At 39.3% G+C, this 72,089-nt stretch overlaps 3 pseudogenes; all 3 read left to right on the top strand.

Annotated features, from left to right (window-relative positions):
* Positions 1-26,567: 26,567 nt before the first annotated feature.
* LOC127667423 (zinc finger protein 431-like) lies at positions 26,568-27,512 on the top strand (annotated as a pseudogene).
* Positions 27,513-41,025: 13,513 nt separating this feature from the next.
* LOC127667422 (leukocyte immunoglobulin-like receptor subfamily B member 4A) lies at positions 41,026-43,853 on the top strand (annotated as a pseudogene).
* Positions 43,854-48,672: 4,819 nt separating this feature from the next.
* LOC127667421 (leukocyte immunoglobulin-like receptor subfamily B member 4A) lies at positions 48,673-50,532 on the top strand (annotated as a pseudogene).
* Positions 50,533-72,089: the final 21,557 nt, after the last annotated feature.

Here is a 72,089-nt window from a genome sequence, read left to right as displayed (position 1 = left end):
TTTTATATTTTATTTTATTTGTTTTACCTTTTAAGTATTTTTGAATCTGTGGTTTTAGGGATAATTTGCTGTAATTCTCTTTAATTGCTCAGACTTTCCTGACTGGATATATGAGTAATCAGGGGTTCAGAAAATAAATTGACTAACATTTATTTTGTTTCTACATTGTTGAATACACTGAATTCTTGTTAAATCCTCTTTGAAAGTCTGGTAGGACTCTACCCAAAACTCATAGACGTGGGCTCATATTGGGGACATATTTTTAATGATTTCTGTTTTCCTTCATGTTTATGTCAGTTTAAGTTGTTTTTCTCTAGTTTAATTTTGGGATGTGGAATCTATTGAGGAAGTTAGCTATTTCTTTTAGAATTTCCAAGTTGGTGGAATGCACCCTTTTTAAACTATGTCTTTACCACTCTCTGGATTTCTTCATTACCTGTTATTTAATCCCCCATTTCATTTTAGATTTCATTAATTTGTATATTCTTTATCTTTTAATAGGGGTTTGTTTATCTTGTCTAATAAAAGGATCAAAAGACCAACTCCATGTTTCATTAATTCTTTGAATTGTTCTCTTTCTATTTTATCAATTTCATCCCCCAAATTGAAAATTTCTTGATGTCTCCTCCTCGTTTTCTTTGCTCCCTCACTTCTTTTTGTTGTATCCTTTAAAACATGCTGTTAAATTGCCAGCATGGGAGTTCTCCAATTTTTTCATGTAGGCATTTTGTGCTGTGAACTTTCTTTTAGCTCCACTTTCATTTTCTTTGTGTTCCCTGAGACTGTGCATGTTGCATATTCATTTCCAATGAACTCTAGAAAGTCTCTGATTTCTTCCTTTATTTCTGTGTAGACCCATTTTCTCTCAAACATTAGTTTGTAGTCAGTTAGCTGTCCTCCCTCATCTCTTACAACACTGAGACATCAACAGGTTTTTGGCCCAGATCATATATTTTGTCTCATCAGAGAATGTGGGGACTTCTGGGTCTGGTTCAGTCAAGGATATGATGAACCCAAATTCTTGGGGCCACCCCCTGGGCTTTCTTGTTGCTCTCTGGGATGGAGTTTAGTCCTTCCCCATCAGAAGGGTCCTCTCCTTACAAATGACCCCATGGAAATGAGAGGTAGCAATAGCACCTCAGCCATCTGTGTCTTGCCTTTTCTCAGCTCTAATGATTTTTTCAGAGCTGCCAGTCCAGGTTTCAGGGCTGACATTTCTGCCAGGTGTGGTCCTCCACATGTGTTCCGGTATTTGACACCACCGCTGCCCCAGCTTACCTCTGTCCATCCTGAATGAGGCTGTTACCACCGGTGAACCCCATTACCACTACATTTATCTGAGCAGTCATACAGAGGCCCAGCAAATGAGGTCAGGTTCCAGCAGCAGGGCAGCTGAGAAGTTATCCTGGGGGCATTCAAGGCTGGTAATAATTCATTCTTCAATCATCTTTAACCAGGAGGTCGTTTGGTCATCCATAAGAGATCAATAATCAGAAATGAACGCACATCAATCAGGAACCAAGCATCCATCAATCAGTATTCAGACAGGGACCAATCAATCATCCCCCGTGAGCCTCATTGTCCAGCAGCCGATCAGTTACTTGATTGGTGATTGAGAACAGACTGCCAGTCAATGACCAGCCAGTCACTAGCTGCCAATCAGTCAATCAATCGATGATCAATAAACAGTAATCAATATTTGGTAATTAATCAATGACAAATACTCAACAATGGTTAATCGATCGATAATTAATCAACAATCAATGTAATTAAACAAACGACAATTACTCAATTACTTTGGTCTTCTCTGGACGAAAAACTGACTCGGTTTTTTATTGATTGGTTGTGAACTACCAGTTCCTGACTGACTATAAGTTGATTGTTTGATTGATTGATTGGTGACGCGTTGGCTATTGGCTAATGCCAGGACCCCTGGTCTGAGCATGCATTTCCCAATCTACAAAGGTCACCTGCAGTTGGCAGAGAAAGGCTATTTTAAGCATAGGCTTAAATAGTCTGAAATGTTCAAGGCATTTAAGAGGTCCTCCATGTTTCTTTTGTTTCTGTTGCCACTGGGAATCCATTTATAAACTGATGAAGAGATTCTATCTGTTTGTTTTCGAAAAACAGAATGTTGACCTTTATTAACAAAAGCTTGTGGGTTTCCATTTCACTTTTAGGGTAACCCTGGTCTTGTGTTGGAGACAGTTTTGATTCTCAGGGCCCCCTTTTGTCCTTTTTAGGCATCATTTATGTTCTTCTGATTTGGCCTTGGCTGACAACAGGATCTTTCCCAGGTCTCCAGTCTGTTGCTTCTGTCCTCCCATCTGCGTCTCCTCTGCAGTCTGTCCTCCATTAAATACTCTCTTTGCCACTGTTCTTAAATCTCTTAGACAACTCTTTCCTAACTACTCCACCTCTGGGTCTTTGTCTTCATAGCTGGTGTTCCCTGATTGACAAAAGCTCAAGCCACTGCTGCCTTTTCTTCTGGGGATTCAGGATCCATGGGGGTGTATTGTCAAAAATGTCTCCATGACACAATATAAAAATGCTGTAGGGCTTTTATTTTCTCTCTTTTATTTTTTCATACACTCTGGCCAAATCTGTGAGCCATCTTGTGGCTACCACGAGACCTGCCAGCATAGCAGGACTGTGGACAAAGGGCCTCCTCTTACCTTCAGTGTTGTTGCAATAACAGTTTGGGTGAGTTAGGGTAATGCAAGCATATTGGGACCAGTAACCAGCTCATATACCAAACCCAGACACTATTGTGGATGCCAACAAGTGCTTGCTGACAGGAGCCTGACATAGCTGTGTCCTGAGAGTCTCTGCCAGAGCCTGACAAACACAGAGGGGGACACACTCAGCCAACCATTGAACTGAGCACAGGGTCCCCAATGGAGGAGCTAGAGAAAGGTCCAAAGGAAATGAAGGGGTTTGCAGTCCCATAGGAGGAATAACAATATGAACCACCCAGTACCCTCAGAGCTCCCAGGGACTTAACCACCAACCAAAGAGCACACATGGAGGGACCCATGGCTCTAGCCACATGGATAGCATGGGATGGCCTGGTCGGACATCCATGAGAGGAGAGGCCCTTGGACCCATGAAGGCTCATTGCCCCAGGGTAGGGGAATAATAGGTCAGGAAAGCAGGAGTGGGTGGGTTAGTGAGCATGGGGAGGGGGAATGGGATATAGGGTTTTCAGAGGGAAAAAGAGGAAAGGGGACAGCATTTGAAATGTAAATAAAATATAAATATAAACATATGAATATATAATATAAAATACATAAAAATATAAATAAATTTAAAAATAAAAAAAAAATTAAAAAAAGCAGAGGCAGGTGGATTTCTGAGTTTGAGGCCAGCCTGATCTACAGAGTGAGTTCCAGGACAGCCAGGGCTACACAGAGACACCCTGTCTCAAAAAAAAACAAAAACAAATAAACAAATGTAAATAAGAAAATATCTAACAAAAAATTCTTTAAACAAAACACAACATTACCTCTCATAGTGACCTTGAATGGATAAAGGTCAATTCACAAGTATCTTAATCACTGCTGTTGTTTGATAAAATCCTCTGTCAGGAGAACAGGTTTATTCCAGCTCACGGTTCACAGTAAAGTCCCTCATGGTGGGCAATGCCACTCTGAAGTGTGAAGCAGCTGCTCAGTCACATCAGGTGTGTAAATAATCAGGACACCAAGAGCAATGAACGCCTGCTGCTGCTCAGCTCCTTTCCACACACTGCCTGGGATCCTAGCCAGGGAATGGTGCCGCCCACAGTGGGTGGGGCTTCCCACACCAGTTAAGATAACCAAGGCTGCCCCTTACAGCCACGCCCCAAGGAACCTCCCCCTTGTTAGGATTCTGTCTAAGCTCCACCCCACAGTTACCTGGCAACAGCCAGTTATGCTCCTCCCCACCGTTACCTGGCAACAGCCAGATAGGTCTGGCACACTATAAAAGTGGCTGCTTGCCCCTCCTCCCTCTCTTATTCTCTCACTCTCAGCTTCTCTATTGCCCCTTCCTGGGATCTTGCTGTGTATTCTAGGGCTGCCCTAGAACTCACTGTGTCTTCTAGGTTGGCTGGAGCTCACTGCAGTCTCCTGTTTGACAAGTGCCCAGTGATGTGTGTGTGGTGGTGGCAGTGTGTGCGTGCCTCACCTGGCTAGGTTGATGCTTTTAAAGAAGCTCTTCAGATCCTGGGGAAGGATGAGGTGTGTCCTGACCTCAGAGTAGGTAATGAACTGATCAGCAAGTGCTAACTAATAACAAGGTCATTTTACTACCAATCTTTAATAAACTTATGAATTTCTTTAGGTGCAGTGTGTTTGTGTGCTTGGGAAAACTGATGTTGTGAATCATATTTAACCTTCTGTTGTATGTGAACTGGGCCCCATTACAATGTAAAGATATTTCCCATCTTGGAATCCATGTGTAGTCATGTCCTGTTTATCCTCGATCACTCCAAGAATTTTATCATAAAGTGGTGATGAATATTGCCAGAGAATTTTTCATCATCTCATGAGATGATCAATTCTTGGTTTGTCTTACACTTTAATTCCATTATATTGTCAGCCTACGTGTCCACCGAACCAGCAGGATTTCTCCATGAAAAGTGGAAGTTCTTCATGCTACAGACGTAGGATCGTATTATTAAGGATACTGCTGGGGGCACCAAGACACTGGAGAATGTCTCTGGGTGACCAGTGTTTTTGGAGTCCTGGAGGAATGCAATGTGGCCTCCGGTGAAGCAGAGAGTCTCTGCACATGTTATTGGCTGGGATAAGGTGACAAGGATGTGAGGGATGAATGTGGGTGGTGTAAGAGTGGGGCTCTAGGAGAGTATTGGATGTGCAGGGGTAGGCAGCCAACCCGGTCATCTGGTTAGCATGGAGTATGTTTGCAAGTTCATGCTTGCTATAGATGGATGAAGAGACGCAGGTTTGCAGTGGAATGCACAAATAAGGAGTGGGTTTGTTTGAGGATAGAGAGTGGGTGATATCCATTGCTAAGCAGCTTACGTGGGTGGGCATAGCCTGTGGTGCGGAAATGAATGTCTGTCCAAGGTAACTGATTGTGGTAAGTCAATTTTTTTTAATTCCTTGCCACAGTAGTATTAATAATCAGGTATGTTTTGCTGTGGCATATATATATTCAGTTAATCCCTTTACATGGAAATTTGGTCTTGGATTACACTGGATTCATACTCTCACACAGACATATTTCCATCTATGCTTAGCACTATTTGTATCCTCTCAATCTATTTTTTATAGTATAGAATACTTTATTTAGGACATGAAAATTGGAGTTGAGTGGGCAGTAGAGACAGAGAAAGTCAAGAAGACACATACACACACACACACACACACAGAGAGAGAGAGAGAGAGAGAGAGAGAGAGAGAGAGAGAGAGAGAGAGAGAGAGAGGATCAGAGGAGGTTGGCCATGAATACTTAGAGAGAGGGTGGACGGGAAGAGAATGGGAAGAGAACGGACAGAAGGAGAAGAAGGAAAGAGAGAGAGAAATACAGTACAGTGTAATATGAAAATATTCTGTGAAAATGAAAATAAGAACATACAAAGTTCTGAAACTAAAAGAAATTAGAAAGTGCAATGCACTGAATATGTTTGTTTTAATTGATAATACTTTTTCACCTTACACAGTACAATGCATTATCGCTGAAATAAAAGTTCTTTAACATAGACGCTAAACAAGTCAAATACACTGTGCATGCCTGTGTGCTACTCACTGTGCTAATAACCAGAAAACTGTTATGCTTACTTTCCCCACATACATTTCGCTTTAAATACCTTAGTTGGTAAACGTGTGTTTATAGGAATACCAAAAGAGAATTTCTTGCAATAAATAGCACCTACAAATCAAACAAAGGAAAGAAGGAGAGGAGGAACATGTCTACTCAATCTTAACAAAATCAAACAAAATGATATATTCAGATCTACAGCAGCGTCAACTGATTATCAACAAGTTAAAATAATACTGTTTATTAGTTGCCATTTTGTTCTATCAAGAGTGTCCTTTGCCTTAGAAAAGCTTTGCAATTTTATGAGGTCACATTTATCAATTATTGATCTTAGAGCATAAGCTATTGGTGTGTTGTTCAGGAAATTTCCCCTGTGCCCATGTGCTTGAGGCTCTTCCCTACTTCCATTTCTATTAGTTTCACTGTGTCTGGTTTTATGTGGAAATCCTTGATCCATTCGGACTTTATCTTTGTACAAGGAGAAATGAATGGATAAAATTGCATTCTACATGCTGGACACCAGTTGAAACAGCAAAATATGTTTAAAATGCTGTCTTTTTCCTCTAGAACGCTCTAGCTCCTTTGAGAAATATTAAGTAATCATAGTTGTGTGGGTTCAATGCTTCATCCTTAATCTTACTCCAGTGTTCTACACAGTACCAATTCCATGCAAATTTTTCACTATTGCTGTGTAGTGCAGCTTGAGATTAGGTATGCTGACTCTCCTAGAACTTCTTTTATTGTTGAGAATTGTTTTTGCTATCCTGGGTTAAGTTCTTATTGCATATGAACTTGAGAATTACTCTTTCTGACTCTATGAGGAATTGAGTAGAAATTTTGGTAGGAATTTCATTTAATGTATAGATTTCTTTCAGCATGATGGCCATTTTTATCAAACCATTCCTACCATTCCATAAGGATGGAAGATCTTTCCATCTCCTGAATTCTTCTTTAATTTCTTATTTCAGAGACTTTAACTCTTGTCATATAGATCTTTTACTTGTTTGGTTAGAGTCATAGCAAGATACGTTATATTGTTTATGATTATTGTGAAGAGTGTTGTTTCACTAATTAGTTTCACTAATTTCTTTCTCAGAATATTTCTTCTTTGAGTATAGGAAGGTAGTTGATTTTATATCTGTTCATCTTGATGAAATTGTTATCAGTTCTAGGAGTTCTCTGGTGGAATTTTTGAGGTCATTTAAGAATGCTATCATATCATCTCTAAATATTGATATTTTGAGTTTTCCTTTATAATTTGCATCTCTTTGACCTCTCTTTGCTGTCTAATTGCTCTGAATAGACTTTGAGTACTTTACTGAATAATGGTGGAAAGAGTGGGCAGCCTTGTCTAGTCCCTGGTTTTAGTGAGATTGCTTAAAGTTTCTCCCTATTTAGTTTGATGTTGGCTACTGGTTTTCTGTATATTGCTTTTACTATGTTTACTTATGTGCCTTGAATTCCTGATCGTTACAAGTCTTTTATCATGAAGGGATATTGGATTTTGTCAAATGCTTTCTCAGCATATACTGAAATCATCATGTGTCCATTTTCTTTGAATATTTTTTATATATTGGATTATGTTGATAATTTCCTTACATTGAACCATCCCTGCTTCCCTGGGATGAGGCCTACTTAATGGTTATGAAATCTTGTTATACTCTTGAATTCAGTTTTTGAGGATTTAGTTAAGTACATTTGCACTGAGATTCATATGGGAAATTGGTCTGAAGTTCTCTTTCTTTGTTGGGTCTTTAGGTGATTTTGGCACTGACATAACTTTGGATTCATAGAACAAATTTGATATTATTCCTCCTGTTTCTATTTTGTGGAATAGGTGGGAGTACATTGGTATTGGGCATGTTTTGAAGATCTGATAGAATTCTGTACAAAAATTGTCTGGTCCTGAACATTTTTTGGTTGGGAGGCTATTAATGATGGCTTCTATTTTGGGGGTGGTTATGGGGCTGTTTAGACCATTAATTTGATCCCGGTTTAAATTTGTTTTTGGTAACAGTCTACAAAATTGTCCACTTCATCCAGGTTTTTCAGTTTTGTTGAGTATAAGTCTTTGCAGTAGGTTCTGATGATTTTTTGAATTTCCACAGTTTCCATTATTATGTCTCCCTTTCCATTTGTGATGTTGTTTATTTGGATCCTGTCTCTGTGCCCTCAGGTTAGACTATCTAAGGGTTTATATATCTTGTTGATTTCATGAAAAGACCAGCTTCTGTATATGTTGATTCTTTGTACAGATCTATTTTTTCTGCTTGCTTGATTCCAGACCTGAATTTAATGATTTCCTGCTGTCTACTTCTCTTGAGTGTATCTGCTTCTTTTTTTCTAGATCTTTCAGATGTACTGTTAATCTACTAGTGTATGCTCTCTCCAGTTTCTTTTTGGAGACACTCAAAGCTGTGAATTTTCCTCTTAGCACTGCTTTCATTGTGACCCATTAGTTCTGGTATGTCGTGCCTTCATTTTCATTAAATTCTGATGTGTCTTTTGTGTCTTTATTTCCTCCTTGAGCAAGTTATCATTTATTAGGGTATATATCAGGTACCATGTGTATGTGGTCTTTATGTACGCTTTTGTTGTTGTTGTTATTGTTGTTGTTTCCATTTTGTTATTGAAGTCCAGCCTTAGTCTGTGGTGATTTGTTAGGTTGAGTGGGACTATTTCAATCTTCTTATATCTGTTGAGGCCTGATTTGTGACTGATTATATTGTAAGTGCTGAGAATATGGCATATTCTTTTGTTTTAGTATGAAATATTCTATAGATATCAGTTAAATACATTTACTCCATAGCTTCTGTTAGTTTCATTGTGTCTCTGTAGATTTTTTGTTTCTCTGATCTGCCCTTTGATGTGAGTGGGGTGAAATTTCCCACTATAATTTTGTGGGAGCAATGTGTGCTTTGAGCATTAGTAAAGTTTCTTTTCTGAATGTGGCTGCCCTTGCATGTGGATCACAGATGTTCAGAATTAAGAGTTTTCTTGGAAGCATTTTCCTTTGATGAAGATGAAATCTTCATTATGTTTTCTTTTTAATAACTTTTGGATGAAAGTTGATTTTATTTTATATTAGTATGGCTATTTCACCTTTTTTGGGGGGGGGTTGTCTACTAGCACAGAAAATTATTTTCCAGCCCTTTACTCTGAGGAATTGGCTGTCTTTTTCACTGAGGTGTGTTTCATATAAGAAGCAAAATGTTGTTTTCTGTTTATATATACAGTCTGTTAGTCTGTGTCTTTTTTGTTGGGAAAATGAATTTATTTTCGTGAAGATATAATAAGGAAAATTTATTCCTGCTTCCTGTTTTTGTTGTTATTGTTATTGTTTTGTGGTTGTGGCTGTGGTTGTTGTTGTTAGAGGTGGAATTATGTTTGCATGGATTTTGGGTTTGTTAGCTTTTCTGGTGAGTTGGATTGTCCAGGCCTCACTGTGTTGGGAGAATTGTGTTCTGATGATGCCAAGCAGCCTTGGTTTCTGAGGCTTATGTTCTGGCGTTTGCCTCTTGCCATCTGGTAATCTCTGGTGTTAGCTGCTCTTGCTATATTGACTGTGGCTTTCCCCTCCTTCAAGCATTTGTGTCAGCACTCCTTGGAGAACTGAGCTTTCCAGGAGGAATTTGGGTATGGAGAGCTGAGGGTCAGGGTCAGCTCTGGGTGCAAAGAGAAACACCGAAGTATCTTTTCCCAGTCTTCTCCACAATTCCTGTTAAATCTGGGTCCTGGATAGTTCCCTGGGAGCAGATGTGTTGGTCTTCCCTATGCTCACAGTCATGTCAGCACTTCTGGGAGTCCAGATCTCTCATGTAGCTATTTGGGTATGGAAAACTGTAGCATAGAAGCTGTAGATCATCTCTTGGAGGTGATGCACAGGATCAGACAATTTATATATTTATATTGGTTATTGTAAGTGATTACATTTCAAACGTTATTCCTCTTTCCAGTTTTCCCTATTCTGCCTTATCTGGTATTACTGGGAGGGAATGCCCTTGGTCCTGTGGAGGATTTATGCCACTGCATAGAAGGACGCTAAGGTGGTGTGGCTGGGGTGTGTGGGTGTGTGGGGGAGATTCCTCACAAATGCAGGAGAAACGGGGGAGGCATAGTAGGACCAAGATTTTCATTTAAACTTAGGAAAATTCATTAATTTAATAAGTGTCCTATAAAACATAGTTTTCTATATTCATCAAACAACTCTTTCTTGATTTACCCTACCTTCTATCTCTATACAACTCAATATTCTAATTGTTTATTTATAAATGATGAAAAAGAAACCAATGCCACATAAAGATTCCTTTTTAGAATAATCAGTTTAGGAAGGAAAAGTTTTGAATTTGTACAACCTGAGTGTTACATATATAATATTAGATGATATAGTAAATGTTGTGTGGCATTGATTGCATTGCAGTGTAATTCAAAATAATAAGGTGCCTGAAATTGTTAACTAATGCTGGTTATCACGGGAAAATTTACAACCATATCTATTAATGTCCCATATATCTATTTATGGGTCATTATACATATGTATACATGAAATAGACACACACACATACACACTCATACTTTGTAATATTATTTATTGTCTCAGGTTCCCTCATCCATGTGTAGTGTGCCATGTACTGCTGAATTCAGGAAAATTCATCAGGAAGGAACAGCAGACTGCTGCTTTGATTGTGTTCAGTGCCCAGAAAATGAGGTTTCCAATGAAACAGGTACATGCTTGGATGCCAAAGAAAACTTGATGAATTTGAAGACATTCTCTTTCCAAACTAAAAATATGATATGACCTGAATGAAATAGAAGTTCTAAAATCTCTGTGTTTTAGAGGTTTATCAATTATATAGTATCAACTTCTTTTGTACCCAGCAAAAAACTTAAAATATCCTCAACAAATAATGAATCTCTCAAAAATGTGATTGTTACTGATTTTATATTATGTAGAAAATGTTTAGGAAGACAAACCTGTGTAACAATTTTAAACAACAATTTTAGGCATAATCTATGCATATTCTTACTCTACTTTGATACTTTGTACAAAGAAAGTTGATTACATGACCAATCCACAATCTTTCCCTCCATCACCAGCTTAGTCCTTGGTAAAGGCCAGATGCTCAGGGTAAAGGCTGTTTAATGAAATATATTTTAAGAGCTTAGATGGTTTGAGGGATTAAATGTTTACTATCAAACAATTAGGACAAGAGTGAAGATTTCAAGAATGCAACAAGACTGCACATTGCCCTTGTCCGTGAGTAGTGAAATTAAGGTTTGAGGAATTATATAATCTGAGATTGTGAATAAAATTTTTCATCATATTTTTCTTTCCTTTTTGTTTAATAAATGCTTTTAGGCGTTCCATTCCCAATGATGGTGTTTTGTTCCATCACAAAGCATAGTTTATTGAAGAACAATTATTAACTACATAACTATGATACCTTAAAATGGCTTATTGTTTTTCACCAGCAGATATGGAACAGTGTGTGAGATGTCCAGATGATAAGTATGCCAACTTAGAGCAAACCCACTGCCTCCAAAGAGCTGTGTCATTTCTGGCTTATGAAGATCCATTGGGTATAGCTCTAGGCTCCATGGCCCTGTCCTTCTTGGCCATCACAATTCTTGTACTAGTCACATTTGTGAAGTACAAATATGCTGATATTGTGAAGGCCAATAACAGCATTCTCAGCTACATCCTGCTCATCTCTCTAGTTTTCTGTTTTCTCTGCTCATTGCTCTTCATTGGACATCCCAACCAGGCCACCTGCATCCTGCAGCAGACCACATTTGGAGTATTTTTCAGAGTGGCCATTTCCACAGTGTTGGCCAAAACAATTACTGTAGTCATGGCTTTCAAGCTCACTACTCCAGGGAGAAGGATGAGAGGGATGCTGACATCGGGGGCATCTAACTTGGTCATTCCCATTTGTACCCTGATCCAACTTGTTCTCTGTGGCATCTGGTTGGTAACATCTCCTCCGTTTATTGATATAGATATACAATCTGAACATGGGAAGACTGTCATTATTTGCAACAAAGGCTCAGTCATTGCCTTCCATGTTGTCCTGGGATATTTGAGTTCCTTGGCTCTGGGGAGATTCACTGTGGCTTTCCTGGCTATGAACCTTCCTGACAGATTCAATGAAGCCAAGTTCCTAACTTTCAGCATGCTGGTGTTCTGCAGTGTCTGGATCACCTTCCTCCCTGTCTACTATAGCACCAGGGGCAATACCATGGTGGTTGTGGAGGTCTTCTCCATCTTGGCTTCTAGTGCAGGGTTGCTAGGGTGTATCTTTGTCCCAAAGTGTTATGTTATTTTAGTTAGACCAGATTCAAATTTTATACTGAAGTACAAAAATCAATTGCTCCCTTGAAACTTTCATTGTATGACAATGTTAGATGATTCTCAGCATAGTTTTTCTTTGTCTTAACCAAAGTAGTACTGAATCATATAAAAAATTTAAGTCATATAAAATTTGAACTAACAAATAGGACAGCCCTGTCCATTGTGACACCAATTAACACAGTTTGGTGGAACATGGTTTCATTTATATGTACACAGTCCTGCCGATATAGAGAACTGGAAATCTGAATTGAGGTATGGCTACCGTAATTTTGAGCTTTATTTTGTGTGTGTAAGCCTTGTATTTAATGAATGATTAATATAATGTGACTGAACCTACTGCAGACAATATCCCCTCTATGAAAGTTGTTCTTAGAGTTATTAAAAGAGGACTGCAGACAGCATGTACCTGAAGCCTGTAATCAAATTTATTCCACATGCATTAATGGAGTGCTTGCATCCAATTTCTTGCCTTGGCTACATTGAATATACTGCAACCAAGTTACGTAAGAAAATAAACACTTTTTCTCACATGTTTCTTTTGATCATGGTGTTTTTTACATCAACAGAATCTAAGGCATGTAAGTGGTAAATCGCCTCTGTTTGGATTTGGAATATCATAGACTCCCCATGCAATAAAAGGCACTTATTTGAAAAGAAAAACAAGAGTTAATGTTAGCAGATTTTGAAGCACAGTGACAGTATTGCATATGACAACATAGAAATGTTGGACATTGGAATAGTTTTACAATGTACTAGGAATGTGTTAAGAATATCAGATAACATACAAAGATTGGAACAATTTATGAAAGCACAATGTCTTCAGGCTGTGCATGCAACATTATGCTCTGTAAATTTATGTGAAAAGATACAATTTCATTATGAAATGAAAGTGTTTATTTAAGTGTGTAAAATCTCTAATGGAAACGTCATGTACAAAACCTTTAACACAATAAGACAAGTAAATTTGATGACGATATAAATCATTCTAGATGAAGGGTCTCATCATAAATTTTTTCAAAATATGAGTATTAAGGTTATTTCAGTTTACACTTACACATACAAACATGCACATTATTTCTTTTTTTAAAGATTTATTTATTATATGTAAGTACACTGTAGCTGTCTTCAGACTCACCAGAAGAGGGCATCAGATCTCTTTACCGATGGTTGTGAGCCACCATGTGGTTGCTGGGATTTGAACTCAGGACCTTCGGAAGAGCAGTCAGTGCTCTTAACCGCTGAGCCATCTCTCTAGCCCTGCACATTATTTCTTTACATCAGTTAATGAATGTCAGTGTCATTTCTCTCAAAGTCATTGTTGGTAGTTTATTTTTGACATTGTCATTTAATTTCTTTTTGTTTATATTTCCTGTCTCCAAGACAACTTTTGTACCAGTCCCTGCTCTCCTAAAATGCACATGTCCTATTATCTCATTAATTCTTACTGAATGTATATATATTTCATATATATATATATATATATATATATATATATATATATATATATATATATATATATATAAATATAAATATAAATTATTGAGACTGTAAAATTGCATGTATTTATGTAATCATAAGGTCACATAGTAGTAAAATCACAGTTCACTACAATCTGCTATACTTAAAAATCAGGGTCTTTATGAGCCACCCTCAGAGATTTTTTCTTCTGTAATAGATAGGAACAAATGAAAACAACCCTAGGCAGTCAATTTTCAGAATGTGAAAGAATTTGGAACACACATTAAAAAATTGGATGTCTCCATAAGATCCCTTGCCATGGGACTCAGGAAACACTGGGGAAGTATAGGTAGAAGTATTATCCATGCCAGAGGGTACTGAGAACAACCACCATGGAAAACAGGATTTCTAAACAAGAAATATAGACGCATATGTGAAATTACAGAGACTGTGGCAGCATGCACAGGGCCTGCATGGCTCTGTTCAATATGGGTTCTCAATATTGAGAGGAGAATGGAACTGTATCCCCATTCCAATCCAGTTGACAACCATTTACCAAATCAATATTAATTGTTTTTATAATGTAAAACGCTTTATGAAAGGAAGGATGACACCGTACATCGGCATATATTACATGAAGTTGAGGATCACGTCATATATGTAGAAATCATTTTCTAGAAACATAATGGCCACCAGATGAAGGAGAAAGGAGACATTAAAATCCATGTCTATATGAAAAATGAAGTAACAGACTTGCTTTCAGGTATGATTTACAAGAAGCTCTTTTTTCAAAAGATGTGCTCAATAATAGTACATTCATGAGGTATTCAAACTATCTGAATGGCAAACCTTTTGCCCAGAATCAGATGGAAAACAGAAAACAAACTCAAAGTCATCGTTGGTTGTTCTTTGTCTCATTATGCTTTCCAGGACTTTTATATTTGATTGTTTTTTGTGTTCATTTGATTTGGTGTTTTCTGTTCTTTGGTTTTTTTGTTTGTTTGTTTGTTTGTTTTTGTTTTTTATGCCACAAAGTTACTTCCTATTTAAGTGTATTGTGGCTTGTACTTGTGTTTTTATATAATTTCTTTTTATGAATATTAGTTTGTGTATATTGAGGTTTCTTAGTTGTTTTATTTATCTTTTCATCTGTATATTTTTCATTTTGTTTTATTAGAGGTTTTGTTTTTATAATTAATAATAATAATAGAATAGTTTAGATGTTTAGTTTATTAACAGGGAACAGAAAGAAAAAGTAGGGATTTGAACATGTGGCATGGGATAGGGAAATCTGGAAATATTTGGGTGAGGAGAGAGATAATTAGAATATAGTGTATGAAAGATATCTATGCTCAATAATAGAAAAAATGAGAGATAAAAGAGAAGACCATCAATGAACATTGTACCACTCCTTTCCTGTGATGAATCAAATAAAATGCTCTGTGATATTAAGGACAACACCATAACTTGGCATCAATCCCTTCATGAAATCCTCCAGGATGGCATCCTGTATGTAGAAAACATTTCCTAAAAACTAATGCCCACCCGACAAATGAAAAATAGTGACATGTTACAATTCACGTCTAAATTATCAATGATTAAACAAACACACTTTCAGGTATGGTTCATAAAAATCTCTTTTGTGATTGTAAATTTGTATTTATGATTGAACTACCAAAAGCACCTTTAAAAGGAAAAATAATTGTCACAGAGAATGTGGCCGTGCTTAATCAAGCAAGCAAAACACAGACTAGGGCTGTCTAAGTTTGGCATCCTGCCCATGCCATTTCTACAAGCAAGCCCTTGGTCCAAGTATTTTGAGCAGATTCAGCCCTGATAGTGAAGTTATTCTGAGGTCACGGCCTGATCTAGCAAGGCAGGAGCACCACAAGGAACCTCACAGGTGCAAACATCTGGCTACACCTGGCCGACGCTTCCCATGCAGCTCTAGGGAGGACCAACTACCACTGCTCCCACTGCTCATATGTCTACTCCTTCTTACTATGGGCAGCGACTCTATGCTCAGGATGTCTCAAAAACGGAGCTTACTATAGACATTTATATGAATAAATTATGAAATTCAAAGCTAAATGGAACTAGAAAAAGGCCCAGTGCTAGGATTATTTTCCATGTAAATCTCCAATTTTATCAAAATTTTCTAATTCTCTCTTTATTTAATTTAGAAATATTTTTATTTCTATCATTTTAGAAGCATCCCTTTCCTTGTAAATCTTCAACTTTCACACTTTTTTCTATGTATTTCTTCAATTTTATCAGGAATATGTTCCATGAAAATCTTCCCTTTCATCCCAAATTTTTCTATGTCCTTGGTCATTCAGTAAAAATAAAATTATCTACATTTTTAACATTATTTTCCAAGAAATTCTTCAATTTTAACACATTTTTCTATATATTACTTCAATTTTCTCAGAAATGTTTTACATGCAAACCCTCAATTTTATCAGAAAATGTTTCTAATTTATTTTTCAATCATTTTAGGAATTTTTTATGTCTACTGTTTATCTGCATTATTTTTCAGTTAAAACCTTCACTATTTCAAGTTCTACATTTTTTTCACAAATATTTTCAGTGAATGTTTCTACTACCTTTTTCAATTAGTTTAGAAATAGTTTATATGTCTAATAATATTTTATCTGCATTATCTTTTCTGATATCTTCAATTATAATACATTTCCTGTATATTACTTCAATTGTATTAGAAATATTTTCCATCAAAATCTTCAATTTTATCAAAAAATTTTTGTAGGTTCTTAGACAATGTTCTAGGTATATTTTCTATGTTTACTATTTTACTATTATTATTTTCCAATTAATTCTTCAATTTGAACACACATATCTTCAATATCACCACAGATATTAGTTAAGATAAACTTTAATTTTATCAGAAAATATTTCTATTTAATTTTTCAATTATTTAGAGATGTTTTTATGTACACAAAATTATCTGAATAATTTCCAGTGAAAATCTTCAATTTAACACTACTTTTCTACATATTGTTTTAATTATATCAGAAACAATTTCCTTGAAAATCATGAATTTTATGAGAAAATGTTTCTAGGTGCTTGATTTAGTAAAGATAATTTATCTTTTTACCATTATTATTTTCCAACAGATATTTCAATTTTAACACATTATTTTTCAAATTATTCCTAAAATTGAGTTTGCCTACACATTTAGTTCTCTTTGTCAACTTTTTATGTCTATTTATTTTCAATGTCAAATCTCAATTCAAAATAAATTTTCTGTATATTTCTTCAATTTTATAGGAAATATTTTCCATGAAAGCCATCAATTTGATTTCAATTTTTTTTACATAGTTTGTCAATCAGTTTTGATGTATTATCTATGTGTACACTTTCATGTGTATTATTTTACATCAAATTCTTCAATTTTAACACACATATTAATATATTTCTTCAAATTCAGTGAAAATGTCACATTGGCATCACTGTCAGTCACTCAGTGACTGCTGGCCCTGCGCCTGATGTCACGACAACCCCGCCCCTCGCCCATCTATCTCTGCCCTGGGCAGGAGCCATGTTGGTTTCCCTGACTGTCACCCAGCAACTGCTGGCCGCGCCCCTGTTGTCCCCCGAGTCCCACCCCTGTCCCATGACCTTGCATCTCAGTCCCTGGCAGGCGCCATGTTGGTATCCTTGTCCATCACCCAGCAACCGCTGGCACCACCCCTGATGTCACCGCAGTCCCCGCCCTGCATCCAGCCGCCTGGAATGATGTCATTTCCTGTCTTTAATTTTTATGAATGAAAGTGGGCAGGGAGTTTGAATGTGCGCATTGGTCAGAGATCTGGCAGAGGCGGGAAGGAGGTGAGCACATGCATTTACAGCTGCTGGGATTGCTGAGCTTCCCGGGCTCTGAGCAGCCCGTGCCTGGAATTGTGGAACAGGACCGCATTCGCATGCACATTCAGATGAAGATAGTGCTCCATGCTGCGGGTGTCTGTGAGCTCTGGAGTAACTCTGGGCTATCCTCCTGTCATCTCCGCAGACACGGTCTGTGAGTTTGGAGAGGCCTGGCAAGACGCGGGCTTCCCGTTCTGGAAAGTTTGCAGGGGGACAGAGTGCAAACTCTCTCTGTGCTCTGGGCAGGGACAGTGGACAGGCAAGGCGCGGTCTTCCCGCTCTGGAAAGTTTGCAGCGGGGCAGAGTGCAAACCCTCTCTGTGCTCCAGGCGGGGACAGTGACCAGGCAAGGCGCAGGCTTCCGGCTCTGGAAAGTTTGCAGGGAGACAGAGTGCAAACTCTCTCTGTGCTCCTCCGGGCAGGGACAGTGGCCAGGAAAGACGCAGGCTTCCCGCTCTGGAAAGTTTGCAGTGGGGCGGAGTGCAAACCCTCTCTGTGCTCCTCCAGGCGGGGACAGTGGCCTCCTAGCACGACCCTCCTGTGGGAATAGAAGATGAGCCTGGCCGCCCTGTATCACTGGTCTGTGCACCAGGCCCTCGCTTTTGCGTGTGACCTGGTGAAACAGGTAGGGAATTCACAGGCCAATAAACTGCATCCTGTTCCATAAAGACACAGTCTGGGCTGTGAAACAACAAAGACCTGGCAGAGTTTAGAGTTCTGGGCTGGTGCTTTCCCAAGGAACATTAAAGACCAAGTTGCAGCTGGCTGGAGTGAAGGGCCGTGGGATGGGCGGGGCTAGGTCCCAGGGTAACTTTTGTTTGTTTGTTTGTTTGTTTGTTAGTTTTGTTAATTTCTGTAGTAGTTTTCTTCTTTATTGCTTTACTTTAGATGCTTAGTGTTTCGATTATTGTGCATTAAAGGGACTTTTCCCCAATCTGTTTGGTATTTTGCATGCTTTAACATTAACTCTGGCTATATATTTATAATAACTCTGGCTATTCTTACACAGTCACCTTCTTTAGTTTGGGAAATTTTCATTTAGGATTTTATTGGAAATGTTTTCTAGACATTTATGCTGATTGATCTTCGCTCTCTCCCTCACCTTCTCCTTCTGAGGTGTTTCCTGTGGGTGTGCAGCTTGAATGCTTCTCTGCATCCTGCTCTGAGCTCTGCTGTTGTGTGCTGTGAGGGGACCTCAGGGAAACGCTGAAATCAAGACATGGTGAATACACAATATCTGCCCACAATGGGGAGGAAAATGAGGCTGAGCAATGGGACCTGGGGTGGTGGGTCCTCTATGGGGTTGGATCAGAAGCATCAGCCAGATGTGACTTCCTGTGAGGTTTCTAGTGGCTCTTCTTACTTACAATTTCAGGCCATGACCTCTGAATAACTTCAGTATCATGGCTGATTGTAATTCTGTCCAGAATATCTAGACCAGTTGCTTTCTAGTAGAAGCATGGGTGGTTTCTGTGATTATGCAGCACCTGTGTCCAAACCTTTTTGTCTTTTATAATATACACTAAAAAGGCAGGAATAGGACTGGAGAGATGGCTCAGTGGTTAAGAGCTCTGGCTATACTTACCCAGGTCATGTGTTCAATTCTTAGCAACCACATAGTGGCTCATAACTATATGTAATGGGACCTGGTGCCCTCTCCTGGCCTGAAGTAATACATTCAGGGAGAACATTGTAGAAGTAAGGAATTAATTCCTTAAAAAATGAAGATGGATATGAATCTAATAGTTCTGATTTCATACATTACTAGTTTTTATTTTGTTTAGTTTCTTATTTTTTCTGCTGTAGTTTTTTTTAATATTTCTTTAACTTGTATGTTTAGTGTTTTGATTGTTATGCGGCAAATGAAGGACATCTTTCCCATTTTTTTTTTCTACTTTTGATGCTTCCAATTCATTAACAGGCATCTTCTTTAGTTTAAGAGAGTACATTCATGATTTCATTTGAAATATTAAATATTTTCTAGACCTTATGTTAACTGATTCTTCTTCTTCTTCTTCTTCTTCTTCTTCTTCTTCTTCTTCTTCTTCTTCTTCTTCTTCTTCTTCTTCTTCTTCTTCTTTCTTGTTATTCACCTTCTCCTTCTTCTTTTCATCTGCTCCTCCTCCTTCTCCTTTTCCTTCTCTGACATGTCCTGAGAAAATAAACTAAATAAAACATGGAAGAGATCTGCTGCAAAAGAGGATGTATGGGGCAAGGGAAGAGAGTGAGAACCTGATGTTGGTGATTTATTTTCCTGGCCAGTATTCATTATTATCCTATTCTGGTGTTTGGGCAGCTGCATTCGTGGTGATTATGGCTCTAGGTACTGGTTTCTCAGGGTGTCTTTTTTGGGTGGGAGTTTACTCCTGGCTTATGGTTTGCTGTCTAGATTTTTAGAAAATGTTGGGTGACTGTTGCCCCTTTTTCTGACCTGTTTGGTTGGTATGTTGAAGAGGAAATTCTGACTAATGTTAAAAGCTTCGAGAGGAGGTGGGCAGTAAGAGATACTCTTAGCAATCCACAAGGATCCATAGTCAGGAGAGAGGTGAAGCTGCCATCATTTCTACATTTCAGAGCTACAATCAATCATCTGAAGGAGCCTCAGTTGTGGATGTGTCCTCATCAAAATGGCAGTTGCTATGTCTGTGAGTGATAGTGTTGATGATTATGAGTGTGACAATATTCATAAGCAAGTGGGCCTAGGATGGATGAGATGACTTCCTGAGCATGCCACATAGACAGATCTGAAGAACAAGCCAAGAGTTGATGTTTGACCATGCTTTTGCCTACTGTTTGTAGCTTCTGTTCTATTCTAAGCTCCCAAAGTGGTGAACTGATATCTGCCAGAACCATTAACAGCAACGATTTATTATGAGATTCATTATTGTTTTTATGAGATGTTTTTTGCTTCAGGATTCTACCACAGCAAGATAGTTGTAAGTTAGAACACCACCACCACCAACAACAAAATGGTATCAATAGATGATTTTGCTGCTGGACAGAGTCTATGTTCTGTTTTGAGGGATATGGAAATTATTAGAAATTGAGATGGCAAAAGTCATAGAAAGCTGTTCATGGAGTTTAATCAGTTGTTCTTATAGGATTGGGAGTTTGGAGTGTTGACAATATGCAACCAGAGGAAATCGACATCATAACATTTGAGTGGAAAATAGAGTCTGAAAGTTTTAGAGAGAGGTCATTCGTATGATATTTTGGACAAGAATCTTTTCTCCTTGGCTAACACCCTGAAATATTGAGTGGGGTAAAATTTGAAATGAATGTGCTGGTTTCTATATTTTCATTCTAATGTGTGTGTTTGTTCATTTTCCCACTTATTTATTTATTATTTATTTATTTTATTTGAATTCGAATTGCTACCATCTCTTCACTTCACTTTACACAGTCCTTCATTACTAATTCCTTTTATTTCTATAAGGAGCTCGGGGACCACAGGAGTATCTATCAACTTTGGCATTTCACATTTCTGGATGGTTAGGATTATCTCTCTTACTGAGGTCAGACAAGGCAACCAAGTTAGGTGAACAGTTTGGACAGACATTCAAGAGCAGAAGGGACATCGCCTATATTTGATTTTAGTCAAAAGGCCGAGAAGCCATTAGATATATCTCCTGCTCCATTTGTTGGTGGAAACACATGAAGACTGAGTAGCTCATGAACTACATATATTGTGGGGACCTTAGTCCATTCTGTGTATGTTTCTTGGTTGGTGGCTCAGACTCTGAGTGCCTCCTAGTGTCTGGGTTAGTTGACATTGAGGTTCTTCCTATGGACTTCCCATTCCTTTGGAGACCCTCAGTCCTTTCCCCCAAAAGACTCCCTGGACTCTGTCAAATGTTAGGCTGTGGGTGTCTACATCTGATTCTGTCAGGTGCTGGATGGACACTCTCAGAGGACAAGTATGCTAAACTACTCTTTTTAAGTATAAGAAAGTATTTCCTCAGTAATGTCAGTGATTGTTGCTTAACCATGGATAGGTCTCAATTTGGCCAGGCTATTGTTAGGACATTCCTTGATTCTGTGTTCCATCTTTTTGCCTGCATTTCTTGTAGACAGGACAAGTTTTGGGTGGAAAGTTTTTGGTTTGGTTGGTATAATTAACTGTATTGGGGGCACAGCCTGGCTGCAGAATCTGGCCCTCTTCAGTGTCCATAACACACTGCTATGCATCTCAGCTACAATCAACCCAATAGATTCCCTGTTGGCCTCCCTTTCATGGTCTGTGGCATATTCTAAAGATGCCTAAACTCTTAGACCCCTACCATCTGCAGACTTCAATTAATTTTCCTCACCCTATGGCCCTTCCTTTCTCCTCACCACAACTTTTTGTTACTTCCCCTTCCCCTTTCTTAACTACATGCCTTTCCAGTTTTTTCTCTTTCATCTGTCTCCTATGACTATTTTATTTCTACTTCTGAGTGAGATTCAACCATGCTCATTTTAGACTTCCTTCTTTTTAAAGATTTATTTATTATATATATGAACACTCTTAGCTGTCTTCAGACACACCAGAAGAGGGTGTCAGATCTCATTACTTGTGGTTGTTAGTCATCATGTGCTTGCTGGTATTTGACCTAAAGTCTTTCCAAAGAGCAGTCAGTGCTCTTAGCTGCTGAGTCATCTATCCAGCCCCTTAGCCTTCCTTCTTGTTTAGTTTCTTCAGGGCCAAGAAATGCAGCAGGGATATCCAGTACATTATGGCTATTATTCATTTGTATGTGAGTACATATATGCATGTCCTTTGGGGTCTGGGATACCTCACTTAGAATGATGGTATCTAGACGTATCGATGTGCCTGCAAAATTCATGTTGTCATTGTTTTTACAGGCTAAATATAATTCCATTTTGTAAATGATCCATATATTCTGTATCCATATTTTGGTTGAGGTACATCTTAATTTTTTTTCTTAGTTTCAAGCTGTTATAAATGAAACAGATATGAACTTAGTGGAGCACATACCCTTGTGGATAGATGGCTAAGAACATATCCTAAGTGTAACACTTCCTCCAGCTAAGTCTTAAATTCATAAAAGGAGTAGGCAATGTGTTTCCTAGTTGCAAGAAGGAACTTTTAATAAAACCTCCTGCAAACTTGAGAGGATCATTCATATGGTATGTCTTCTGAAAACTGATAGATAATAAAATTCAAGATTATGGATTATTCCTGTATGGTTTCAGTTTGGCACTATTACACCATTCTTTTGTACAGTCAGCACCCCAGGGAAGTTCATTGCAGTGAAATTATGAGGATGATGCTTGAGTTGCATTTTGCGACTATAACTTCTTGAGATAACTAAGGTATTGGTAAATCTGCCATAAAGATCTATACAAGGAAAGGAAGTAACCAAAATGTTAAAAGATGTGACTTTCAAGATTTTGCCTTGAGTGTCCAAGGAGACTTTAGACATTTGAACAGTGTAGGAGCTCCTGCAGACTGCTAGGATCACTGAAGGAAGACTGCATGAATTTATATCACATGATGAACATTTGCCTATAGTGATCAGGGTATGTAGTTGATTGAAACAAAAAGCAGCCAGATAGGATGATGTTTTTGGCCGCTTGTCTGTCCTGTCTGGCTTTCTTTGTGAAGCTTGTGGAAGAACTTCTGGTAGGAGCCATTCCAGACACCTTCCAGGATAGTGCTTGTAGAATGAAAATTTTATTTTCTCTCTCTTTTTTTGCTTTTCCAATAATTTATATATTCATTGTCACCCTTATCTCTATCCCCATTATATGTACCTTGCCATGGCAGAGTCCCTCTCCCAGTCCCCTCTGTTTTTCTTTGAGAGGTTGTGGGGCCCCCAGGTATCCCGAAAATTGGTGTATCAATTCTATTGTGAATTAAGTACATCCTCTCTCACTGAGGCCAGACATGGTATCCCAGTTAAGAAAACAGATTCAAAAGATATCCCCCCCACCCCCAGCTATAGGAAAAGCCCTTGCTACAGTTGTTATTAGACGACCTTCTGAGCCTGTGAGCTACACATCTGCTATATATGTGCCAGGGGACTTAGTCCATCCTGTGTATGCTATTTGGTTTGTGGCTTAGTCTCTGAGTCTCCCCAAGGGTGCTTGTTACTTGAGTCTCTTTGTCTTCCTGTGGAGTTCCTATCCTCCTCAGGGGTTTCAATTTTCCTGCCAACTCTTCCCCAAGAATCCCCAAAGTCCATGCAAGGTTTGACTCTGGATCTGTGCAGCCTTTTCAGTCAGCTGGTGGGTGGATGCTCTCAATAGACAATTAAGCAAGGCTTCGTTGTGGGAGCATAACAGAGTGTCATTAATAATGTCATGGATTGGTGCTTGTACATAGGATGGCACTCTCAAGTGGGGCAAATTTTCATTGGCCATACCCTTAGTCTCTGCTCCAGATTTTACCCAGCATTTCTTTTAGAGGGGAAACATTGTGTCCTTGGTGTGTACTGTGTTGTGGTTGAAACTGACCCTTCAACTTTCTTCACATGATCCCATATATTCACTATAATCTCTTTCCTTAAATCATATAAAATACAATAGATACATTTGTTAATCAGTGATAATATATTTTACAAGTCCAGTTGTTTTATATTTTTACATTTATTTTATTTTTTGTTTTTCTTTTCCAAAACAAATTTTGCTGTGTAGCTTTGTCTGTCCTTAAAGTAGTAGAGAAATCACAAAAGACACATGTCTTGTATTTGTAATATAAGCATATTTTTGTGTGGTTTTTCTTTTTTCTGTTGTTTTGTTTTGTTTTGTTTTTGGATTTGGTTTTTTCGAGACAGGGTTTCTCTGTATAGCTGTGGCTGTCCTGGAACTCATGTTGTAGACCAGGCTGGCCTCGAACTCAGAAATCTGCCTTCCTCTGCCTCCCAGAGTGCTGGGATTACAGGTGTGTGCCACCACCGCCCGGCTCCGTGGTTTTTCATCCATATCTTTAGTATTGAAATTTGACCAAATGTTATAGACTAAACTTCATATTTCTGCCAGATGAATACAGATGTGCTGTGAATTTATAATTTTTTGTAGGAACTTTCATAAAGAACTTTGAATTCAGTATCATTTTTCCCATGGTTGTTTTTTGTAGGGATTGAGGGTCTTAAAATATACATTTTAGTCTCCTAGAACACATTGCAAAGGCCATGCCAGTGTCTAGGTAAATGGCATACACATGCCTGTGCCTCTGTGATTAAAGACATGAGAAAATACACCCAGCTTGCCCATCATGTTTGTAGTTAGTAATTGTTCATACAATTTTTCAGATGTTTGCTCGGTATTGTGGATCTATTTCCTCTGCATCTCCCTCTCAATTCACATTTCTCTGGCAAAGCTGTATCCTATTCAAAGTGTTCAAAAGTGACAGAAGTGTATCTTATAATTAAAGATTCTTCTAAAATGACACAGTAATTATAAATTCTGAGTCAGAAAATAAGCAGAGCAAGCATGAGAATGATGTGAATATATATTTGAGAAAGCATATATTTGTTTTCCGGTGATGTTAGTATCATGCTTTGTGTTGTACACTTGTATGGGATATTTAGGATGCAGTGACTTTTGATGATGTGCACATGAAATTCACTGAGGAGGAGTGGAATTTGCTGGATCCTTCCCAGAAGAGTCTCTACAAAAATGTGATGTTGGAAACCTACCTGAACCTCAAAGCTATAGGTAAGAATGTTATTTTTTTCTGAAGGATATAAATGTTTCTTGGTTATTGATGATCTTATATTATTTTAGTTGTATGAAAATTTAATTGAGCTGAATAATTCAGTTCCACTGAATTATCACTGTAACTTTCATGGTGCAGTGGAAATTCACAATACCTTTAATTTTGCCTATTTTCCAATGCTATATCATGTATTTCCTGTTACTGTGTTTTAGGCTATAATTGGGAAGAGCATCATCTTGAAGAACATTGTCAAAATAATAGAAGTCATGAAAGGTAATTTTCATGTGCAAGCTGTTACAAATTTGTCTCTGAGGAAATTTTAATATCTTATAGAATCTCCAGCAAAAAGCAAAAGTGTAAAATCACAGTCCTTTAAATGTAGATATGATTATAATATTCTTACAAAACGATGTACCTCAAGATCTTATATCTGATTTGTGTATCCATTTGATAAGTAGCTACATTAGACGTGTGTTGTGGATCTGCCAATCTGTATAGTCTCATAGTATTTAGAAATTGCACATTGAATAGTGATAAATTTATATCCAAAACATTCTAATAAGCAAATAGTCCATAGAAAGTTTGGTGATACTCATATTCTTGTAGTAATATGGTTCAGTTTGGTGAGAGGGCATTTTAAGAGAATCAAGAATATTGTTGTGGAGAAACATTAGTCCGTATTGCACATGTTATGAGAAACAAAAATTCAAACAGTGTGAATGCAATGCGTAAACCTTTCATTTATCATTCTTTTTATTAGGTATATCATGTGTCACAAGGGATAATAATCATGCGAGCATAGGGATATGGAAAGAAGAAACATAATTTTTTTGTTCTAAAACAAGAATATATGTAGTATTCTGCCTTTGAAAGATATTAGGAATATGAAAGACATTTGCATTTAGTTAGTTTTTTAGCTTTACAGGGAATATCCCAAAACTCATAGTGTAAAAAATCTTTATGGGTACTAGGAATTTGGAAATTCTTCTGTGTCTCCTGGTTCCCAGCCACATGTGTTGTAATTCACACTAGAGAAAATATATGAATACAATCAGTGTTATACAGATCAGAGTTTTTCTAACTTTCTTCAGATAGCTAAAATACATCATATAAAAAGAGGGTACTATATTTATGAGCCATGTAATAACCATCACAGGTGTCTTGAACAACTCATAATGAGAGAGGACATCATGAACATATAAAGAGCTAAAACCTTAAGATCTGCTGCTTCTTTACCATTAGAGAAATTGTAAACATAATTCATATTGATTACATGATTGATCAGAGTAATGAATGTGGTAATGATTTCACATGTGCTAATTATCATTGCAGGCATGTAAGAAGTCATAATGGAGAGAAACACTATGAGTGTAATATATGTGGTAAAGCCTTTACAAGATGCAGTAATCTCCAATATCATAAAACAACACATACTGGAGAGAAATCTTATGAATGTAATCAATGTGTTAAAGCCTTTACAATATCCAGTAATCTCCAATATCATAAAACAACACATACTGGAGAGAAACCTTATGAATGTAATCAATGTGGTAAAGCCTTTACAACATCTGGTAATCTCCCATATCATAAAACAACACATACTGGAGAGAAATCTTATGAATGTAATCAATGTGGTAAAGCCGTTGCAAGACCCAGTCATCTCCAAAGACATAAAATGACACATACAGGAGAGAAACCTTATGAATGCAATCAATGTGGTAAAGCCTTTGCACAGCACAGTTATCTCCAAATTCATAAAAGAACACATACTGGAGAGAAACCTTATGATTGTAATCAATGTGGTAAAGCCTTTGCAGAGCGCAGTCATCTCCAAAGACATAAAAGAACACATACTGGAGAGAAACCTTATGAATGTAATCAATGTGGTAAAGCCTTTGCATGTCACAGTAATCTGCAAACACATAAAAGAACACATACTGGAGAGAAACCTTATGAATGTAATCAATGTGGTAAAGCCTTTGCACAGTGCAGTACTCCCCAATATCATAAAAGAACACATAATGTAGAGAAACCTTATGAATGTAATCTATGTGGTAAAGCTTTTGCCTATCACAGTAATCTCCAATATCATAAAAGAACACATACTGGAGAGAAACCATATGAATGTAATCAATGTGGTAAAGCCTTTGCACAGCGCAGTAATCTCCAATATCATAAAAGAACACATACTGGAGAGAAACCGTATGAGTGCACTCAATGTGGTAAAGCCTTTGCACAGCGCATTCATCTCCAATATCATAAAAGAACACATACTGGAGAGAAACCTTATGAATGTAAACAATGTGGTAAAGCCTTTACAAGACCCAGTCATCTCCAGTATCATAAAAGAACACACACCGGACAGAAAACTTATTAATGTAATCAATGTGGTAAAGTGTTTTCACCAGGGATAAGTCCCCAAATTCTGTGTGCTGGAGAGAAAATTAATGAATATGATCATGAATTAAGTGGGAGTTAGGAGGGTATCATAGTAGGATATGATAGACATGGGTCCTTGGGATTATTTCCACTCTGGAGATTTTTTTTTTTATGCTTTTGCAAAGAAGTTTGCTGCCCTCGTCTGAAGAGTTTCCTTGAGGTTAAGGTAAAGATGTTTACATTAATTGTATTGACAAAGTAAGTCACGAAAATCACCACATAGAATTTGGCATGAAAATTTTTAACAAGCATAGAAACTAAGAAAGGAAAAATAAAAAAAGAAAGGTTCAAAATACAAGGCTTTATCAGGAAGTTGAATGACGTTTAATTTTGTGATCAAGGATATTCAATGGCATTAAAGGAATGGTTACATTAGGACAAGATTACATTCAGCTAAACATATGGATTTGCAGTTGATTGAAAGTGAACTGTATCATGTTAGGAATTTTTATTACCTGGTTACTGTTTTGATATAGACATATGAAGATAAATGTATGTGTCAAATTGCCAAGAGATAGATTTGGATTCTGGGTTCTGAATTTAAAATATAAGTAGAAAGGCTTAGTGGTATTACATGCTTTTTAACCCACCATTCACGAGACAGAGTCATGCAGATCTTTGAGATCAAGGTAGATCTCTAAGCAAGTTCCAGGAAAGCCAAGATTAGGCAGTGATATGTTTGAAATATTGAAAGCTGCTAATAAAGTAATAGAAGGAGCTGTGTTCCAGCCCCAGTAAGCAGCAGAACTCAGAGCTCGGTTCTAAATGGTAATAATACAGAGACAATTGATGCTGGCTAGCTAGTAATTAGAGGTGATGAAGAAGAAATCAGCATCACTGTGGTGAAAACTGACTGGTATTTTCTGAGTGACAGAAAAGGTGTGTTCTAGAGATCACCAAGGTTGGACCTCATGGTGCAGCTTGGCTTGGTTATGTGTAAGAATAACCCAGGTGGTACTGACTTCGAATTCATGAAGTTGTCATGCAGAACAGCTGAGGCTTGGCACAATTGAGCAAGCATAAGGAAGGTTATGGGTCAAGACTAGTTCTAGCAGAAGAACCCAGCACCTTGAAGATGCAAGTACCATGGGATGAACAGCAAGTACATCAGGAGCAGTAGAATGGAGTCAATCAGAGCTTAAAGTGATAACAGATGTCAGAGCTGGAAAAGTGACACAATCTCTTTGGAGGAGCAGAGAAGATCATGTGTGGATCCAGGACATTGAAATAAGAAGCTGTGAAATTGAAGTTATCTTAGAGACCCCAAGGTTTTGAGATGTTAGAACTATATGATACCTGCTCAGGAATTGAATCAAACCAGTCAAAGAGAACAAATTGTGCTTCAATGAACAAAGCAGAAAGGAGTTGGAGACCTGAAGAACACTTAGACATCAGACATGGAGATGCAGAGTTTGGAGATTGTTCTGCTGGCTTTGGTCTTCTTAAGGTCCAGTATTTCCTCATGATTACCTTTATCTGTTTCTTAGGAGGTTTTGGTAAAGAATGTTGCTGCCTATTTCCCTTGTCTGGACCGTCTTCTTGAGGTTATAGTAAAGAGGTTTACATTGATTGCATTGACAAAGGAAGTCTCAAAAATCCCCGCATAGAATTTGGCCTGACTGTTTTGATCAAGCATAGCAATCTCCCAATGCAGTAATACAAAATTTAAGGTTCAAAAAGCAAAGCATCACCAGGAAGTTGAATGACGGTAAATCTTGTAATCAAGGATATTCAAAGATACTAAAGGAATGGTTATATTAGGGCCTGATTCCATCCATCTAATCTTATAGATTTGCAGTTGTATGAAAGAGAAATGTGTCATACTAGGAATTATTATTACCTGGTTATCATTTTCATGTCGACATATGTTGATACAAATTTGTGTCAAAGTGAAAAGGGATGGGTTTGATTGCTATTCTGTGTTTTCAATTGAAGTTCTAAAAGGAAAAGCTTAGGTTCAGGCATTTTGTTGCATGCTTTTTATTCCAGCATTCATGAGACAGAGCCATACAGATCTCTGAGATCAAGTTAGATTTCTGAGCAAGTTTCAAGACACCCAAGCTTAGGCAGTGAAGTTTTGGGGAAAAAAAGCTGATGATAATGTAATAGAAGGGGCCATCCATATTCCAGCCTCAGGAAGTAGCAGAACTCAGAAGCTTTGTCAATGTGGCTTTGTCTTAGTTGTAAGAAAAGAAGGAACTAATGGAACAATAGATGCAAGCTAGCTACAGCTAAGTAATTAGAGGTGATGATGAAGAAATCAGCATTTCTGAGGTTAAATCTTCTGGGTAGTGTTTTCTTAGTGGCAAAGAACATGTGTTCCAGAAATTGCCAATATTTGACCTAGGTAATGTGTAAAGATTGCTTTTTTATTTGTTTTGTTTTATTAAGTATTTTTGCATTTGTGGATTTAAAGAAAATTGCTCTGTAATTCTCTTTTGTTGCTTAGTCTTTTTTGACTGGCTACTTGAGCAACCGTGGGTTCACAAAATAAATCAGTTAATGTTTGTTCTGTGTTTAAATTGTTAAATTCTTTAAGGAGTATTCTCATTAACTCTTCTTTGGAAGTCTGGTAGAATTCTACCCTGAAACTCATGGTCCGGGTTTTTTTTTTTTTTTTTTTTTTTTTTTTTTTTTTTTTTTTTTTTGTGGTGATTTGTAGTGCCTTCTCTTTTTCTAAATGTTTACGTCTAAGTTGTTTATCTTAGGGCTGGAGAGATAGTTCAGTGGATAAGAGCACTGACTGCTCTTCCAAAGGTCTTGTGTTATATGCCCAGATAACACATGATCACTAGCAACCATCCATAATTGGATTTAATGCCCTCTTCTGGTGTGTCTGAAGTCTGTGATAGCATACTTATATACATTAAATAAATAAATAAATAGATAGATAGATAGATAGATAAATAGATAAATAAAGAAATATATCTTTTTAAAAATTATTTGTCATAGTTTGATTTAATTATGGTAAGTGGATGCTTACCAGGAAATTTCTCATTTCTTTTAGAATATCCAACTCAGTGGAAGACAGGTTTTTTTTCAAGTCTAGGTTTTTGTCATTCTCTCAATTTCTTTATTGTCTTTTATTTTTTCACCATTTTTATTTTAGATTTCAGTAATTTTGATATTCTTTATCTTCAATAAGGGATTGCCGGTCTTTTCTAATAAAATGTTCAAAGGATCAACTCCATGTTTCATTGTTTCCTTGTCTTCCTCTCTTTCTATTTTATTGATTTCAGCCTCCCCCCAGTTGGATAATTTCTTTATGTGTACTCCATTTTATAATAGCTCATTCACTTATTTCTGTTCTAGACTTAAATTTGTGCTCTTAAATTGACAATATGTGTGACTTCTCCTATTTTTTAATGTAGGCATTTGTGCAATGAAATTTCTTCTAAGCACCACTTTTATTTTTCTTTGTTTTAAATAGAATTGTGCATGTTGCATATTCATATTCATTGCATTCCTGAAAATCTCTTATTTCTTCCTCTATTTCTGCTTTAACCTATTTTTCATTCAGTTGTGTGGTGTGCAGTTCCCATGAGTTTGTTCTCTCTTGTTTTGTTGATATGCAGCTGTAATTCTTGTTGGTTTGATGAGACACACGGTGTTGTTTCAATTTACTTGTATGTATAAAGACTTTCAATGTGTCTGAATATGTGGTCAGTTTATGAGTAAGTTTTGTGAGGTGGTGAACAGAAGTTATATTATCTTATATTTCAGTACAATGTTTTCAAAATATCAGCTGGATTCATGTCCTTGCTCTCAGTTAGCTGGAATATTTCTCTGTTTAGTTTTGGTCTGGAGAATGTGTCCCTCGGTAAGAGAGGGGTATTGAAATCAATAATTCTAAGTGCATGAGGTTTAATACACCATTTTGGCCTTAAAATATTTCTTTTACATAGGTTGGTGACCATATATTTAAGGCAAATATTAAAAAAAATTATGATGCCATCCATAGTAATATTTATTCCTTTGATGAATATGTAGTCTACTTGAATTATTTTGATTATACTTTGATCAAAATCTATTTTTCTAATTTTTAAAATAGCTACACCAGCCTGGTTCTTTGTCCATTTGATTAGAATACATATTTACTCACCTTTATCTTGAAGCAATTGTTGCTGTTGAGCTTTAATTCGTGTATGCAATAGAAGGATAGGTTTGTGTTAATATCCATTCTGTTAGCCTGTGTCTTTTCATTGGTGCACTGAGATTATGGTTATTGGAATGGTTCATGAACAGGGATATTTAACTCCTGGAATGTTGTTGTTGTTGTTGTTGTTGTTGTTGTTCTTCTTCTTCTTCTTCTTCTTCTTCTTCTTCTTCTTCTTCTTCTTCTTCTTCTTCTTCTTCTTCTTCTTCTTCTCCTTCTTCTTCTTCTTCTTCTTCTTGATACTGCAGGGTGTTCTGGTATTGGTGTGTGTATGTGTGTGTGTGTGTGTGTGTGTGTGTGTGTGTGTGTGTGTGTGTGTGCTTTCCCTTCTTTTGTAGATAACACGAGACTTTTGACTACCTGTATATCATTAACTTCTTTGGGTTAGATTCTTCTTCGATTACTTTGTGAAGGTTTGTATTTGTAGACAGATATTGTTCAAATTTAACTTTATCATACACTCTTATTTTTCATTTGTGGTAATTTTCTACATATAATAATCTGGGCATGTGTACATTCTGCAACACGTGTGTGCAAGCCCTTTTGGCATTAACAGACTCCAATGAGAAGTCATCTGTGATTTCAACAGATCTTCCTTTATATTTTTTTTTTTTGGCTTTTATACCATTGTATCATTTAGTATTTGTTCTTTGTATTGTATGTTTTGATTATTATTCAGGGAAGAGACTTCATTTTATGGTCCATTCTCTGTGGTATTTTGATGATTCTTGTACTGTTTAGGTACCTCACTCTTTAGGTTAGGAAATTTTTCTTGTATGATTTTGTTGTCAATACTTTCTGAGACTTTGATCTAGTGTTCTTCCTCTATTGCTAGTCTTCTAATGCTTTGATCTTACACAATGTCCTGGATTTTGTGGATATTATTTCAGGAAATATTAGATACAACATTTATTTCCTGATGCGTCCATCCCTTCTATTTTATTTGCAATGCTTGAGATTTGTCTTCCATCTCTGTATTCTCTCACTGAACCTTGCCTCTAGTTCCAGTGTGCACTTCTAAATTTTTATTTCCAGTATTCACTCAGTTTGCGTTTGCTTCATTTTTTGTATTTCTTGGTCTCTAATAGTTTGTTTCCTTCAACACTTGGTTTATGACTTCTTCATTTATAGAATTTATTGGTTTCATCCACCTTTTTGTTTCTGTTTTCCTGGGTGACTTTGAGGTATTTATTGATTCCCTCCAATTGTTTGTGTTTTCCTGGAATTCTGTAAGTGACTTAGCCATTTCCTCTTTAAGGACCTCCAGGAACTTCTTATAGTTGGCTTCGAAGCCTTTGTCTTATAATACAGCAATGTTGGGATATTTAAGACCTTCTTTGGTAATATAAATGGACTCACAGTCATTAACCAGAGAGGGATCAATGTTGGTCCTTATTACATCATCTTTTGCCAACACCATGGAATGGAATGGTGTTATCACTTCTCAAAATGAAAAGTTTCTTTTCATGTGGATGAACTTGATATTCTGTTTGTTTCCATAAAAAGAAATTTATTGTGGGGACTACCTAAGGAACCATGATAGAAACAGAATGAATACTACCTAATCCATTCTATCTTTATTTGTTTAGTAAGTCAGTAATTAATTTCAAATGCATCACTGCTGTAATCTCTTGCTTGAGATTATTCCTCTAAAATTCCAGATAATTAAGAATTCTTTCATGTTTTTTTTTCAAGTCTCCTTTTGCAGATCCTCAGTTCTCCTACAGAGCTGCAGCCCAGCAACTTTTTCACCACAGAGGGTGCTGAGACACTGTCACTCCAGGTGGTGATTATCTCAGTGCTCACACCTTGGATCCCCTTCCCTAGTAGCTATGACTTGTCCCCCAAGCCAAGTTCTGCTAGGCCGTCAGCAGGCCTGAGTGGTTTTTCGAAGATGATTTGAAACCTCATATGTGTTTTTGTTCCTCTTAACATTCGCTGTGCTGACAGGATTGGACTCTGCCAGGTGAACAGAGGTGGAATTCTGCAGGAGCTCTGGTTCTGGAAGTTGTGCTGCTAAAGACTGACCAAAACACCTGGTGCCCAGGTTCATTGCAGGTGCAGAGATTTTTTTTTCCTGACAGCTCAGTCTCCTGACATTTCAAAAAGCAGACTTTATTCTGTCTACCATAGGTAAATGACACCCTCAGCCCTACAAGTGTGCCAAGACTTCCCACACTTTCCCCCTCTCATGCAATGTAATAAACTCCATGCAAACACAAATCTCCTTGCAGCTGCTTTCCTTTCTGTTTGCCTAAGATTTCCCAGGTGGCACAGACAAGTGCTCAACTGGTATTCTGTTTCAGCTGGTCATTTCATCTAGCTGTAGTTTCCCTGTTGCCTTGGGGCCATGGCACAAGAGTACACTTGACAGACAGGGAAAACACAGGACGACCCCAGTGGACTCACTCATAGACCCCGAGTTTTAGGAGAGTCTTGGAATCCTGGCAGGGCAGGTCCATAGTTAGTCCCCCTGCCGGCTTGTCTACACTTGTAGAGGCCACAGCTGGAGTAGGGACCAAGAAGCCAGTAGCTACAATGATCCTTAGATCCACAGCTCTGACTCTGAACTCCAGGTGCTGCCACTTCTTCACAGCAGGGGATGCTGTGGGGCTGCTCTTCCTCCATAAAGGAATGGCAATGGTCTGTGCACATCTTTGGAAGCTCAGATCTGTATTAATTGTGAATTTCCCACACAACCAAGTTCTTCTTGGCTGTTGGCTTTTGCGAGCTGAAATCATTTCCAACAGCGTCTGTGATTTTGTTTCTTTGTGCTTTCATTTTGTCAAGCAAATCCAATTATGCCCAGCAAGCTACAATAGGACTTGATTCGAACCCAGGGTGTGCTCCCAAATACTGACAGAACTGCCTGGTGCCAAGGGATGAGTCATTCTCTCAGTGAATCCAAGATGTATTACCTGAGTCTTCCCACCTCTGTTGAAAGTTCTAGGTGATGTGAATTACAGGAAATTTTGAATATTCAAAGGAAAACATGCTGGTCAGTATTTCTGTGTAGTGTTTATTGTTTCCCACAAACACTTCCTGAGAAATGAACTTCAGAGAGTCAAATGTAAGAAATCATTCTTTAGCCTGGTACATGGTTTAGCCTACTGAGGGATTCAACTTCTAGGAAGACCAACAATAGAAGTAAGGCTTGTAAGAGGTGAAGCTCTTCCAAGATTGGAAGCACATAAAAGATACACACTTTCTCAAGGCCAGGTAGCTGGGTTTTCTTTGTCAGGGCCAGCACATCCCTGACCTTCCAACTTAGCTTGTCCTGTTTCTGCAGATTAGTACCCTTGTGAAGCAGAAATTTCCAAAGGAAATTGCTGAAAATAGAAAGAATCTCATGTGCAGAAGTGGTGGCACAGGCCTCTAATCCCCATACTGGAGAGATAAAGCAAAGTAAATCTGAGTTCAAGGATAGTCTACTCTACACAGAAGGAAGAAGGGGTAAAATGGAAGTTGCAGGTGGTCCCTAGATTAATTTGTAAAGGAATCACTGGGTTGATCACTCCTCAACCATGTTGATTAAGCAGAGTGGTTTTCCAACGTGCTTAAGTTTACTCTCAGTGTGCTGGTTGTTTTGTCTCCCAGCACACATGAAAACCAGTATGTCAATGTCTCCTCAGACTTGTTTAAAAGAAACCACCAGTTACTCCTGTAACCAAAGGTAGGAAAGAATAGAATTTCCTCATCTGGGTCCAGTCTAGCCCCCATATTTTCCCTTGGGCCATTTCAATAAGAACAAAAATTTCCAGCTTTTTAACTTATTAAGAAAGATGTAAAGCAACAATCAAACAATAACCAGATGGCTGCAAAGACACAACTGCCTTGTGTGTGCCTTTGCTGTAATAGAGGAGCTGACAGAAGATCCACTAATTTCAACTCTTAGCAGGCATCAGGGCTCCTGGACCCCAGAGTTCTGGGTGGCTTGTTCACTTCTTTGTCTTCTTTTGTCCAAAAGCCTTTTGAAGCCATGTCCAGCATCCTAGGTTCCTGGGACTGTCAGAAGCAGGGTGCTGGTCAGGGCAGTCTACACCATCATAGGTCTCAAGTTCTAGCCCTTTGTCCCTCAGCAAGTGTGGTGAGGGTTGGTCTATCTCCTCTATATCTTTGTCTTGGTTGTTGTTGTTTACATCTCCTGAAGCTACACGTGTCTCCCTCTGACTCTCAATAGGGGAGACCTCTGTGCTCTTCTTCATGGCACAATTCAATCTTTGGTCATATCTCAAGTATTCCAAGCTCTCAAATACACAGAAGGAGTATAGATCCCAATCTGCACACCAGCCATCCTCAGAGCAGTGGCTTGACTCTCCACAGAAACAACATGGCTCAGACATGGAAGATCTTGTAGTCAGGGCTGGCAAATCACATCCACTTGGCAATCCATGCTCTTTGGAATCTGCTGTGTTTTTGACAAAACTGAGAAGGTACTCCCTCAGAACCTTCAGGTTATCCATGGAATGCCGAGGGCAAGTCCTTGCCCTTCCAATACAGAGAAATCTCCAGTTAGCTAATTATACCCTCCTGAGCATTACACTGTGGAATATTGGGTGTTAAACCCACAATACTAGCATCTATTTGCATTGCCTGATAGAGGCAAAATTCTGCCCAGTCTGGCGATTCAATACTTAAGTCTCAGCACCTACAGGAAAGAAGCAAATTGGGGATTTATGTAGAAGCAGTTGAATCTCTGATCTCAAGGCCAACCTGGTAGGCAGACCTAGTTTCAAGACAGCTAGGGCTACACAGGAACACCTAGGCTAAAATATCCAAACAAGCAAACAAGAAAGGAGTGAAGCTTCTCAAATTAAGATCCTATCACTCTGGATGCAATTGTCTAGAGTTAAAATTATAGTGGACTGATGAAACAGGCAATGGGGGAAGTGCTCATGGGTCAGTAAATCTACTTGGGGTGCCTGTTGTAAAGAGTAAAGATCACATAGAATGATCTCTCAGTCACCCTGTTTTTCCTGATAAGGGATTTATTAGAATGACGTACAGGATGCAGTCTGCCTTATTCCACAACAGCAGGATGGGAAGCAAAGTCCAAGAATCCAGAAGTTCTCAGTCCCTGAGGCTGGATGTCTCAGCAGATCTTCAGTAGAAGATGGAATCACAGACAAGTAAGCAATAATGCCAGGGAAGTCCTAAGTGTTGCTATCTAGGAGAGAGCAAGCAGGCAGTGTGAAAACTTGCTTCGTCTGTGTTCTTATATAGGCCTCAAGATGAAGGTGTGGCCCAAATTAAAGGTGTGTGTTCCAGATTCAATCTGTGGATTAAAGTTGAGTCTCTTCTGCAGGGTGTGGTGACTCAGACCTTTAATCCAAGCACTATGGGAGTGAATCAAGCAGGTGGATCTCTTAGTAGCCTGGTCTACAAAGTGAATTCCAACGATTTGAGAAGAAAAGTATAGTGCTAGGGAAATGTTAATGATCTACAAAATAACAGATAGGAGCCGATCTGATGTAACTCATAGTAGGGTTGTTATTTCATTATTTTATATTATTTGAATTAGCTTGGTCCCCTCCAAGGAACCACTGTCATGCAGGATGGTTGTGGTCATTGAGGGCAATGCAAGAGCCAGAGCCATTGAATGAGGCCTGGCAAGAAGGCTAAAGTCTCCTTTTTCAGATCCTCAGTTCTTCTACAGATCTGCAGCCCTTATACTTCTTCACCACAGGGGGTGCTGCGGCACTGGCACTCCAGGTGATGTGGACCTCAGTGGTCACAAGGTGGGCTCCCTTCTCTAGTAGCTATAACTTGTCCCCCAAGCCAAGTTCTGCTAGGCTGTCAGCAGGCCTGAGTTGTTTTCCAAAGGTGATTTGCAACCTCATATGTGTTTTTGTTCCTCTGAACATTCGCTGTGCTGACAGGATTGGACTCTGCCGGGTGAACAGAGGTAGAATTCTGCAGGAGCTCAGGATCTGGAAGGTGTGCTGCTAAAGGCTGACCAAAATGCCTGGCGCCCGTATTCATGGAAGGAGATGCATTGCAGGTGCCATGGGTTCAGTTTGTTTTCTGCCCCACTAAGCCTCCTGACTTTTCAGAAAGCAGACTTCATTCTGTCTACCTTAGGTAAATAACCAATTCAGCAGTACAAGTGTGCCAAGACTTGTGACACATTCCTCCATTCCTCATGGAATGCAATAAACTCAGTGCAAACACAAATCTCCTTGCAGCTGTTTTCCTTTCTGATCTTCTATGATTTTCCAGATGGCACAGACAAGTGCTCAACTGGTATTCTGTCTCAGCTGGTCTTTTCATGTAGCTGTAGTTTCCCTGCTGCCTTGGGGCCATGTCCCAAGAGTACACTTGACAGGGAAAGCACAGGACAACCATGGTTGAATGACTCACTCACCCCGAGTTTTATGTGAGTCTTGCAATCCTGGTAAGTCAGGTCCATAGTTAGTTCCCCTGTCTGCATGTCCATACTTGTCGAGACCACAGCTAGACCAGGGACCAAGGAGGGATCCAGAAGCTCCAAATGTCCTAGTTCCACAACTCTGCTTCTGAGCTCCAGGCACTGACACTTCTTCCCAGCAGGAGTCACCATGGGCTGCTCTTCCCCCAGAGAGGAATGCCAATATTCAGTGCCCATGTTTGCATTCTCTGGGCTCTACTAACTGTAAATTTCCCACACAGCCAAGTTTTCCATGGGAGTTGGCTTGCGTGAGCTGAAATCATTTCCAACTGTGTCCTTGAGTTTTTGGTGTTATTGTTTTAACAATCAAATCAGATTATTCCCAGTAAGATGCACTGGGACTTGATTAGAACCCAGGATGTGCTCCTAAATACTGGCAGAACATCCTGGTGCCCAGGGATGAGTCTTTCTCTCAGTGAATCCAAGATGTATTACCTGAGACTTCCCACCTTTGTTGAAAGTTCTAGGTGATGTGAATTACAGATACTATTGAATATTCAGAGGAAAACATGCTGGTCACTTTTTCTGTGCAGGGTCTATTTTTTTTCCTACATACACTTCCTGAGAAATGAACTTCAGAGAGTCAAATGTAAGAAATCATTCTTTAGCCTGGTACATGGCTTAGCCTACTGAGGGATTCAACTGCTAGGAAGACCAACAATAGAAGTAAGGCTTGTAAGAGGTATAGCTCTTCCAAGACTGGAAGCACTTAAAAGACACACTCTTGAGGCTAGGAAGCTGGGTTTTCTGTATCAGGGCCAGGACTGCCCTGAGCTTCCAACTTAGCCAGTCCTGTTTCTGCAGGTGAGTTCCCTTGTGAAGCAGAAATTTCCAAAGGAAATTCTGAATGCTGAAAATAGAAAGACTCTCCTGTGCAGAAGTGGTGGCACAGGCCTCTAATCCCCATACTAGAGAGTCAAGACAAAGTAAATCTGAGTCCAGGGCTAGTCCAGTCTACACAGAAGGAAGAAGTGGTAAAATGGAAGTTGTAGGTGGCCCCCTAGATTAATTTGTAAAGGAAGCATTTGGGTAGGTCACTCCTCAACCATGTTGATTAAGCCGAGAGGTTTCCCAAAGTGCTCAAAGTTGTTCACCATTTGCTGGTTCTTTTATGTCCCAGCACACATGAAAACCAGGATGTCAAAGTCTCCTAAGGACTTCTTTAAAACAAACCTCCAGTTACTCCTGTAACCAAAGGTAGGAAAGAATAGAACATCCTCATCTGGGTCCATTCTGGCCCTCATATTTTCCCTTGGGCAACTACAATAAGAACACAAAGATTTAAAGAAACAAGTAAACAAACACCACAAGGCTGTAAAGAAACAACATCCTTCTGTGTACATTTGCTTTAATACAGGAGCTGACAGAAGATCCCCTAACTGCAGGTCTTAGCAGTCATGAGGGCTCCTGGACTCCAAACATATTTCTGGGTGACTTGTTCACTTCTTCTTCTTTTGGCCAAAAGCTTTTGAAGCCGTGCCCAGAATCCTAGATTCCTGGGACTGTCAGAAGCCAGATCCTTGTCAGGGCAGTCTCCACCATCACAGTTCTCAAGTTCCAGCCCCTTCTTCCTCAGCAAGCTTGGTAAGAGTTGGTCTACCTCCTCTGTACCGTTGTCTTGGTTGTTGTCCACATCTACGTGGCTCCCTCTGACTCAGAATCTGGAGACCTCTGTGCTCTTCTTCATGGCACAATTCAATCTTTGGTAGTATCTCAGGTAGTCCAAGCTCTCAAATACACAAAAGGTGTGTAGATCCCAGTCTGTAAACCAGCAATCCTCGGAGCAGAGGCTTGACTCTCCACAGAAACAACGTGGCTCAGCTGAGAGCATCCCCTCATATATTTGTCAGGCTATGACAGAGTCTCTCAGTAAACAGCTGTATTATGCTCCTTCTATGTTTGGTGACAGTATATGGGATGGATCCCCAGTTGGGGCAGTCTCTGGATGGCCTTTCTCTCAGTCTCTGCTCCACAGTTTGTCTCTGAATCTCCTCCATGTCTATTTTGATTCCCATTCTAAGAAAGCCTTACAGGAGCTTTCAATTTTATGTGGTCCCATTTTTAAATTCTTGACCTAACAGCATTAGCTATTAGTGTTCTGTTCAGGAAATTTCCTGTATATTTTCGATTAGGAGTTTGAAACATTTTGAATTTGCATAGACAGTTTTGTCAATCTCTTCTAAGTTATCTTCTATGTCTGGAATTCTCCCTTTTATCTCTTATATTTTGTTGGTGATGCTTACATCTGCAATTCCTGACTGCTTTCCTAGGTTTTCCATTTCCATGTTTGCATCCATTTGTGTTTGCTTTATTGTTTTCACTTTCACTATTTGGGTTTGGACAGCTTCATTCATTTCCTTCACCTGTTTTATTGTGTTTTGATTCTGTTTCCATGCATTTCTTTAAGGGATTTATTTGTTTCTTGTTTAAGTGTTTCTATGTGTGTACATTTGTTTTCCTGTATTTCTTTCAGTGAGATATTTATATCCTCCATAAATGACTCTATTATCTTCAAGAGATAGGACTGTTGGGTTAGTTGCCCAATTGCCTTTATGCAGAGGAACTCCTGGGATGTCTTCAGGCTATGGTGTGTTCAGAGGAACGGCCTAGTTGACAGTCTTCACCATCAGAAATTGCAAACTGGAAATCTGTGAGGAATAGGGAAAACATTTCTCTAAATGAAGTTCAGAGAACTGAGAGTTTAGTCAATCCCCTTTGCTGAGGAAAGTATGGAAGTTTCTCTTCCCGTAATAAACATGATGTTGAAAACCCATGACAGGAAGGACCTGCCCCATGATGACATCTGTATATAAGCTGATGTTAGAGAACATTTGTCAGAGAGGCCCAGGAGAACACCTCAGAACATTACAAGGCCTCACTATGATAGCCATGCTCACAGTGCTGCTGTACCTTGGTGAGATATGAACAGGGGGATTGGACACATACGTCTGTAATAGAACCTACTCAACAGCCATGTTTAATTTCACATTGACAACCTAGGTGATCCCATCTGCCTCTCAATGTGAAAAGGTCTGAGAGAAAATTTTATTTCAGGTCTTGTTGTGGAACCCAAGACTGCAGTACAGGCAGGTGAGTGTCTCCAGCCATCCCCGGATTTGATTCTTCACTATGATGAGAAAAAATCTCTATTTTAATGTCTAGAGGGTCCAATATTCACAATGGTAGTGGGGGAAAAGTATTCATGTGATAATGTCTTCTTCCATGGGAGTTTTGTGTTCTAAGATATGATGTCGAAGGAAGATGTTCTGGGACTCAGCCTTTGATTTCTTCACAGAACACCTCCCAAAGCCAATTATCTGGGCTGAGCCATGCTCTGTGTTTGCCTTAAATACATCTGTGATTATCTGGTGTCAGGGTTCCTATGAGGCCCAGGAGTATTGTCTGTAAAAAGGGAGAAGTGTAGATCCTTGGGACACTCAATTCCCTCTGGAAACCAGGAATAAGGCCAAGTTCAATATTCAATACATGACAATCGCCTATGCAGGCATCTATAAGTGTTATTATAAGAGTGATGCTGGATTTTCAGAGCACAGTGATGCCATGGAGTTGGTTGTGACAGGTGAGTGGACATTCATGGAACCCAGCACGGGCTTTTTCCTAAGATGAAGATCTGTTATCCAGGAGCTCTTCTCTCAGAGTCCAATCCTAAAGGACAATGTGTGTAACTCAGGATCATTTCACATTCTTCTTCTTGTATCCCAGGAGCATATGGAAATCCAAGCCTGTCAGTCTGGCCCAGCCCTGATGTGACCTTTGGAGTTTTCATAGCCTTTACGTGTAGCTCACACATAGGATTTGGCAGATACATTCTGATCCAGGAAGGAAAGTGCCACCTGTTATGGATCCTGGACTCACAGTATCAGGACAATCATTCATTCCAGGCTACGTTTGTTGTGGACGCTGTTACTCCCAAACACAATGGAACGTTCAGATGTTACGACTTTTTTAAGAATAAACCTCAGGTGTGGTCAAACTCAAGTGACCCCCTTGACCTCATGGTCTCAGGTAATGTTCTCACATTGTTCTCTTTCCTAAGATGATCTCTTGCTTAGAATAGGAGGGAGGATGTCGTCATTAAAAAATCTTTTTGATACCAAAATCATTTACCCCTCATTATAAGTTTATTACTCAGCATCCCCTGAAGTAAGTTCCTCTAGCATTCACTATAGATTAGAAGAGATGTTTGAGGGAAACGTACAATTCACCAAGTAATTAGACGTTGTCACTACACTATTTAGATTTCTACTGTTTTCTTAAATCGCCATGATGTAAAACAATACATGGAGAAAAGAGTTTATTCCATTTGATAGCTTATAGTCCATCATGGAAAGAATTAGGGGGATATACTCAAAGTAGTAACTGAAGCATAAGCCATGATTTAGTACTGTTACAGGTTTCTTCCCAATACCTACAAAATTGCTTTAACCTCAAGATCCAATTATCAAGGGTCAAAATCACCCATGGATGTTTGGCCTTCCCACATCAATTGTCAATAAATCAGAAATCTTTCCACATTTTTCCTGCAAGTCAATATGATACACATTTTTTGAAGTTTCATTGATGACTCTAGGTCATATAAAGTTAGAAAAAAATCTAAACAGAACATGCCTTCAGTGCTATAATTGGGCCTTCATGCTCAATTGTCTTTACTTCCTAAAATACTGTGTCTAATCTCATGGTAATTGCTACTCAACAGAGGCATTTGGTATTCATAATGCACACATTCAAGTAATTGTCAGTCCCTGAGAGTTTCTATCCTCTCCAGCATTAAATGATATGCTTTTTGGAGTATTGACTGTGAGAGCTGTGATCTTTACAAGGGTCCAAGAACCCATAGGCACAAAATGTGTATACAACAGCATTATATCTGATTGAACTTATGGTGCAAAATGAGGACCAACAGAGCAAGGCAGGGCATAGTCAAGAGCTGGGAGCTCAAACATTCACTTCTCCTTCCATTTTAGCAGATGCCTTTAGCACACTGAAGATGGTAAGTGATGACGCTCCTGGAGGGGATACACATTGTGTTGAGATATGTTGGTGAAGCTTTAAGGGACGTTCAGAAATTAGGGCAACTTGACTTGCTCTCCACGTAGATGACTGGTACCTTACATAGCTTATGGTCCAATATCTTTCTCTACTTGTATTTCAGACCCTCCTTTACTCTACCTTTTATCTCCTGCTTTCATGAAAACACTGAATAATTTTTTTCTAGGCTCCATCTCCATGAACAAATTTTAATGAGTATTTAAGAGATAGCACAATGTTATTTTGAGATTCTGACTGAGGAAAAACCTCTTTGCTTACCTTTTATCTTATTTCTGCAAATTAAAATAACAGATTGTCCCATACTTTGACATAATTTAATGAAATTCTTTGATTCTTTGTGTACTCAGACAATAAGAACATTCAGAAAGCATGGACAATTAAGAAGCAGGTGAGAAAGAAATTTCCAAATTAAGAGATAGGCACAAAGAGTCTAGTTCTTTCAGGGAGAGGGAGCCTCTATGCCCAACAATTTAGTGCTAGAAAATTTTGGCTTTACTTTAATTCTCTGACTTCTTTATACAGAAACCCCACCCTCACACCACCAAGGTCGCACAGTTGAAAATCTCATCAGAATGCTTTTAGCTGCCTTGGTTCTTGTGACTATAGTGATGCTGCTGTTAGAGGCTTGGACCCTCTAGAAAGTGGAACAAGATTCAACCAGGAGATAAACAAGAAAGACTACTAGGCTCCACACCTGAACAGACCACTGAAACGTGTCGAGCAATCCCATACATGTGTGTAAAACCTGGGTATTCCTTAAGGTTTTATACTCAGAGAAGGTCAATGTAATAAGCATATTCTGAGTGTGGGGAATTCTGGGGATTACATTCAGGAGGATTTGTCTTTTTCCTCTCTGCTCCTTTCCCCACATTTCACTGTGAATATTTTCTCACTTCTTCTCTGTTGAACACCAGGTGTTATGCATGCTCTGAAACTTTCAGTCACCTTCAAATAACATTTCCTCTAAATTTCCTGAGTCAATATTTTTCATCATGAGCCTTTACCTTTGTCACTGAGAAAGAGAACATAGTTGAAACAGAACACATATTGGGAAAATTGTGATTGCAGATTGAACAAGTTTTTTGAAGTTGATGCCCTTGAAATTTCTGAAATGTTCTTTAGCTTCAATGTGCATTATTAGAACTATCTGATGAGTGCTTTTCAAAATAACATATTTGCCTACAAATCAATGACTGTATTCAGAACTAAAGAGCTTGCATACAATTGCTTTGATATTTAATGTTACCACAACTTTGAAATATATAATTTTATAATCTTTGTATTAAAAAAAAACCTTGTACATGAGAACAAGGCATACTGACAAAAACCATACCCACAGTTTGTACAACTCCTCAAACTTCAGAGAAGTTAGGACAATTATTCTGAAGCTGTGCACTTTTCACATCATTTTGCACTAGCACTCATGAAACATCATTTTATTAAACAAAGTATCCACTCCATATTTGCTAATCATTATGTGCATTACTTCAAATGATCTCATAATTCCAAGTTAAAGTCATATGTGCGTGGTTCTATGTTATGGACAGTCCCAGCCAGAACTAAATCCAAGGGAGAATTCTGGATATCAGGAGAGGAAACAGGTCCAGTGGATAACAAACAGAAACAACCACACACAGAAGCAGCTGGAATCTGATTTTTTTTTTTTTTTGGTATCTCGTAGTCCAGTCCAGTTAACATCTCAAAATAAGCATCACATTCATCTGTTAAAGCTTCAGTTTTCTCAGGCAGTACAGGGTGTTTACACATAGTCCATCCATAATCCAGTTGGACAATTGACACATGCTTTTTAACTGCTTCATCTTGGCCCCACTGTCATGCTAGCCTGAGACCTGGTGAAGGGCGGGTCCCTGGCCTAGCTTCCCAGTGTTGATTGTGGCATTGTAGAGCTTGGGAAGCTGCCTGGCTTGTGCTGTGTTCCAAGAGCACCTCTGCCTAGTTGGCCCACTGCATTCTTCACTGTGCCATGCCAGGGGCCAAAACAAGCCACCTGCGATCAGCTCTGGTAGCCGCCTCTGGCCCCCAGCTCAGTAAACTAAGCAGCTGCAGCCCTTAGGCCCAGCCCGGTGAACTAACTAACTACCCAGTGTCTCTCTGAGTAAAGAGTATCTACAGTCTCCTGAATCACACCTGGATAAGCTAAAAAATGTTGTTTTGCTCAAGGACTCCCTGGGTGGGGTCTGTAAAGTTCCTCACAGGCTTCCATTGCTATCCAGGTAAGCCAGGGTAGAGATAGCCTGTCTGCATAACAAGCCAGGTCAAGAGTTAAAGGCAGAACAGGCTTAACTGGTCTGCTGTGGATGTCCCTGAGATATCCAATTCAGTTACAAAACAGAAAGCCAGGCTTCTGGGGTGGGGACAGTAGATTCAAGCTATGTACCAACTCAAATGTAAATTCTTTCTATCTTGTCCAACACCCACTTGTATGGCAAGGACATTCTATAAGGTTCTTCATATGTAAATATCCTTAGTCTGGGCTCAGTGTTTCAAATCTGTCTGCCCTGCAAGGATTTCTAAAAACAAAAAGGAAACTGCGACTTTAGAGTTCCTGGAGAATTCTACAGCCTGGTAAAAAATGCTTTTTCTAACATATATTTGGAGTCATACTACAATATATCCTATATATATATATATATATATATATATATATATATATATATATATATATATATATATCCAAAATGTAATTACATGAACGATTGGAACAAAGTTGCAAGATGTGTTCTTTTACATTTTAATATGCTCGATATTACTTAGTTCTGGACACTAGGAAGGAGAGTTTCAGATGTATATTAAATTGCCAACTGAGATTTTTAGCTTCTGTGCTTACAGGGTGTTCCACAAATTTCCCAGGAGACATTTCTCACCTCTGTCTGTAAAAATTTGTTTTACAGATATCACTGGGTCACTCTGGCAGTTTTGAAGTGATACATACTTGTAATTTGAAATCTCACTCTTCACTGATGTTTACTCCAAAAGTATTTTTTTAATGCCCCCTTAGTATACCTGGGTATAATCATTAATTCTGAATATTAACTTTCCCCCTAATTAGGGAAGCAAGGTTTCTTTTTAAAGACAATTTATTAATTCCTTGAAAATCTCATGCAATATATTTTGAGCATATTTCTATCCTCTCCATAGCTTCTCTCCAATAGTCCCTTATATGCATACATTTTAAGAGCTTCTGGGAAGATAAAATAATTTGTGTAAAATTAAACCTTTATTCCTTGTTAGCAGATGTTGAGTGACATATCTCTTTGACAACTTATTTATTTTAACAAAAAATATGCTCAAATTATTTACTGTACTTGTCTGAAAAGGAGCACAGCGTGTCTTCCTCATTTCCACAGGGCATTTCTGACTTAATCTATTAATATAATGTTACTTCCAACTTCTTCAAGTGTGATCTCATTACAAAGGTGTTGTTCTATATCCGTATGTTCCTGTGGGAATTTATGAGTATTGGCCATATGACAATAAAAGTAGTGCTTCTACCTTGATCTTCATATTTATTGTTCTCTAAATTCATGTTGTTCTCATGAATGGCATTGCCGTATTCTTAAAGAGTTAATATTTGTTAACAGTTATGTGGTATACTCCTATTTATACAACACTTGATACTCTCAAATTATTCATTATGTATTATTAAGTTCTAATTTGAGATATGACCAAAAGCACTCTTGGTCAATGTTTTCATTCCTAACATGTTATAGGGTCAACAAAGCAGCAGAGCAGGGTTTCAAGAGGGAAATTATCAAACCAACATTACATAAGTGGTCAATAACCAGTGAGATATCACTATGAAGTGCATAAAGAAATATTATTGTGGATTTTTGATTTTTTGTACCATTATTTCACATAATGATTTAATGGATTTACTAATTGAAAGAATCATATTTTCTTACAGTATATTCCTTCCCTTATAATTAGATACAATGTGAGAGGCTTACAGGAGAAAACTGGAAGCTTTCTTAACTGTTAATTAAACATGCTTATAAGGAGCTTGTGAGGAGGAATGCACCGAGTGTTCTCAATTAGCTAATGATAACAAGGAGCTCGTGTTTTGTGCTTTAAACAGCTGGTGGAATTTAGAGTTATGGTATATTATATATCATTTTCTCATTGCAGATCTTATCCAAGTATCTACTTTATGAATCCAAGTATCTGATTTATATTCATTATTCAGAGAGACACAGATTGTAGAAACACTAGTGTCTGAAATCTAGACCAAATATTCACCTGTAATATAATAGCTCTGTAAATATCACCTTGAGACATAAAATTCAACATTAATCATAACTAATTTCTTTCTTCAGTTAAAATATAAATAACCTATTAAAGATCATTTACAAAAGAAGCAACGAAAGCAATAGCATGTAATGTCAGTTCTTCTTCCAGCTTTCTCATACAGGCTGGGCAAAGCAGGACACAAATAATTATTCTATGTAAGCCAACAACACCAAGAAGCACAATATGTCCGTGTTACATTTTGATGACTGAAAATAGCCAATGTTACTTTTTATTATTTCTTTCATTTATATATATTTTTTCACTTTACATCTAGGGTGCTCTCACCCCTGACCACTTTTCTCCCAGTCTCAACTTCCAAAATCACTCCACTCAATACATCCTCCCCTTAACCTCACAGGAAAGACCCCCTTAGCTACAACGAAGCCTTGGGGCATCAAGTCTAGGCAAGGCAAATCATGTCCTTTCCCAAAGAAACACAACACATCAATCCAGGTAGAGATAAGTGTTCTGACAAAAGAATCAGAAACATCCCCACATGATTTTTAAAGGATCCAAATGAGTTAATTTTATATCCAGCCACTTTCCTGAATTTGTTTATGAGCTGTAGAAGTTCTCTGTTTGGATTGTGGAGGTTTCTTACATATACAATCATATCATTTGCAAATAGTGACACCTTTACTTTTTCTTTGCCATTTGTATCTCCCTAATCTCCTTTTGTTGTCTTATTGTTTCAGCTAGAAATTCAAATACTCTATTGAATACATATGGGGAGAGTGAGCATCCTTGTCTTTACCCTGAATTTAGTAGGATTTCTTCAAATATCTCTCCATTTAATTTGAGATTGTATGTTGGCTTGCTGTGTATTGATTTTATTATCTTCAGGTACCTGATCCCAATGCTTTTCAAAAGAAGGGGTTTTGTATATTGTCAAGTTGTGGCTGCAGTGAGAGAAGATGCCGCTAATCCATGAGAGACTTGAGGTCTCAGGATGTGTAGAGGACTATTTTGTGGTGCGGGTGAGGACTGGGGACATCCTCTTGGAGAAGGGGTAAAGCCATGGAATTTGGAGTAGTCAGGCAGCAGACCAGTAAGGGGATTAAGTCTGGACTGTATAAAAGGATTAAAGAATAAAAATAAATAATTTTTAAAAAGAATTCAAATGAAGACCATGCTGCATATCTGACACACATGGGTAGCAGACCTGCGTCCAACCTCTGCATGATCATTGGTTGTTGGCTCAGTCTCTATGAACCCATGGAACAAGGTTTGTTGATTCTGTAGGTATTTTTTTGGTATCCTTGACACATTTTATATCACTTAATTCTCTCCCTGATTCTTCCAAAACACTCTCTAAGCAACACCTGAGGTTTGTTTTTGAGTCTCTGCATCTGTTTACACCAGCTACTGGATCTCTCTAAGGAGACAGTTATGTTAGTCTCCTTTGTGGAAGTATAAGATCGTCATTAATAGTGACAATCCCAGTGTCGGTTCCTTCACTGTGATGAGAAAAGACTCTAATTTACTCTGTAGTGAGCCAATTTGTCACAGTGGTGATGGGGGAAAGCGTTAATGTTCTAATATCTTGTTCAAGGGGAGGTTGCTGTGCTAAGATCTGGTGTCTGAAGGAAGAGTTTCTGGGGATCAGCCTTTGATTTCTTCACAGGACACCTCCCAAAGCCCATTATCTGGGCTGAGCCAGGCTCTGTGATTGCCCAACATGCACCTGTGACTATCTGGTGTCAGGGTTTCTGGGAGGCTAAGGAATATCATCTGTATAAGGAGCGAAGGGTAGCTCCTTGGGACACTCAATTACCTCTGAAAACAATGAATAAGGCCAAGTTCAACATTGAACACATGACAACTACCTATGCAGACATCTATAAGTGTTACTATAAGAGTGCTGCTGGATTTTCAGAGCACAGTGATGCCATGGAGCTGGTGATGACAGGTGAGAGGACACTCAGGGATCCTAGCACGGGCTCTTTCCTAAGAAGGGGGTCTATTCTCCAGGAGCTCTTCACTCAGAGTCCAATCCTGGGGGACAATGTGGCTAACTCATGTTCATTTTACATCCTGCCCCTTGTATCCTAGGAGCACATGAAAACCCCAGCCTGTCAGTCTGGCCCAGCACTAATGTGACTTCTGGAGTTTCCATAGCTTTTACCTGTAGCTCATACATGGGATTTGACAGATTCATTCTGATCCAGGAAGGAAAACACCACCTCTCATGGAACCTGGATGCACAGCATCAGGCCAATCAGCCATCCCAGGCTACTTTTGTTCTAGATGCTGTTAGTCCCAGCCACAATGGAACATTCAGATGCTATGGCTTTTTTTAGGAATGCACCACAGGTGTGGTCAAAATCAAGCGACCCCCTTGACCTCATGGTCTCAGGTAAGCACCTCCCTCACATAATCACTTAGTGTTTTGGGCTACTTGTGTCCTTTTCCTAAGATGCTATCTGCCCTAGAATAAGAGGGAGGAAGCTGTCAGGTTAAAAACACTGTTCAGTTTAAAAGTCATTCACCCTTCAATATTGAAGTTGTAGTCAGAATCCCCTGATACAAAAGTCTTCCTCCTTGTCTCATTGTAATTTAGCAGAGGCAGTTGATCAGCTCACACAATTGACAAAATGAACCATCTTCAGTGGAAGACAGATACCGTACATTTCCTTTTTTTATTTCTTAAAATCATGTGCCTAGACTCATAGTAATGGATGTACACCAGAGGCTTTTCGTACCTGCTTTGCACAGATTCTTTGAGGCAGTTATGAGTCCCTCAGGGTCTCCATACACCCATATAGCCAATGATAAGGATTTGTATCGGATTGAAGGGCCAAACTGTGATCTTCACAAAGATCCAATAACCCAGAGCCAAAAAAACATCTTGTCTACAAAAGGGGGATATCCTTTTGTAATTAGTGTCCAGATTGAGATAGAAAGAAACAGGGCACAGTAAAATGTTGTGAACTCTAATGTACATCTCTCCTTCAACCTCTGGCAGAAATCAAGGACCCGTCCCCTACGCCCATTGAAGATGGTAAGTGAGACCCGCCTGGCAGTGAGTATAACAAGAATTAAGATCACTATGAATTGGTGAATCCACCTCTGAATTTGAGAAAGTGAGAGATCTGGACTTATTTACAAATGAGATGATATGTTCTTTACACAGCTCAGGAACAATATCTCTGTCTACCTAAATTCCAGAACCTGCTTTAAAAGAAGTTCTGAGCGCTTGGGTTCCTGAAATTTCTGATAAAGTTTCTTCCTCAGCTCCAGCTCCTTAGACAAATTTTACTAAATAACAATGGAAGATAAAAATGTTGCTTAGATATTCAGCAATGGGGAAAAAACACATTCTCTGAGTCCTTTACATAATTTCTGCTCCTGTACAGGAACGTCTGGGCTCACACCTTCAGTTACTCCCTGTGCTTCCCGTGGGTGTGACATCCCAGGTGAGGAAGGAGTCCCTTCCATGGAATCCCAGTACTGAAATGACCACCGCCCCCTTTGCCACAAGGAAGGTGACATGGGACACTGAGTGGACTCAGAGCCAAGGCTAGACAATCACCTGCTTTCATGCTCAAAGTGTCGTGAGAAGGATAGAAATCAAACACTGAGTTTGACTTATTTTTATGTATTATTATTATCATCATCATTATCATTATTATTTTAATTTTTACATATTTTTTTATGCTTCTGACATTCATTCTAAATGACTTGGGCATATTGAACTTGTCTCCGTGAGCCTTAATATTCTCACCTACAGCTGACTGGGGAAAACATACAATTCCAGGTTGAATGATTGTGATATTGGGGGTCACGCATTGGCTGGGCACATCATAGGTGCGCGGGTAAGGAATATCCTTCCTCATGCCTGAGTCACTTCTGCTTAGGACTGGAAACACACTGGAAGGTTTTAACTGGAGTCCTGGCATTGTTCCTCTTCCTGCTTTTCTTCCTCCTGCTCTGTCTCATCCTCATCCAACACCTGCGTTGGTACAAAAAGAAGACTGAGGACGCGGCTGGAGCCGAGGGAAATGGAATCAGGGTGAGAATAAAAAGTGGTGAACATGAGGCGGAAGCTTCCAGACTCTCCCACGTTCTGGGGTAGCCTTGGAAATGTGTAGTGTAATTAAAATCCTAAAGGAACTCTCTGGATGAATGAAATGCCAGATGGAGTCGGGAGTAGCATCACTCCTGGTCATTCCCCTGCCTCATATGCTTCACTCCTGGTCATCCCCCTGCCTCACATGCTTCACTCCTGGTCATCCCTCTGCCTCACATGCTTCAGTCTTGGTCATCCCCCTGCCTAGCACACTTCAGTCCTTTTCGTCCCCTTCATTCAGCTTATTGTCTCTTGCTGCAGACCCCACCAGAGGAGGACACACAGGGGATCGTGTACACCTACATGAAATCCTCCAGGCTTCGGACGGCAGGGATCCATTCTTTCCAAACTTTTCCCTCAGGTTCATCCCAAGACATACCCACAGCCGGGCCACACCCCATAAGTCACTAACACTAGACACACACCTTCTTCTAGCCCCATCCCACTCCAGGATATGACATCCAAGACATGCCCACCCCCAAGCCACATCCCTACCCGAGACACACCCACACGAGAAACATGCTCACAACTGAGCCACACCCCATGAGTTACTAACACTAAACACACATCTTCTTCCAACCCCATCCCACTCCAGGACACAAGATCCAAAGAGACCGAGGATGTGACCTATGCCCAGCTGTGCAGCCAGACACAGGAAGAGAACCACAGCTGAGACCAGCAGGCAGCCGTCCCGGGAAGAAGGCCCACACCCCACATCTCACGAATGAGAATGAGGGATTCTCTGAGAAGACATTTGTTCTCAGTGGACTTGGTTTGACAGATGGGAGCCATCATGACTCCCTCAGGTGTCATCAGAAGCTTCTCAGAATTGTGGGAATGTGCTTCGTACCCTTTCAGAGGCAACAAAAGTCCTCATGTCTTTTAAATAAAGCCAAACCCTTCTCAATAAATGCCACACCAGCTCCAGTGGAGTCTGTGTGACATGGCAGAAGTCATGTTGTCAAGCCAGAGCTGTGTGTGTTCCTCAGAACTTAGCCCGAGGAGGTCCCTGGCATCCTGCTTCTGCAAGCTGTTCTAGAGCATTGGACAAATTCTGTGGATTTGTGTGCTGTGCCTTGTCTTTCTGTGTTTAGAGTTAAGTGGGAGGGAAATAAGACATTTGGAGATGTAATGAATCAGGTACAACAGGAAGAGTTGTTTGTGAAAAATCCAGACATAGTGGATGGTGAAAGGTTAAAAGTTCAACATCAGGTAGGGAAAGGCCAGGATGGTGTGTCAGAAGTTAAGGAAGATAGTCTGAGAATTCCAACAACTATAATGTACAATAGGAAGCTTTACTTACTCAGAAGAAGCATTACTTACTCCAGTAAATAGGGAAGCTCCACAGAGGCTCAGGACAACAGCCCCTCCAATGCCACATACAGGAGTTCACACAGTGTTCCTAACTGTCCTGACTGTCCATAAATATTAATGAAATTTACAAGCTAAAGCAAATTTGCTCAGACTGCAGTTTGGCAGAATTCTAAAAATAGATCAGCCTCAAATCTGGCATGATTAACCACTGTCTGGGTGAGGAAAGTTTCCCCTCCCCCCAAAACACTTCCTGTTGTTTCCTTTTTAGTTTCAAGCTAACTTGTAAACATGTAACCTGGCATGAAGTCGAAAAGTATTTCCGAAATTATGTGTCTATATCTGAGATGTTTGCAGAAGTAAAACTGCAGCAGATTCAAGCTGCTTTTTGGTGTGTTGTGTCTGTCTGTCACTCCTTACCTACCTGAGTACCAGGACCCTGCTTCTCCCACAGGACAAGACCTGACTGGGTCTGTCCATGGCAAGAGAGCACGTCTGTCCAAGCCTGAAAAATTAGATGGACAGTTAATGAGGCCCATTTGCCATGGAAGTTCTCAGAGTCTATTCAGGAAGTACATCTTGCTCACAACTGACTACTTACAAGGAGGGAGACAGGGGATTTACTGGAATGGCCTTGCTAGAAAAAGAATGAGACAGTTTCTGCCTTTGGGACAGCACCAACAAGCATGGGCCTCCAGGAGTGTTGATAGTTGATGTGGGTGTAGATCAGCTTCATATAATAATGTACATATTTTTATATTCCTCCTTTGAGGAATGTCCTTCTTGTTAATGTTAATGACTCCATGATAATCAAAGCTAGCAGGAGTACAGAGGCAAGGGATGGCTAATTTCTCTGCAAATGGTAAAGCCTGGGACATTCTGGACAGCCTTTTAGACAATGGGAATTGCTTTAAAAATATGGCTTGGAAAATAGAAAATTTCTCAACTATGTGAAAATATAAAGAGGCAATATAAATTGCATAAGAGGTTTCATGAAACTAAAGTAACAAAAGCAGCTGAAAAGTGTGCCAACTTGTTGGAATCATAGTAAGAAAAGAAATAAAGAGATTTAGGTATTTTTTTCTTAAAAAGGCAGTCAGACTACTATGTTCAGAATCCTCATGGAAGAGTTCAAGGTTCCGCCCAGCTGTAGTAGAAGTTGCAATTTCTAGAAAGTGTAACCACAGCTTCCTTATTCTTTGTGCTTGACAGAGGAAAGCAGATCTCTATATTATTTTGCAAACTTAAAGCGAAACATGTGCCTGATGTCTCTTAAATAGCAAGGGGCTATGTTCACAGGATGCTGATTTATATTACAACAAAAATGAGAGAAGGAGCAATTAATTGGATTTATATATAAAATAAGAGATTGGGCTTATGAGCGGTGAGAGAAAACGTATCAAGAGAAGGTTTTCAGAATAGCAAGAGAGAATTGCTTGGAGAACTGTCACAGGCAGCATATAGAGTGAAAGAGAGCTGCCTGGAGATCATCAGAAAAAAAAAATAACTGATCAGAGAGAAAGACAATAGAATAAAAATAAAGCAGCTGGTAAAGCTTTTTTGAGCAGAACATAGGCCACCAGCTTTCACCCACAATTCTAGGCTTTTGTTTTTCTACTATCAGACACCTCTTCCTTAGAATCTCCCTCCAGGTTAAGTTCGTTCCTTGACAACTGATTTATGATTCATGGAGTGTCACTGACTTCCTGAAACCGAATGTAAGCCACAGAGTAAAATGTGGAGGAAGTGACCTAATGGACCTCCAGCCAGTTCCTGACATACCAAGGCTTTTCAATGATCAACATCCAGAGAATCTGGGAGGCAGATTTTTTAACTCTCTGCGTTAAGTCACTTTGTCTTTTGAGCTGACCATGACGAAGAAAGGACACATTAGAAACTTTGTGAGACTACGTTTAAGACACACTACCAAGGAACTAGTATACTGAGTAGGCTTCCATGCCTATATTAACACCTGGAAAGAGCTTGGGCCTGACTATGACTTTTGCATAAATCCTCAGCATAATGTGTGGTTGCTTTGGATAATGCGCCTAGATGAAGAGATTAACCTGGCCTCTTCTACTGGCACATATGCAGGAATAGAATAGCTCGACATCAGACTTTCCCAGACTGAAATGTCCTTATTACACACTGTGGAGTCTATCAGGTACCTAAATATTGCCAATCTTGAGTGCATTCTTTCAACCATTCTCTATGTTAGCCAATATATGGATGAACAAATTCCAAGGTAAGTGCCGTTATTCAATCTACCCTGTAATTTTGTAGATGATGATTGGTAGGGTATTTGGATGGCAGGTACAATGCCTTAGAATCAATCTTACATACACATATACACATACACATACATATATATGCAAACCTTGCCTGAACCCAGAGCTGCCATACTATATATGTGGGTGTGTTTGTGTGTGTGTGTGTGTGTTTGTGTGTGTGTGTGTTTGTTTGTGTGTGTGTAGGTATATGTATATAATTTTACAAAAAATGTAAATATAGATGAAGAGCTTGGATGAACTGATCAGATAAAGGGATGTTTCTGTTGTAACAACATATCCAGGCCACAGGGATGCATGAAGACCTAGAAAAGGGTAAAATAAGCCATGAGAACTCTTATACTAAGACCAAAAATAATAGGCATATACATCCCTCCAAAAGAAAGAGGGTTCTCCAGCCAGTTGTGATTGTCAAAGGTAATGGCAAAACAATAAATGTTGTGTAGGGCATAATTATCCCCAAGATAGATCAGGAGACTCAACGGGAGGATATTCTATATATCTGTTCCTTAACAATCCACTCTGTAAAGCCTGTCTGAACCCAGAGCTGACATACATTTTTTTTTATTCTCAAGGCTCATGAGGGTGACAAGACCATGCTGGGGGGGGATAATAGTCTCTTTCACAAAACTTAGTCCTAATGCCGCAAGGTTATCTGATGGGCAAGAAGCAGAAGGGATAAAATAAGGGCTAGAGAATCTGCAGTCTAAAAAAATAAAAGGCAGAAAGGACCATTCCACAATTGGTGGGCTCCCTGAGAGGCCCTTAGCAGTAGAAGCTTTTCTTCTTCTTCAGGTTCCTGTGGTTCTCTGAGACATCATTGTTCTCATTCTATAATATCTGCAGGTGAGAAATTTCCTGCTCATGACCAAACTACAGCTTCACATAGAAAGAATATGTCCTGTGGTAGGACATGTCCCTAGTAGTGTAGACTTCCATGGACACTGGCCTAAACCTTCAGATCAACACAGGGTGGTCATCAAAGAACACTTACTGTGGGTTTTGATATCCTGGATTCTGTGTACTGTCAAATAGTGGTGATGAAAAACATTTTATTCTGACACTAGGCAGACAAAGGCTATGTATCCAACTGGAGGATTCCCAGGTTGCATGAGGTCACACAGTAGGATTGGGAATGCAGTCTATCCCACTATGTTCTCAGGATCAAAGTCAGTCAGATATTGCTAGTTAATGTGGGGATTAGAACCACGGAAAATACAACTTTATAAACTCCTAAGAGTTTCCAAATTGTACCAAGGTGCACTCTATCTTGGAGAACCACTTATGGATATGAGATTGGGCATAGTGACATCCTGGACGTGCAGCCACTTAAAGCAAAAGACTTGGAAAATATAAGATGAGCAGGGAATTGCAGACCCAAGAAAGACACCATGAGATTTGAATTAATGAATAGCTATAGTCCAATAATCCATCAGTGATAAATGCCAGGCAAACTTGCAGGTCTTTTCCTTTACTAGGAATCTGGTGCATGACCAGATTCTCCATGTACTTTTTCTGCTTCTTGAGAGCAATAGTTGGTGGGTGGAGGTTTGGGGACTACCCAAGCCTCTTTAGCTAGAGTGCATTTGCACTATTTGTGACATATGCTTTGCAAACTGCAGAGTTGATGTGCCCAGGTCAGGGGTCTGCCATTTTATCAGTGGAGAAGGGGGATGAGTAAGGGGAAGAACTGTGTGATGGAGTTCAGGAAAGGGGATACCATTCATCCTGGAGTTGGACTCCCATGCCATCCTGAAACAAATGGCACCAGCATCCTACTTCAATGGATAGAGCAAGGAGTGTATGGATGGCTTGAGGCTGAACAGTATTAAATGTTACCCTCCCATCTTAAATGGAGGCTAATGGCATTCCTCCTGGGAGCACGAGTGCCTGGGGCATTGAGGAAGAATCTGCAGTGTCACATAAGAAACTTTGTCCAGAAGAGAAATGTTGAAAAAGCTGAAGTGGTGTTTTAGATGCAGAGTTTTAAGGGGGTGGGGCTGACTCATCTATAAATGAGGAAGTCAGAAAACAAAATATCAAGCAGTGAATGATCCATGCTGGGAGAGTCCTAACTTCCTTCATGGGGTCAACTAGGTCTTGTGGACAATTCCCCCAACCTCTTTCTCCTGGGACCTTCTGTCTTGTTTTGGTCCTATTTTCTCTCTAATCAATCCAGGTAAAATATTGTCCTCTGTAGGCCTTATTCCCCAACTCTTACTTCTGACAATAACGTCTAAAACTTTTGTGCTAAGGTGTTCTCATTGCTGTCACCTGGCAGATGTGCTCCCTGGAAAGTAGGCTCTTCAAACACTTAACAACATACCAGTTTCTCAGTGTACACCAGGTTTCCAGTTTTTGTTTGCTGTCACCTAATCTGAGGTTGAATATGGTCTGTCAACTCTCACTAGGTGCTTTTTGTTTCTGTAAACAAAGGCTCATTCCCAGTTCTCTAAATGATGCCATAAAATTCCATGCTTCCCCTGTGTGGGTATTATTCTTATGTTGCTCTCTCATCAGCTCCATTTCTAGAATGGATAGGTGATTGTTCACAGCTACCCAGAAATATTTCTATATGTAGACTTGACCCACTATTCATGTGCTGCAATCTGAATTTTCTGAGTGGCTGTGTAGAAAGGAGTGGAATTTAAGGTCACCCTTAAAGCAAAAATATTATATGTATATGAGTATTACCTTCCTAAATATCTAATACACCTGCCTGAGATCCTGATGCATTCTTACTGGACAATGCTGCTACCCAAATCATTGACCTCCATTAAGTGAACTTTTCCCTTTCTGTACCTTTCAGCTACTCTAACATTCTGTGACACAGCAAACAGCATCTTCACCAGTGAATGAGCATGTTCTTTGTGGCTGTACTTATCTCTTCCAAAATAATTACCTAAGTTAATCAGGAGTTTTTGTATTGACACAGAATCAGGTATTAAATTATAAAATCAGAAGGTAAACTCATACATATAGAAGCGGGAATACAGCTTGAGATTGGTATTTTGTTGTAGTTGTTGGTAATTAGTTGATGTTAGATAGAGATCACACCTTGGATTATCATCATGAGCTACAACTGATATCCTTCCAGGGATGGATAAAGTGTGACTTTCAACCTTTAACCAATATTTAGATGAGAGAATATGTCTGCTTGAAGAAGTGGGAACTGGTCGATTTTAGTTTTACAGTGAACATCAGAGAGTAAGCAGAACTATCTAAGTACCCATCTGTGAATGGAACACTGGGCATACAGACATTCTAAGACTCTTTTGCAGTCCTGGCTCTACCACACCCACCATGGTGGAGTAGGAATACTTCATGTCCATATCCAGGGACTGGACAGTAGTAGTCTCATCTCTTAAACACAGAATCTTATGTATTTTGTGAAATTTAAGTTGCAGTTCTGTTTTTCAGCTCTAGATTTTGACAACCTTTGGAATTTTGCAAATGATGATGACAGACAGGGACTCTTCTGTGATATCATTTACATGATACAAACTACTTGTTTCCCAACTATGATATAAAACAGTCTGAAAGTTAACCAGTCCTGTGCAGCTTAATGTCACCAGTACCTCTGAACCCACATCTATGGTGAGAAATGAAGCTAATATTAGACAATCAGAATGATGCCGAGACTCATAATTTAGATACTAAAAATATTTAAGTTGGAATGGGAATTTGAGAATGAAATTCATTACACCAAAATCAATCTTTATAAAAGACAGAAGAATTATGAAGAATAAGAAAATAGGAAGTACAAACCAATAAGTGTGTTAAGATTCTTTTTTATGAAAATTGCATGTGTTGGTTAAAAAGATCAATGCATCTACAGGAGATTGCTCAGCAAGGTGAAATCAAATCCAGAGCCATGTTTTCTTTCCAATCTCCTTTCCATGTCTCTTCCATGCTTATACAGAACTGAAGGATTAGTTTCTCAGCATGTCTCCTGTGTCGTGAGTCTCCCTAACAGCATTTACCCGCTCATCCCTTTATGGAACATGGCTCTTCAGGCATGTTATTACTCTTGTCATATTGGAGTTTCAGTATCTCTGAATACAGAGGTGTGACCTACCTATAGAAGATAGTTCCCGTCATTATTCCTTCATGGTTTAGAGGTTCCAAATGCAACTGTTCTCCCAGCATAACTATAGCTATTTAAAAGATGCAAGACAAAGATTTTATGCAGTGATGTAACCATTGAAAAATAGAGAATATTAATTTACACAATGGAACATATATTTATCTCAACCCTTGGCAGTCAGTGGCTTCTTGTTGGATCTCTATTTGAATCCAGTCAGACCTACCTAGTGAGTTCCAGGAGATCAAGAATGACAGAGTGAGTCTCTGTCTCAAAACACACACACACACACACACACACACACACACACACACACAAAATCATTGACCACACACCTTTAATGAGAACAAATGTAACTCATTGGTTCATAAGCTAGATTTGTGTGGAGACCTACTTTTGTTTCTGTCATTGTTGTCTCATCCTTGGTGAGTAGGCATTGTTCATGTATACCAAGAATTTGTACATCCAACATTCCCTGAGCGTTTCAAGGGTCAGGATGCCAATGGGCCATGAGTGTGGTCTGGTTAAAGGAAAACCAAGAAGAAACTCTCTGAGAAAAAGACTAACTGATTCTGACGCCTCTCAGGTGAAGATGCTAGATAGGAATGACCCCAGATTTCCTTACCCTTAAGTACATAGTGATTGAGTTTATTCAAACAAATGTAGATTCACACAGTGGAAACTGTCTGCATGAAATGACCACAGTCAGATTTGGAATTTCAATTTCAACAGAAGGCAGCAGAGGGTGCAGGATGGTCAGTTTAAGATCTGCATGAGATTCAACAGACTCTGTGTTAGAAATCAAAACCAAAATTATGGAACTAAAGGAGAAAGAAGCCACATATTCTGTCGCCATACCCAGAATAGAACAGGGAAAACATGAGCCAGGTTCCCACAAGATCAGTTCACCTTCCCCAGTGGCTGATAGGACAATATCCAGATATCACAAAGAAGAATGCAGACTATTTACACCATATGCTGTGTGTCTGTCCATTTGACAAGAAGACAAATTTTGCTCAGTTGTGGCAACTGGAAGATGGCATGTCCACCATTATTATAACCCTGATGTATCTTGGTGATATGTGAAGATTGGGAAAGATAATTATTTCCTGAGAGGAAATTCACTTTACACCCATGCCTTAGCCTATCAGGGTGTCTCAGCAGCTTAGTATCTCATTTGCACTTAGAGGCCCTACTCCGTCTTTAGTGAAAACAAACATGGTCAAATCTGTTGCAGAACTGAAATGGACCCCAGAAACCCTATGCTGGCAGGTGAGTGTCTTCCCAGGTGTTTCACTTGTACCTACTCAGTGAGAATCAGGGTTTCCCATGTTGGTGGGGATGCAGAAAAATTAAGTAAGGAAGCTACTATCTGAAGATGATGACTTCATACCTACCTGCTGATTTCTTTTGCAGAGCCTTTATTGAAACCCACACTCAAGGTGGTGCCAAGCAATGAGTTAAAAATGGGGAACCAATGAGACATCTTCTGTGCTCTTACATGCCACGAAACACCATATCCATAAAGAAAGAAGTCTACATCATCTGATACCAACAACCATTCTAGAAACTGAGAATAAGGACATGCACTCTACCACCTTGATTCAATTTCACAGTGTATCGAGATTTGTGTTCGTATATATGTCACTTCATGACATCAGAAGAGAAAAGTGATATCATGGTGCTGGTGGTGACAGGTGAGAAAATGCTTCTCATACCCTGATCTTCTTGAGCAAAGGGATATATTCACAATGGACTCCCTTTGTCAAATATGAGAAGAGTGGAACAATGCTTCCCATATGAATCCCCTTAAATGCCTTGGCTTCTCTTTTTGGAGTTTATCCCAAAATGTCACACTGTCAGCCTCTCCCACCTCTGTTGTGACCTCAGAGGTAAATGTGAGTCTTCAGTGTGCAACACAAGAGGTATATGACAGGTTCATTCTGACGGAAGAATATGAAAAGTTCCCTAAACTGTTTGCTCCTAAAATAAACACACTGGGGTATTCCAGACCATGTTCACAGTGGTGGGTCCTGTTACCTGCAACCAGAGGTGGATGTTCATATACTATGGATATTACTTCAGTATCACCTGGTGTAGTCAGAGGCAACTAGCAACCTCAAATTATTGGTCTCAGGTAAGTGGGCCTAGCATTTTATTTAAATTCACATAAAATCCCTGGGAAGGACACTATGTTGAATAATTGAGAGCCAAGACTACTGAACCCAGTGTCACAGGATTTGTGATTCTGAAGGACACGCAGTGCAGAAATCAGAGCTGATATTTTAATAATGTAACATAATGTTGCAGGGAAACATGGAGACTTTATATGTCCTTCTGCCATTGTAGATCAGCTTTAGTGTCATATTCTCTCTTTTTTAAGGTATATGCAATGAATTTTATAGAGAAGGAGTAAAATTCAATATTCCACTTTTAAAAGATGTAAGTTTAAGAGAAGAAGGACATCTCAGTAGAAATAAAGGTATCAAGGCTATGAACAGGCGTGTTCAACTGTGACCTTCTTTGAGATACTATTCTAACACGTACCACATGGTCATCTACTCCTAATAAACCTACATTCCAGACTCATCCAGGTTCCATAATTGCTAAAGGGAGGCCTGTGACCATCTGGTATGAGGGGACATGCAAAACCCACACATATGTGCTACATTGAATGGTAAGCCCAGAATCGTGGGACAGACAAACCAAAAAGGACCACAAAATAATGCAAAGTTCATTATCCTATCTGTTGCAAAATAGGGTGCAAAGCTATAGTAATATTACATTTTGACCTTCGTTAGGTGGTGATACCCTGTGATTCCCTAGACCCCGAGGGATACCTGCAGAGTGTTCTCTGTAGTCTTAGATCCAGACATTACACTCATGTAACTACTGATCTTACCATATCTCTTGTCAAATGTCAACCATTGGCGACCATGTTGACTATATATTAGAATTTCATATTCCATATGCAACTTTTCTAGGTATCTATGAAAAACTCACATTTTTGACCCAGAAAAAACACTCTTGTAAATTTAGGAATGTCTGTGGCCATCTCAAATATTTCAAGTCAGAGATTTAACTGGTTCATTTTTAGTAACAGTGATTAGAAAATCTACAACTCCACTATCCCACTCTACCAGCAACATTGGAGTGTTGCTGTCCAGGTCCCAAGTTGGTCAAATAACTTCTGTCCAATGGTGGGTATTCAGATCCTAGTGCTATTACACAAGTAATCCTTAGGTGTGGTCAGTAGTCACTGATCCCTTGAAATCTTACAGGTCTTAGAAGAGGGAGTCTGAGAATCTCTGTGGATTAACATTGTACCTGATACAAATTCACAGTTCAGACCATGTCGTGTGCAGTGTTTGAGGACCTGAGGCTCTTGAGCCAGTTGACACAGCTTGCATATTTCAGTCAATAGAGGTGTGGGAAGAATTGTGACAATGGCACAAGGGAGGGTCAGGAGAATGATGGGTCACTTACTTTTTGGGGGGGATCTCTCAGAAATCAACCTTGTGGGGTGAGCTATGTTCTGTGAACTTCTCAGGGAATTCTGAGAAAACTTTGTGTGAAAACACTATGAAAACCCAAATATAACTCTTGTATCAAGATTGCATCCCTGGTCCTTCATGTCCCTGTGAAGATCTCCCACTGTGTGTGTGTGTGTGGGGGGGGGTGACTTAATATGCAACAGTGAGTTTGATATGGAAAAACTAAACACCAAAAATAAAAAGAAGTTAACTATTAAAAAGAATGAATCCCAGAATTCTTGGACACACAAAGTCAAAAGATACTTGGTAACACTGACCTGTTCACAATTATATGCATAAAAAAGTATAACACTGGGCAATATCACTGTTACTTTTACAATTCTGCTTGATGGTCACACCACAGTGACACACTGGAGCTGCGGATGACAGAGAGAAGAGACTTCCCCAAGCCAGGAACATCCTTGTGGGAAGGAGGATGTTCACAGTGGTGTCTCTAATTCAAATAAGAGGAAAGTGGGTCTGTGTTTACTATATGATTCCATTTAACAGGTTTCCTTTTATCTACTATGTGTTTACCCAACATCAACCTGTCACATACTTCCTGCTCTGTGGTGATCTCAGGAGGTCATGTCAGAGAAACTCACAACAGGATATAACTGGCTAAGGTTTATGAAAAAGAAGAAAAGCTCTTCAAGGCTACATTTATACAGAATATATGTGCTGTATATTCTGTATATACATTTATACAGAATGTATATATACATTCTAATATATATATATATATATATATATTTGTGTGTGTGTATATAATATTATATGTATAATATATTTAATGTGTATTCTGTATATACATTCATACAGAATATATATATATATATATTCTACTATATATATGTGTGTGTATATAATGCTATATATATATACTATATATACTGTATATTCTGTATATACATTTATATACAGAATATGTAATATATATTCTGTATATACATGTATACAGAATAATTGGGCATCCTGGTCTCACTTCACATTGGGTCCAATGAGAGATGGAGGGTCACATGCTTTGGCTGTGATGTGAGTCGCTTCCATCTGATGCCAGCACACAGTGCTCGTGGTCTCAGGTGAGAATCATCCAGCATTTGATTTGAATGATGTCACCACTGACACAGGATCCCAGGAAATGACCTGATGTGCGATGGACAGAGGAGACAGGCCTCCTCAACACCAAATATAAGAATGTGTGGGAGAGCTGAACTATGCACAATAACCCGTGTGGAAAACAACAGTGGATATCAATCATCCGGCAGAAAATTGTGTCTTTGTGTTTCCTTCTGCTATTGTCAATCAGCAGAAGTGTCATTTGTAGGTGTGAAATTTGCCTAGCTGTCCAAGAAATGTGTCACTACTTCTTTGCAGGGAAATTCATAAAACCACCACCTAGGCTTATTCAGGCTCTGTTGTCTCCTCAGAATGTTCTTCAACAATTTGATGTGTGGAAGCCCAAGGAACACATAAATAAGGAAGTCCAGAATCTGGGACAGAGGATCAGAAATAGAGCACAATAGTGAGACAGATTTACCATCCCATCTTCGACAAGGCTGGATGTAGTATGATAGAACTGCTACTGTTACAACTTTTCTATGTAAGCAGAGCACACTGTAGTAGCGTCAGTTCACTAAGGGTCACAATTCTCTTCCAAAGTTGTTCAGCCACAGCCCTCTGCTGGAGGCAGTAAGGGCTTTGTTCAATTTAGTAGCCTGCGTCCTCCTGTCCTACATGTCCACCATGGCAAACCTGCTTTTTCAGTCTTTCCCAGTCCTGTGGTGACCTTACTTGGGAGTGTGATGCTCCAGTGTGTCTCATCATAATTGTATGATTTTTTTAGAGAAGGAGTAAAATTTTATAGTCCCTGTGTGATTCCTTCCTCAGCCCACAGGTCACATATCTGTCATCTTCTCCCTGTTCCTAAGTGTTTGGCATCTTTAGGCTCTGCACAACGTTTTTCTCTGCAGTCATCCTATTTTCCATCAACCAATCAAAGAATTCTCTAGATAATGGATATTGAAAGAGTTAATGAATGGCGATTGTTAACTTCTGGAATTTTGTTGTTGTTGTTGTTGTTGATACTTCTGGTTATGTTGGTATTAGAGTTTGTGTGTGTGTGTGTGTGTGCATGTGTCCAATTTTCCATCTTTTGCAGATAACACAAGGTATTTTGCTACGTGTGTATCATTAACTGCTTTGAGTTGGATTCTTCTTCTATCACTTTGTGTAGGTCTGTATTTCTAGACAGATATTACTCAAATTTGACTTTATCGTGGACTGTCTTAATTTTCCATTTGTGTTGATTAAACTTTTCTACATATAATAATCTCCACATCTGTAGTTTCTGCAGCACATCTGTTCAAACCTTTCTGGCATTAACAGACTCCAATAAAAAGTCATCTGTGATTTCAATACATCTTACGTTATATGTTTTTTGGCTTTTATGCCTTTGCAGTCTTTAGTATTATTTCTTTGTATTGTATGTTTTGATTATTATTCAGGGAAGAGACTTCATTTTATGGTCCATTCTGTTTGGTGTTTTGATGATTCTTGTACTTTGACAGGTACCTCCATCTTTAGGTTAGGAAATTTTTCTGGTATGATTTTGTTATTAATACTTTCTGAGACTTTGATCTAATATTCTGCTTTCTCTATTCCTAGTATTCTAATGTTTTGTCCTTTCACAATGTCCTGAATTTTCTGGATATTTTCTGTCCGAAAGTGTTAGATTTAACATTTATTGGATGATGTGTCCATCCCTTCTATATTATCTTCAATGGTTGGGATTTGTCTTCCATCTCTATATTCTCTCAGTGAACCTTGCCTCTCTAATTTCAATGTGCACACCTAAATTTTTATTTCAAGTTGTCCCTCAGTCTGTGTTTTCTTCATTGCTTCTTTTTCTTGGTTTCTAATAATTTGTTTCCTTCAACTCTTGCTTTGTTTTTTGTTGATTGTATTTATAGAATTTATTGGTTTCCTCCACTTTTTTGTTTGTGTTTTTCTGACTGTCTTTTAAGTATTTATTGATTTCCTCTAATTGTTTGTGTTCTCCTGGATCTCTTTATGTGATTTAACAGTTTACTCGTTAAGGCCTCCATCAACTTCATATAGTTGTCTTCACAGCCTTTGCCTTATAATGCAGCTGTGTTGGGATATTTAAGACCTTATTTGGTAATATAAATAGACTCACAGTCATTAGCCAAAGAGGGATCAATGTTTTTACTTATTACATCATGTTTTACCAACATCATGGAATGGAATGGTGTTATCAATTCTCGAAGCGAGAAGTTCCTTTTCATGTGGATGAACTTGATATACAATAGATTGGATCCATAAAATGAAATTTATTGTGGGGACCACCTAAGAAACCATGGTAGAAACAGAATGAAAAGTAGCTAATTGATTCTTTATTTGTTTAAAAAGTCAATAATTAATTTCAAATGCATCATTGCTATAATCTTTTGTTTGATTTTATTCCCCTACAATTCCATATAATTAACAATGCCTTCATGCTTTTTTTTCAAATCATTTTGATTATTTATTTCTGTAGTCAGAAATGCTGCCTGTAGCTGAGGCTTCCTCTTTTCATGTAATTGAGAATTACTTTGAACACTCCATAATTTCTCTGCTGCTCAATGCTGGAATGTGTGTCTTACAACTCTTGCAGACTATTCATTCACTTTTCAGTGAAAAGCAATAATAAAACAATAAGTGAGTTCCTCCAACCTCTCTGGCTTTTCTCAGGGCTTAAAATGAAGAGGTTCCTGTTCTAGAATCAATTTCTAAGACCATCTTTGAAACATGGTTAGTCACAGTACAAAAAGGGTTAGAAAAAAAGGTAAAAGCTTCCCTGCTTTGACCTTGATTGGTATTAACAAGGAGTTGAGAGGTAGTCAATTTTAGATGATCAATAAATGTACTGACTGGCCATTTCCCGGATCTGCACACTAGGCAATCAAGAATCTGGATAAAATACTGGATTTATGTTAAGCCAAATTACTGCAGTAACACTAGTTCAACCAAAATAGGAAATATGGGTATCATTATCTATCTACAAGGACAATTATTTTCTAGATTTGAGATATTCAGCTTTAGAGAAAAATTATAAGCAAAATTTCTGTGTTCTAATATGAGATCGTAGACTCTGGACACATGGCCATGAAGCCTGGTACATTTTACAATAATTTTGGAATTATAATTACATCATTTCTTTCCTGCCTTCCAAGAATACAGATAAAAATGCATAAAGCCTAATACTGGGGAGAAGAAATGTAGATGCTGCTTCAGTTCCCAGGCTTGGTGTCTGGGGTTTAGACCATGAAGGAGAGAGAAGAGGAAGAAGAATAGACCATGGGGTAGGTGGATTGGCCAGGAGGACTGGCCTGAGTGTATGAGTAGCCTAGGTAGAACATGGCAAGTCATATCTCACTGTTATTAGCAGAAACTATTCAACATAGTCTGTCCAGCTCTAGAGCTTTAAGTCTTATTATAAATACCAAGTCTTTTGTGTCTTTTATTTTTACCTTTATGATTCAAGTATAGAAAATATTAAATAATTAATTAGTATTTCCTACAACAAGGTGTCTTTAATTATTGTTTCTGTCCGATGATTGAAATGGATTGAAAATTATGATGGCAGAGGATACTCAATACTTCTGGTTCTTGTTCCTTCCAAAAAAAGTCACAGTTTAATCAAAAGTACAACCTGTGACAAATAGTCTACACAACAGTTATGTCCTAAAATGTGTAATAATTTCATTCTAATTCCTATGGTTTGTTGCTACTTTGTTTCCAACCCAATTCCCCAGTAAAAGAAAGCTCAACCCAATCAGTTAACAAAATAAGGTACAAGCCTAGATTGGGCAGATCTCCAACTACTCTATTTCCATCTATGTTATCCCATACAACTTGCAGTTTCTCCAGGCCCCCAGCTTCTCTCTCTGCTGCCTCTCCGTTCATCTCCTGTAGCTCCTTCAGCTCCTGTTTATCCCACAACTTGGAGAAATGGTGCTTTGCATATCAGTTTTATGGTTTGGATTCCCTGCTGCTCCCAGTGCTGCTGCTGCTGGTGCTGCCCTTCCAACTCTCTAGTGATGACTCAGCTTACCACTGAGAAGTTGTTGATGGGATAAGGTAAGTCCACATCTTGAGGGTTCTCCTTATAGCCTATGAATGAGCCATCTGTCTCCAAAAGGAAGTATCTTGGCTTCCAATTTCTTTTCATATTCTCCCAGCTGCCATCTTATGAATCCTGTGCTTCCTTTCCGCCTGTAGGTTGCACTAAAGAGGACTCTGTTTTAAAAGGTTCTTTGGGGGAACTCCTGTCCATATTGTCTAGAAATTGGCAGTTTGGTTCACAGGTCAGCAGGCAGTGGCAGATTGAGCCACTCACAAACACGTCATGGATACATCAGCAGTCCAGTTCAGTAGAGTCAGGTTAGCAACAATGGTGCCAGACCCCTCTTCTGAACCCAACCTTCTTTCACTATGGTAACATCGCTCATGATGGCTCCCCCAACTTGGTCAAAGTAGCTACATTGTTTTTAACAATATAGTTATTAAATACATATTCGTGGTCCAGATACAGAGGTCACACATGGATCTGGTGGGTATCTAGTAGGGGAAGGCCATGAAAACCTGCCGTCTAAAAGATACATCACATAATGGCCAGCATGAGGTTTTGTTTTCTCATTAAGCAGCAGCAAAGCCTGCTTTCGAACAAGACACTGACATTGCTTATATCAAGAGAAGCTTAGTGAGGTGGAAGCAGAGATTGAGAGCTGGATCAAAAGCATCTGAATATGAGAAAGAAATCAGAAACCTGTAGAGCAGTTCATAGCCTAGATGTCAGTAGTGTGATGAACTGTGAAGAGAGGAGGCAGCTAGGCTAAAAATTGACTTAGTGCCATCCTTACTTCAGAAGATGAGCACATGTCTTGGTACATGGTGTGTAGTTACTGATCTAGTAAATGACTTTTAGCCAATTTATCTCCATTAACATCAATTTAATTGATGCAATTTATTTTATTTTAGAAGCAATTTGCTTTATTTGGCATTGACAGTGGTATACCTTTATATTTTTGCCTAGAGAATATATTATGTTTGCAGTCCTGTGTCATAAATAAGGTAGAAGGGATCTTGATCATCTGTGTCTGCTGATAAATAACATATTAATGATATAAAGTGCACATTATGTAGAAATTACCGAGAGAACACAAGGTGTCAATTCATTTGAACTCATTGTTAACACATAAGGGCATCAGAGGACTGAAAATAAATCCTCCTAAAATTTAGTAGTCTTCTAATTAAGTAAAATGCTTAGGAATCTAGTGGTGTAGGGTACACAGAAACATTAATTACAAGGTGGAAGAAAAGTCACTGTACTTGGCCAATCCCACTATAAAGAAAGAAGCACAAAAGTTAGTGTGCCTATTAGGACTCGGGAGACACCACAATCCTCACTTGGATTTGTTATCCAGCCAGGATTCCAAGTTGCCAAGAAAGCTGACACTCTGACCGAGAGATGAAAACAAAGGCTATAATGTATTCTCTGTATTCCATGCTCTGTCAGTCAGGCTGTGAGAAACCCATCAAACTAGACACTCCCCAACAGTTGTGTATCCAAATTTGTCAACAGATGTCCAAATTCTCCATTTCCTAAACAGCTCTAATCTGTCCCTCAGACATTTCCAAAATATTCTATAACTGAATTAACGACAGTATATCACACACGACTGCCTCCAAGTGTGGTCTAAATGTCACAAATCTAACAACACCCCATTACACCATGCAGATCACATGCCCTGTTTTCCAGGAGATAAGTGTTTCCTGGAGAGAGATAATGACCACCAAGCCTGAGCATGGACAGTGATGTCCAGTCTGGTCTCTAGAGTCCTTCCTTGCGGGGGAAGGATATAGCTGCTAAGTCCTATGTGAACATACATTTGTAAATTTTATATTTTCATTGGAAAGACAATTTTTGCCCTGAATGTTAAGAATCCTAATTCCAATCTCAAAATTAATCCAGAATTAGCTCACCTGTGATCCTAATCTGGAGGCTCAGATATACAAGTTTCTGACCTGGATCTTGGCGAGGAGATTTTGAAGCATGGAGTCTGTGAATTCCAGAAGATTAAGACAAGGAGATATCCAAGTTCAAGATCATCTGGGATTAAAGTCACAGAAGCACTTTGCTTTAATCTGAACCACACCCCCTGCTGGAGACTGAGAAGCCTTTAATCTGGGCCACACCCCCTGCTGGAGACTGACAGCCTTAAATCTGTGCCACACCCTCTCTTGGAGACCTACATAAGGACATTGGAAGGAGGCAGACACTCTTCTCTGCCTGCTAACCTCATGGGACTGAGCGACTGCAAGATCCTTGGCCGTGCATCTAGAGCTACTGCTGACCATGTTTGGGGAGTTGGACTGCAGACTGTGAGCCCTCGAGAAACTCCCTTAATATATAGAGACCACCCATATGTTCTGTGACTCAGAAGAACCCTGACTAATAAAAGCATTGTGATGGACAGTGGGGCACTGTGATGTCTCATTGGGGTATTGTGATGGGAGAGTAGGGCATTGTGATGGGACAATGGGGCATTGTGATGTGACAAGGTGTCATTGTGATGGGACAGTGGGACACTGTGATGGGATGGTGGGGCACTATGATCAGAGAGTGGGACATTGTGATGGGACAATGGGGCATTGTGATGGGACAGTGGGGCATTGTGAAGGGACAGTGGAGCACTGTGATGGGATAGTGGGGCACTATGATCAGAGAGTGGGACATTGTGATGGGACAATGGGGCATTGTGATGGGACAATGTGTCATTGTGATGGGACAATGGGGCATTGTGATGGGAGAGTGGGGCACTGTGATGGGACAATGGGGCATTGTGATGGGACAATGGGGCATTGTGATGGGAGAGTGGGGCATTGTGATGGTACAATGGGGCATTGTGATGTGACAGTGTGTCATTGTGAGGGGACAATGTGTCATTGTGATGGGACAATGGGGCATTGTGATGGGAGAGTGGGGCATTGTGATGGGACAATGGGGCATTGTGATGTGACAGTGTGTCATTGTGATGAGACAATGGGGCATTGTGATGGGAGAGAGGGGCATTGTGATGGGACAATGGGGCATTGTGATGTGACAGTGTGTCATTGTGATGGGACAATGGGGAACTGTAATGTGACAATGTGTCATTGTGATGGGACAGTGGGGAATTGTGATGGGACAGTGGGAAATTGTGATGGGACAGTGGGGTGCTGTGATCGGACAGTGGGTCATTGTGGTAGGACAATGGGGCACTGTGATGGGAGAGTGGGGCACTGTGATGGGATAATGGGGCATTGTGATGGGACAGTGGGGCACTGTGATGGGACAATGGGGCATTGTGATGGGAGAGTGGGGCATTGTGATGGGACAATGGGGCATTGTGATGTGACAGTGTGTCATTGTGAGGGGACAATGTGTCATTGTGATGGGACAATGGGGAATTGTGATGGGAGAGTGGGGCACTGTGATGGGACAATGGGGCACTGTGATGGGAGACTGGGGCATTGTGATGGGACAATGGGGCATTGTGATGTGACAGTGTGTCATTGTGATGGGACAATGGGGCATTGTGATGGGACAATGGGGCATTGTGATGGGAGAGAGGGGCATTGTGATGGGACAATGGGGCATTGCGATGGGAGAGAGGGGCATTGTGATGGGACAATGGGGCATTGTGATGTGACAGTGTTTCATTGTGATGGGACAATGGGGAACTGTAATGTGACAATGTGTCATTGTGATGGGACAGTGGGGAATTGTGATGGGACAGTGGGAAATTGTGATGGTACAGTGGGGCGCTGTGATGGGACAGTGGGTCATTGTGATGGGACAGTGGAGCATTGTGATGTGATAATGTTTCATTGTGATGGGACAATGGGGCATTGTGATGGGACAATGGGGCACTGTGATGGGATAATGGGGCATTGTGATGGGACAGTGGGTCAATGTGATGGATCAATGGGGCACTGTGATGGGACAATGGGACATTGTGATGGGACAATGGGGCATTGTGATGGGAGAGTGGGGCATTGTGATGGGACAATGGGGGACTGTTATGGGACAGTGGGTCATTGTGCTGGGACAGTGGGGCATTGTGATGGGATAGTGTGGTACTGTGATGGGACAGTGGGGCACTGTGATGGGATAGTGGGGCACTATGATCAGAGAGTGGGACATTGTGATGGGACAGTGGGGCATTGTGATGGGA

Source organism: Apodemus sylvaticus, chromosome 17 (genome assembly GCF_947179515.1).
Source record: "Apodemus sylvaticus chromosome 17, mApoSyl1.1, whole genome shotgun sequence".
NCBI lineage: Eukaryota > Metazoa > Chordata > Mammalia > Rodentia > Muridae > Apodemus > Apodemus sylvaticus.
Note: the sequence above shows the minus strand (reverse complement) of the source record. Positions and strands in the feature narration are given on the sequence as shown.